The sequence below is a fragment of the Melitaea cinxia genome, chromosome 16, assembly GCF_905220565.1.
Source record: "Melitaea cinxia chromosome 16, ilMelCinx1.1, whole genome shotgun sequence".
NCBI lineage: Eukaryota > Metazoa > Arthropoda > Insecta > Lepidoptera > Nymphalidae > Melitaea > Melitaea cinxia.
Window position 1 is genome coordinate 11,274,852 of NC_059409.1, and position 60,271 is coordinate 11,335,122.

Genomic DNA, 60,271 nt, shown 5'->3' on the forward strand with positions numbered 1-60,271 from the left:
GAATGTTGAAAAAACGTTTACATTAGTTTTAGACATTCCGTTTTATAAATATGAAGCGGAGTTTATTTGTTTTCGTTTAGGGTTTATTTGATTTTAGAAAAAAAAATACATAAAAAATTAAGTTTCTGACATCGTACGCGATCGATCCAAAGAACTAGTAAATATTTTAAACACTTTTAGTGCTGCACTATTTAACGTGCCGCACCATTAAGGGGCTACACTACCTCAGCTCGAATTCAGATACTACCGTACTTAAACCACACATGAGAATTCAGAGCGCTTGGTTTTTCATCGCGCGAATTATATGTATTTTCTCCCCACAAACATTATCAATAGTTATTTTTTAAAAAACGTAACATATAAAATGTTCTTCATACTTATTTCAATTACCATGCCTAATCTCAAGTCAATAACTTCTATATTTACTGAGATATTAAGGTTTTAATACAAAAATAGAAAATTTTATGGAATCGTGTTTTCGAAACATATGAAAGATAGTTTATGTCCTGAACTTTATCATACATAAATTTCAAAGTTAAATATTCAGTAGTTTGTAAGATATGGACATCCTGCCGAGTGGAAAATAAGCAATTTGAGGTAGCATACACTCTTAACCGCTCACACATTGCACCTACGTAGGTAGTGTATTGCCTGCGTGCTAAAAATTAATTTTTGCGTTTAGTCTGCAGCGCACTATTATTATGTAGCAGTTTTGAACATGACTAGTATTCCAAGTAATATTTTTCTTAATTCGTTAATAAACACTTCCTAACATAGTAAGTATAATCATTTCACACTACAATCTTACACTAGTTTTTCCCCATCCTGTGAAAGTGGTTTTGACGCCGGCGTCAATAAATCTGAATGTCAGAGATATTAGAGAGACAGTGTTCGTCAATTCAACGTCGCAAGAAGTAACCTAAACGGCGATGTCATTTTTAAGAAGTGTTCTGTTGTAACTGGGGTGCTTGATGCCTTCAGTGAAAGAATATGTAGTTCCACCGCTGTCGTACCGGTCGCTGCCGACGCGACCTCGAAGAGAGCTGTCATAGAAAGAATAGATACTCGTATTATTATACGATACGTATATTATTTATGATAATAGAATAATAATAATAATTTAATTCAGACATATGTCCATATTTTTGTTACTTAGTTACATAGTATTTTTTTTTTTTTATTTAATAAATGGTAATTGTAAAATAATATTAAAGTCGATAGTAAATAAAAAAAGCTAAAAATCAAACTTTTAAAAGATGGTAATTTTAAAATGTGAATGATAAAAATCTCCTTACTTCCAATACAAATTTTACTTATAAAAGAAAAACAGAAGATGTTTACGAAACGAGTTAAAATAGAACAAGCGTAGCAATTCAGCCTGTAAAATCCCACTGCTGGGTATATCCCGAGTAGAAAAAAGGTCAGGCTCAACCAGATCATGTATCTGGACCGGATCAGGATAGAATAAGGTACGCCTGATCCGGCAAGCTCTATCAGGACCAGGTCCGGTCCAGACAAAGATAGCCTGATGTAAAATATAATCAAGTATGGTAAGGCATACTGGATCAGGACCAGGTCCGGTCCAGACAAGGATGGCCTGATGTAAAATACAACCAAGTATGGTAAGGCATACTTCATCAGGACCAGGTCCTGTCCAGACAAGGATGGCCTGATGTAAAATACAACCAAGTATGGTAAGGCATACTTCATCAGGACCAGGTTCGGTCCAGGCGAGGGTAGCCTGATGTAAAATATAACGAAGTGTGGTAGGCATACTGCATCAGGACCAGGTCTAGATCAAATAAGAACAGCCTAGGTAGTAAAGAATATAGCCACTCCCTCTCTTCCCGTGGGTGTCGTAAGAGGCGACTAAGGGATAACACAGTTCCACTACGACCTTGGAACTTAAGAAGCCGACCGATGGCGGGATAACCATCTAACCGCTGACTTTGAAACACCCAGGCCAAAGATGGGCAGCAGCGTCTTAGGTGCGACAAAGCCAGCCCTGCGGTCACCAACCTGCCTGCCCAGCGTGGTGACTATGGACAAAACACGCGAGTTCACACCATTTTTGGCGTGAACTTATGGAGGCCTATGTCCAGCAGTGGATCTGTGATCGGCTGAAATGATGAAGATGATTTAAGTTGTATTTGCATCAAATCAGATTAATCTGCTGTTAATTTTTTTCAACTGAACTCAGCTAGCATAAAATGTATTAGTCAACAATGTAATAAATAACAATTTAATTCAATTCAAGATATTTTTGACCAAAAATTTTAATGAATCTAATCGTTTAATATTATTAGTCTAGTAAATACCATATAGCTGAGTAAATAATAATAACTATTATATTCGTAATCTTCCACCCGCTTAAATTTAAATATTTAAGTATATCTAAATTTATTATATTTTTATATAAGTATTTATTATATTACTAGCTCGGCCCGCTCTGATATCAATCTGATAATATCTCTGCATCACGTAAAGTTAATCTCAAAACTTCAAACGCGATATCTTCGTAACCACGGGGTTTACGCGAAAAGCACACTACGGGGGGGTAAAAAACCCACCCTCCCCACCACCCTTTACCCCCTCACCCCCATTTCACCCCATAAATTTGAGGCCGTTTAAGAAAAGTATGACCTAAATATTAATTTTTACTCAAAAACTACTTTAAATGCCTATTATTAACTATATCTGTTTACTGTAGTCTATAATAATTCGAAACTGTTCACTGTTTGAAAGCGCCTAGTTTTTTAAATCATAACCTATATTCTTACATATTTATCTTACTAATCTTATATTAATCATATAAATATTACATATTTATTACATGTTAACGTTTAGTCTATTGTAATGACAAGTTCTGTGAGTTTGATGATTATAACATTTTAATGTGCCTATTATCACGAGCTTATAACACCAAACGTCATCGATGTACACTGAGTTCGAACGCCCATGCAAAAATTGGCCATGTCATATAAAAGTAGCCTAAGTTACTCCTTGTTACATCTACTATCTGCCAGTGAAAGTCCCGTCAAAATCTGTCCAGCCGTTTCAGAGATTAGATAATACCAAATTCGATTTTAAATAATAATCAGAAGAAATTTCCATCGACTTAATGAAATATTTTTAGATTAAAAATATTAATTATTTATTCGTTTATTACTTGTTGTGTTACTTTAACCAATAATTTGACTTGTTTCATTTGCATACCCAATTTCGTACCTAATTTGTTAGCTCAGAATACAGAAAAAACTGTGTGTTTGTTCTGTATTCTGAGTTTGTTAGATAAATAAGTAGGTAGGTATATGATTTTCCAAGTATTTTTGCTCCATAACTCTTGATATAAACCCTGCCTGATTAGCCTGATTTAGACCTAGCTATATATATACTAATCTGTTATTTAGACTTCATTAAATTTCACTAACGCGTGCATAATTAAATTTTAAGAAAGCCGTCAAAAAATAAATAAATCAATGAACAGAGTTATTTTTCTTTACTCTTGATTTGAAATTCAATTCCAAGATTTCGACTTAATTAGATAGTATTTTTATTTCCGTTTTTCATTAAATTTATAGAAACAATAATTACGTGACGTAAAGTTATTTTTATCATAATTATGATCGATTTATTCATTTATTGTATTACAAGCACAATTTGATAGTCTTTAGTTGTTTGTTAATTTGTTATTCATAGGTCACTTCACTTCCAGTCAATTGAGTATATTATATATAAAAAACTGCCTTTAATTTCTATTAAATAACATGAATATAATAACGAATATAACATAATATAATCTTGCATTGAATTATATACAATAAATAAAAATTAACGAAAATATTAACATAAATACAACATAATAAGGAACGAAATAATAAGCGACAACGCGTGACGTCACGAAGCAACATGTCGGATCTTGTTCACAGTGTTCTTCGTTATGACGCACATTACTCACATCAGTGTTTCAGTGTATTAATCTTTGAAGTGATAAAGAAGTTTGTGTGAAAAGCATTTTTTGAAAGTATAATTATATTTTTTATATAACTTAAAAGTTATTTGTCGATTAGCATATTAATGTAAATAATATCAAGGTTAAATAAGTTCAATACAAAAACTGAACAATATTAATATTGTGTTAAACAAAAAAAAAGTGTACTATAAACTTCTCTCTAGACGTTAATTACTCGGTGTGTATTGTGTACAAAATACGAACTTGTGGACTAATTTAGCTAGATAAAAATTTGTGTTGTGTGTAAAGCTTCGTTTTTATGTTTAATTACGTAAAACATTTAAGGTTAGTAAAAATCATTGAAAAAATACATTACAATTCTTTACTATTTGGTAATTATGTACAACCCTGGACACTAATTTATGGGGTTGGGGGGAAAGAGGGGGGTTGGGTGGGGGGGAGGAGGGTGGGTTGGGGGGGGGGGGGAGGGTGGGTTTTCACCCCTCCGGCAGACTATTTTCGTGTAAACCCCGTTGTTACAAAGACATCGTGGTTAATGTTTTAAGGTTAAATTATGGGGTTAAGGGAGAAAAGGGGGGTTGGGAGGGGTAGGAAGGGTGGGTTTCTACCCCCCCTAACCCTCCCTGGCAACTATTATCGTGTAAACCCCATAGTTACGAAAATATTGTGGTTAAAGTTTTGAGGTTACAATACCTTAGATTTGATTATTACAATACCTTAGAGCTCCGTGTCTGACTCTAGCTTAATTCCAGTGCTGCGGAAAATGCACTCATGCTCCATTCCACGACTTTCACACGTTATTTTCAAAAAAAATGTACGTAAAAACGATCTCTATTGCAAAATCAAAATACGATACGAACTGATCTTTAACGACTGACAAATAGAAACTTTTAAACAAAATAACGCGTCACTTGGCATTACTTTTAGAAAAAATTTAAACACAAAATCATTATTCTTATCTAAATAACTGTACATAAAATAAAAACAGTAACAATTATTAAAAATACGATACGAACTGACGTTTAACGACATAGACAACATAAACAGTTCTAAAACAGACTATTAAACAAAATGATTGTAGTGTATTTTATTTTAATTTCATGTCATACTTTTTACTGAAATATATTTTTATTTTTATTTTGATTTTTGTCATTGCAAAAAAAAACAACCATAACGTATCTAATTTAAAATTATCATATACATATAATTAATATTGTATATAAAATTAATTGCTATACTTTATATATTATATATAAAATTAATTAAACATTTATCGACAGTTTCGTTTAACAAAAAAAAAAAAAAAAAAACCCTAACCTATCTAACTTAAGAAGTACGTTTAACGACAGTTTCGTTTAACAAAAAAAAAAAAAAAATAACCCTAACCTATCTAACTTAAGAAGTACGTTTAACGACAGTTTCGTTTAACAAAAAAAAAAAAAAATAACCCTAACCTATCTAACTTAAGAAGTACGTTTAACGACAGTTTCGTTTAACAAAAAAAAAAAAAAAAAAATAACCCTAACCTATCTAACTTAAGAAGTACGTTTAACGACAGTTTCGTTTAACAAAAAAAAAAAAAAATAACCCTAACCTATCTAACTTAAGAAGTACGTTTAACGACAGTTTCGTTTAACAAAAAAAAAAAAAAAAAATAACCCTAACCTATCTAACTTAAGAAGTACGTTTAACGACAGTTTCGTTTAACAAAAAAAAAAAAAAAATAACCCTAACCTATCTAACTTAAGAAGTACGTTTAACGACAGTTTCGTTTAACAAAAAAAAAAAAAAATAACCCTAACCTATCTAACTTAAGAAGTACGTTTAACGACAGTTTCGTTTAACAAAAAAAAAAAAAAAAAAAAAAAAATAACCCTAACCTATTTAACTTAAGAAGTACGTTTAACGACAGTTTCGTTTAACAAAAAAAAAAAAAAAATAACCCTAACCTATCTAACTTAAGAAGTACGTTTAACGACAGTTTCGTTTAACAAAAAAAAAAAAAAAAAATAACCCTAACCTATCTAACTTAAGAAGTACGTTTAACGACAGTTTCGTTTAACAAAAAAAAAAAAAATAACCCTAACCTATCTAACTTAAGAAGTACGTTTAACGACAGTTTCGTTTAACAAAAAAAAAAAAAAAAAATAACCCTAACCTATCTAACTTAAAAAGTACGTTTAACGACAGTTTCGTTTAACAAAAAAAAAAAAAAAAAAATAACCCTAACCTATCTAACTTAAGAAGTACAACGTTTAACGACGTGGGGGGAAGGGGGGAGAGGATGGGGAACGCTACCCCTGGTACCACTGTCACACCTCAGAACCCCATAGTTATGGAGATATCCATGGTTAAAGTTTTCAGGCTAGAAGAAGAATTTCGAAAGTTAGAGGAACGCTTGGCTCCGGCGCTGCGGGAAGTGCAGCCCTTCCGCCCTTGCGTGCGAAAGCACGCTCACTCATGCTCCGTTCCGCAGCGGAGGCTGGTCGCCTGCGGCGACCAGCCTCAGCCGCTCCTCTACGCATTCGTTCGCGCGCTTTCGCACGGCGGGCGAGGGCTGCCCTCCCTCCGCGCCTCCGCGGCACAAAAAAAACACTCTAGGGGTAGGACAGACCAAGACCACGTGGACAGTGGGGTGCTCCGATTCGGTTTTGGGTATTTTTCGAATTTTTAACCTATATTCTAGCACGCAATGTTAAACTATCTCAAAGTATTTTTAATCTATTTCTATCTCTGACTTATTTATGGATACAAATTTAAAAGTACTTTAAGAAAAGAAAATTACAATTATTTGAGATATTAATAATAAATAAAAATAGCTTAGATTATTAAATCTTAAAAATGATTTTTATATAATTTATATTATGCATTTAATAATCTGTCCCAGAACTCAGTTTATGTTGTCTATGTCGTTAAACGTCAGTTCGTATCGTATTTTTAATAATTGTTATTGTGTTTTAAATTATCATTTTATTTCACCATTAGTTCGAAAAATAACGTGTGAAAGTCCCAAAACGGAGCATGAGTGGACGTCCCGCAGCACAACTACGCGTTATTTTGTTTAAAAGTGGCGTTATTTTGTTTAAAAGTGTCTATTCGTCAGTCGTTAAAGGTCAGTTCGTATCGTATTTTCATCTTACAGTAAAAATCGTTTTTACGTAAATTTCTTGGAAAATAACGCGTGATAGTCGCAGAACGGAGCATGAGTAAACTTACCGCAGCACCAGAATTAAGGTGGAGTCAAAAATAACAAAAATTTAACCTTAACCTTATCTCTGTAACAACGGGGTTTACACGAAAATAGGCTGCCGGAGGGGTGAAAACCCACCCTCCTCCCCCCCACCCAACCCCCCTCTTTCCCCCCAACCCCATAAATTAGTGTCCAGGGTTGTACATAATAGTCCCGGATGTAAATAGCCTGAATCATTGTTAAAAAGTACGGCTAAGTATTGTAAATTATTACAAACGATAGTTAAACATTGTGAAGGGTCTGCCTGACATGGCCAACGTTTTATGTTCAAATAAGTGGCACAGCAGGTAAATTATTATTTAAATTATAGATTTTTAAGAATTGCTATTTCATTGTCATAATAATAAGAAAGTAATTCATAATTACAATTAATATTATCAGAAACAATGGAAGAGGCAGAGGAAAAATTAATAAGATTAAAAAGAACCCCGATTCTTCTCTACCAATAATGAGTAATCTGCTAAAGCAAAAGTGGCTGCTGTTGAAAAAACTTTCAAATTAAAAGCTTTAGCATAGGATTGATTAAAAATAGATAATATATTTAGCCAAATAGCTTTAGAGTTAACTAACGAACCCACTGAAATTGCAGGTAATATTTATTATTTAAAATGTAAATATTGTTGATTAATTTCTAATAATTTTTTTACAAGGTATATATATTAATTGATATAAATTTATTTTTAATCATTAATTTTTGAACTGAAATTTTATTTCAAATTTTTTCATTCCACTAGAACCTAAGAAATAAAAGCCAAAAAAATGTAACCAAAAAATAGTGAAGAAACAAGCCTAAAAACATAGTCTTGAATGGTCATCTACATCAATAGCGTCTTTGATATCTTCATCACCACCGTCATCATTATGTAAACCTATAGAAATAAATAATGAAACTAAATAAAACGAATTAATGACAGTACTAACTATATTGTTGACTCAAAAAAAAAGGAAAAAATTAGTTCATAATCTACACCATACCACCTTGATCATCTTCATCATCACCATCAACTAAAAGTAGAAAAATAAGAAAAATCCACTCTAATTTGAAGGACATAAATATGCGTATGGAAATAGCACATGAAGACAGTACATTAGCAACAATTGCTGATAATCCCTTATCATCATCATAAATCTGAAACAGAAGCTGAAATGAATATATTAGCAGCTAGATCATCATCAAAAAAAAAATACTGTATCCAGTGGTAAGAAAAAAAAAATTATTTTTTTTAATTTATTAGGATATCTATACTTATTATAATTATTTAAAAAATCATAATATAGATTCCATTCTGAAATTGTGGAGTGTTGTAATCGTGATAATATTTATGTATCAATATTTATATTTACATCAGTGTCACAATTTTGAAATTTAAATCATTGTGTTAATTAAAAAAAAAAATATAATATATAATTTATTTTCAACAGGTTCTTTGCTGGAATGTATCAAACATAATTATAACAGTCTATCAAAACAATTAGCGAATTTAAAAGGCCATATCTGCTGATGTTCCCAAATCCTGTCTGAAATAAAAAAATAACAGTACTCAGCTGTTAGATTTCAGTTTATTAACAGATCCTGAAGGAAATCCAGTGGTCCAAAAATTAGAATTTAAGCTATCAACAATGGAAGATATTATTTTGATAAATTCAATGAAAAATTGAAAGGCGAAAAATATAAAAATAAAATGGTAAGTTTTTAATAAACTATATTCTTATATACAAATATATGAAAGATCTAATATAGTTGCTCTATCTGACAATATTGAAATTGTCATATTTGATACAATGCTAATCATAATAATTAATTAATCATACAAATAATTATAATAAATTTTCTTTTCCAGAATAAACGTATATACTTTTCTCTTGATGGAAAAAATACTTTTACCCGTAATATGGGAAATATTACTCGTGTTTATATATCAAGAGATGTCATATGTAGCAGTTAAAGCAACTTCAAAAAAAAGTTTTCAAAGATACGACTTTTTCACTTCTATAAAAAGTATGTTAATCATTATATAGTGCAGGATTACTATCATTGATACCTAATTAATTATTTCTTAATTATATGTTATTATTTTATACCTAATAATAATTATTTTTTACTATTATTAATTTAATTACGTACATGATTAATTTAAATTTTGATTCGAAAAGAATCAAGAAAGTATTTTTGATAATAAATTCCATCAAGCATTGTCTGCAGTATTGAATAATGCTAATATAATAATAAAGATTGGGATGGGTACAGGGTATCCAGGATCAAAAACTACCATCTAATGAAGATAAATAAAAACAACTATTTTTTTTGCTGTGTAAAATATTTTGCCAAGCAAACAAAAAGAAAAATTAATTCATAATATTTAATAACAATCATTATTATTATTAACTATAACATAAAAATAATTGATATTTAAAGTAAAAACAAAAATAAATAATACATTTGAAAAATAAATGGAAATAAATATGTTTTTTTTTTCAATCAGATAAGTTTTATTTCTGTTTAAGTGCACAATAAAGTGTATTGTTATGTTATGTTAAGTTAAATATATATAATATGTTATTTTAAATATACATAGTATGTTAAGTAACATAATATCATTTCTTGTTTTTTTTGACGTGACGTCTAATAAATCGATTAACGCCGGCTTCGTTACGCTCATATGTATGCTTGTGCCGCATCTATCTGATCGGCCTATGCATCCGAGGAGATGTTTTGTTATGACGGTTGTCACGTTTAACTATCGTCTGTAAACCAACTTTGCAGACAACCAAGTTTTTTAATAAACAATTTTGTCAAGACTGTACATTCGTGTTTTATTTAAAAGGACCGCACTTTTTTTTTTTTTTTTTGATATCGCAGGGTAACCCATTTACGGGTGATATCCAGGATGCCAGGGTAGGCATTCTTAGACCGTATGTCGGCTTAGTACTTGGGGGTGCACTACCGACCAAAACCCCTGCGGGAGCCTTCAGCCGCTTTAATTGGAGGGTCCCGGATCTGCAGGCAACAGGATCCCTCCAGCGACAGGCTGGCCTCGGCGAAAAGACCAGACTTCTCCGGCTCACCTCTGAACAATCCCGACGACGCCATGTCTAGCAGGACCGGGTTCCCATCCCGGCCCGACATGGGTACAGGGGCGTTACTGGAAACGCATTAAGTAGCGCCTCCTACGCACCCCCGTTCGTCGCCTGCGGACGGAGGCCTCGTCGGCGGCCCCCTCTCTCATCCGCTCGTCGTTCTCCTTCTGGGACATTACTGTCTCGCAGAAGGAGACCATCGCCTTCCAGGACTCGTCGTCGCCGAGCATCGCGGTAAAAGAACCGCATTGGGCATACTCGATTTGGATCAAGCAACCAAGGACCGGACCGTGCATGCCTGATCAGGACTAGATAAGGCATGTAACGCAGATGATGTATCTGGACCTGACCAGGGAAACCTGATCAGGTCCAGATCAGGTATGACCTGAGATCAGGAAAACCTGATCAGGTCCAGATCAGGTTTTCCTGATCAGGTCCAGATACATCATCTGCGTTACATGCCTTATCTAGTCCTGATCAGGCATGCACGGTCCGGTCCTGACTAGGAAGACGAAAAAATTTCTACTCGGGATGTCTCATTCTCCATGTAGGAGAAGGGTCGAAGCTTAAATTATTAGCTTCCCAGATATTTATTCAAAACGATAGCTATGACAAACGCTCATTAATGAATTTATGATAACTTATATATGAAATATTATTAGTTTATTGAAAAGTATGGTAACTAAAGCTTAACTTCAATTTCAAAGAAAGCTATGAAAGCATATTTAATCTGTCTTAAAAATATTTTTCAATAATTCTACAAAAACTGAACAGGTTTAGTTTTTTAGAGGTACGTTTATAAAAATACTAGCGACCCACCTCGGGTTCACACGGATGTAATGCTGATATTAAGTATAACATAAAATGATTATAATATATAATATATGCGCAAAAATATGTGTTTATTTACAACATCACATTAGAAACCTCTAAAACTCTTGATATTTTTTTGGGTGGATATTTTTTTTAGAAATTAAATATACATACATTCACGGGCTATAAAAACGTATTCTTTTAAATTAAAATTATATTAAATATACCTTAAATAACATCTTACATTATCTACAAAAACAAATCCTAAAAATTGTAGTGTCTGTTGTTGATACATATTAAAATAACCGCTTTTCACTAAATGCATATGGACGTATATACGGTATATATACCAAAATAATACTTTTTACAATTTTTGTCTGCCTGTCTGTCTGTCTGTCTGTTCTGGCTAATCTCTGTAACGGCTGGACCGATTTTGACGGGACTTTCACTGGCTGATAGCTCATTTAATAAGGAGTAGCTTAGGCTACTTTTATTTTCGAAATTTATTTATTTTATAATTCTGCGAACTGAACAATAACTTTTATGTTAAATTCCACGTGGACGAAGTCGCGGGCACAGCTAGTAATACTTAAAAGTTTGGTGACGACAAAGTGGCTCGTATTTTAAACGATCTTGTACTATTATTTCATTAAAAGCAATATTTTAATAAAAAATCTGATAATATACAAGGTCAAAAATTGTTTTTTTTTTATTTGTTCAAAAATCCAAAAAATACATACTTAACACTTATACATAAGCCTGCCACGAAAACTCACAAGAGCTTATCCGGACAAGCCACCGCGTCGCATACCATATTATCATATAGTATCTATACCGTACCGTACCATATTATAGCAATTAAATCTAAACTAAGGTAATTACCAAAATTTTGAGACTATTAAACGCCTAAAGATTTCATTAAATGTTCTTTTAGTGATCTTCTATATTATTTCATTTAAAGCAACCTTTCTTATCAAATTAATTATAATAAATTTCTTAAAAACGAATATTATTTTAATTTGTCAAACATAGATTCTTACGTGTTATAGAAGCACACTAGAATAAATATATATATTTTTTTTATTTTGATATTACGTGCTCCTTAAGCACTGTATAAATAAGTATATAACCATAACCCAGACCAAGAATAAATTAATATTCCGAGCGGCAATCGAAACCGCGATCCTAGATAGAATAATATGTATATCTGTAGATAGGTACTAAGCTATATAAGAACAATTGTCATTTTACTTGTACTGAGTCTGCTGTATGGTTACGGCAGTAAAGAATATAGCCACTCCCTCTCTTCCCGTGGCTGTCGTAAGAGGCGACTAAGGGATAACGCAGTACCATTCCACCTTGGAACTTAAAAAGCTGACCGATGGTGGGATAACCATCCAATTACTGGCTTTGAAATACACAGGCCGAAGACGGGCAGCAGCGTCTTCGGTGCGACAAAGCCAGCCCTGCGGTTACCAACCCGCCTGCCTAGCATTGGCGCGAACTTGTGGAGGCCTGTGTCCAGCAGTGGACTGCAATAGGCTGAAGTGAAGTGATTATACTGAGTGCCATTTAATAGTATGTATTTACTAAGAAATAAAATGTTCATGTATTTGTCCATACTCGATCGGATAGTCTTTTTCGGCTACAGCATCGATGCAGTGAGCAGCAGTTAAGACGCATCTTTTGGAGACCAGGGAGCCGCCGCAGATCAATTTTCTGAGATCAACACCGGCGGTTAGCGATACCATGTAGGGAACGTGACCAACGGGATCCCCTCCAATAATACGAGATGTTATGTCATCTTGAGCTGGGAATTTAGAAAAATTTGTGATTCTCTCAGTTACAAAAGTCAGTGATCTTTAGAGAAACTTATAAAAACTATTTAAAGCAAAATATAATTACAAAGATTAGCCTTAAAAATTTTCAGTCAGTCGGTGTTGTGGTTTGTTTCTGAAGCAAAAATAAAATAAAATATTGGCTTATTACTGACCAGTCGTTTAATTTTACAACACTCTTACACACTGCTGCGCTGGGACTGCTCCTACTTATTTATTACCTACTATTTAATTTTTCATTAGTATCACATGTCTACCCAAGTCTTTTACCCGAGTCTTATTTTTTTTTATTTTACACGCGAGGGCAGATGTCGCTGACGGTCGTATCCGAAACGCAATATTTTGAAGTAATTTTATAAAAGTTTTCTTTTCTTAATTTTATTTTTAAATTCATCTATGTTGCTTAGTTAAGTTAGGTTAGTTTTTTTTAGACTATTTGTCATTGAATTGTTAGGTTTGGAGCGGTCCCCTAACGCGATATATACATTTTTTTTAGAATTAATAATACTCGTACATACTTAGGTAATTTAAGATTGAGTTTCTTTAATTATTTTTTACTTTTTAAAGGTAACTCAGGTTATTGTGTCGGTTTTTTTTAATTTTTAATTTTTTTTATTTAAACTTTTTATAGGTACACTTATTATAATGTAGATTTGTTAAGTTCAACATTACGATACATTCACAGGCATCTGTTTTCCATCCCCACTTTTAGCCCCATTAACTTCCAACGGCTCAACCGATTTTTTTAAATATTTTTCATTTATTTTTATTATTAATTTTGTAAAGGTCATGTGATGCTATTTCATTTGGTAAATTTACCCAAATTTACTGACATTCGGATTTCCATCCTCATTTTCTCCCCACCACATATATTTGCAGATATTGGGTAATTTCCCCACTTTTACCCCTCAGAGTTTTTTCAGGGCTCAACCGATTTTCATTTTATACATTATTTTGTAATGTGCACGTGATGCGCTTTCATTTGAGACTCCACTAGATTATATTTGCAGATATTTGGTTATTATTCCCCTCTTTCACCCGCCACAACTTTTAAACGACTCAACCGATTTTCATCAAACATATCTAAAAACACTCACCCGTAACTCACCTTTCATACAAAAAAAAACTAAATTGAAATCGCTTCATCTTTCGCGAGTTACGGAGCTACAGAGAGACAGACAGACAGGCAGGCAGACAGACAGACAGAGAGACAGACAGACATGTCAAACTTATAACATCCCTAATTTTGCGTCGGGGGTTAAAAAGAGGGAAAATGAGATCCACTTTAAGTAAAATGGTTACACAGTTCATGGACATCAGCGACATCAAACAAGTTGTGGGTGTGTTGCAGACCTTTGACTCTTTCAAGACTCACGGTACACGTTCTGTACTATTAAATTGAATCGAATACAACACACGTAGTACGATAATAGCAGTAGTCAATGACCACCAAGTAGTTTTCTATGAGTAAAAATATATAAGGTTTATATTTGTACAACGAACGGGATCGACATCTTAACCTGCTCTCTTAGTCACGGTGGGTCTCCCCACGAGGAGAGTCATCCAGATCGGAAACAAAAGTTTTTACGACACTAATATCTATTCCGAGAGGGAATCGAACTGGCAACGAGGTGTTTAGGCGTCTTCACGCGCCACTGCACCAGAGTTGTTATCATCTTCATTTTGTCATCAGACTGATTAGAAAATTTAATAAATATAAAAAAAAACAAGAAAAAGCATATAAACTATTCATTTCATTTCTCCTAACGTAATACTGAACAACGGGTTTTTACTAATATGTAAAAATATATACGAGTATCTTACCGAAGTTTCCAACAATTAGTGTGCAGAACAAGAATCCAAGGAGTGACATAACTCTGCGAACCTCAAATGCAAAGCCAACGTTACTTATTTTTTAATTTATATACCTTTATATTATTAGTACAAATAGATAAGTAGGGTAATTGCTCAAGGATAAAACTAATATTACAGTTGTCACCAAAACATTCGTTTAATTAACACTGATAATTGTTTTCCTTGGGTTAAATATATCTGTCTATAAGTATAAATAAATAAAATTGGAGTGTATGTTTGTGATATTAAAATAACCGCTTTTTACTAAATGCATATGGATGTATACACAGTACATATACCAAAATGACATTTTAAATTTTTTTATCTGTCTGGCTGTTTGTTCCGGCTAATCTCTGATACGGCTGGATCGATTTTGATGGGACTGTCACTGGTAGATAGCTGATGAAGTAAGGCTACTTTTATTTTAGAAATTTATTTATTTTATAACTCTGCAAATTGAACTATATTTTTTTTGATAAATGCCACGCGGGCGTAGTCGCGGGCACAGCTAGTGTAAAATAAAACACCTGAAGATATGGTATAATAATCTCAAAGCAACTTTAACCAAAAAAAGGAAAGAAAAAATCATGTGGTGTCATGGGACACCAGGGAGGAACGAAGTTCCTTCGGATAGTATAGAAGCAACACAATTTGAAAAAAAAAATTAATTTTATATATATTTTCTAGTTCTTGATTTTTTTTAAATTTTGTCGATTGGTTTTTATTAAGTACGTAAAAGTATTTAGGATATTTAGTATTTTGGAAACTAAGAAATACCGTAAAATAAAATAAATCAAACAAAATAATAATAATAATAATAATTCAAATTATTAAGTGAAATAAAAAAACATGTGTCTTTATTTATTTTTGTCGACAGTATAAAATTACATAAATAATTAAAAAAAAGTTTACTAGTAATATTTTAGTTTTACAAACGTCATATTATACAGTTGTGTGACTGATATTACGCCACTTCCGTTATATATTTTTCTTACGGTTTTAGTCTCACATTTTTCTCAGTTCGGTCGTCCAGCCAAATTTCAAGCCTGCCGTAAGGAACTTCGTTCCAAAAAAAGGCTAGTCAATGTCTTATAAAAACAATGGAGTCCTTAAAAGAAACAGTATCTACAATGGCAGACACATTCAAAACCGAAATTACCGAGTTTCAGCAAGAATTGCAAAAGTCCTCATCGTCAGTTACCATGGTCTTACTATCAGCCGAATTCAACAGCTTCAAGGTATTTATAATGTCACCTTTGGCTTCACTGTAGCGCCAAGTAGAGTTTCTTGGTATTGAGATGGATCGACTGGAAATGAGAAAAAGGCGTAGATTAATACTGCGGCATAGAATAGAATGGAAACAAATCACAATCACCAGGGCTTACCCAAAAAAAAAAACATTTTACTTATACTTCTTACATTATATATTTAAATTATTCTTATATTGTCTCTTGTTTTTTATTCAAATCTGCACTTTGCATTGTATTCATTTATTACTTTAACGTATAAGTTATCTTTGTTTTTAGCCTTAAGTTTTTACCCTCCACCATCATTTCATCATCATGCGATGTCATCGCATAACTACATTGTTGCGGAAGACACGGCTGCCAGGGACTACGCTATCGCCTGTCCCATGTTCTCCGCTGCACTCCACCCCCATCAACATCATCATCATCAATCATCATTCATCAATCGTGTTGTTCGGCCGCGAAAGAGTGGTCAACTGTATCCAATCGCAGAAAATTCCTCTCCGCGGTCGCCTTCACTTCATCAAGTCTCCACGGCGACCATACTTCTACATTGAACCTCTTTTTTTTACAATTGTATATTAACATAAATTCTTTTTCTTTTTCTATTTATCTTGTCTCTATCACTAGCCGGAGCGTCCCCTTTACTACTCACCAACTTTTGTACACTCATTTTTTTATATTTTTCACCCCATTTGAAAATAAAAACCCACTTGTTGTACAAATATGTATATTTAAAAAAAAAAAAAAACTTCTCCAGTGCAATGTCAAATTTTCACATCGTCTTGGCAAACCCTCTAGCAATAAAAATAGGCCGATTGTAGTGAAGTTTACAGACGTAACTTTAATGTTGTCTTTTGTTTTCCTTCATTAGTTACTCATTTATTATACGTATGTATAATATATATGTATGTATGTATGTATGTTTGTTTGTAAGTATGTGTACTATATTTCAGATATTTTTTTTCTATAATTTTTTTTTCGCCTCTTCCCACACTTTCTATATCAATCATCTGCCCAAAGTTTGCTTGGAAGAAATTTCTGCATTAGCGATAAGGCCGCCTGTTTCAACTGATGCAACAGTGTTACTTACAATTGTAATTTTGTACATTTTGTTATTTATGTATTGGTGGGCAAGGGTATAAATAAATAAATAAAATAAAATTCTACAAATAAAGTTACTTTTTGGTGTAATGTTCAAGAAAAGTGGCAAAATATCTCTCAAGATAGAATTGTAAAACTGATTGATCAATGCCTCACCAAGGTGCTGCCGTGATAGTTTCAAAGGGTATGCAAAGAGTGTATAAGAGTGTGAGGCATGGTTATCGATATGAGAAATATTTTACATTTGTACAGTTTTTTTTTTTTTTTTTTTTTGTATAAGCGGTGCATTGCGACACGATCACCTTATAATGAAGCGAATTTATTTATTTTGTTATAAGTAATTATGAATAATTGTAAAAAGTTTTTCTCTCTTTTCTGCAGAATCTACATTCCGAATCGGTGATAGCTTCTCTTTAACTATTGATAATATATTATTTGTTTTATTAATTAATATATAATTTTAATCAATCAAATGGCTATTAAATGTGCTTTTGAATCATACTTAAAAAAAGTAATTTTTGATTTTGATATAGTTTATAGCTTTCCTCGGTAAATGGAGTATCCAGCACAGAAATATTTTTTTAATTCGAACGAGTAGTTCTATAGATAAAAGCATTCTAATAAACAAACAGCTGCCATTGCTCTACAAAGTAAATAACTATTTATTTTTGTTTGTATAAGGTTAAACTAAAATGATTAAAAAACAAAAAAAAACGTTTATGTATATTTGAATGTTTTTAATAAAAAGCCTTCAAAGCTAGCACGACAAAAGCAAATTAAAACCAAACAAAGAAAAAGTGATATAAAACAACAAATAAACCGTCAAAGATTTAGAAATGGGACTTAAGTAAGAGTTAGTAGCTCGTATTAGTAGATTGACTCCGGTGTGTGGCTTTGAACCGTGTTTTCAATCCAATCGCGGTAGCTGCTGATTCGTACGAACATGTCGGGAACGTTATGCGCACATTCTATACCCCAGGACATAACACCGATTTGCTCGTGGGTGTCTCTCAGCACCAGCGGACTGCCGGGATCTCCCTGTAAATATATATATAATGATTAGTTTTTCTTTCTAGAAAATAAAGAAATCAAAATAAGTATATATCAATAAATTGGAAATAATAAGCATTACTACAAATTGATTTTTTTTTTGTAAATTCAAACTACAGCTATTATTAAATCCAATTCTAATCGATTCAAGTTTTCTTCAAAATAGAGAATATCGTCAATCCCGTCTAAATTTGATTACTGACCTCCAATGCTGCATTAAAGACACAATTAAATTTGTAATTAGAATTGAACACATGAACATTGTTTTTAAGAAGCAGAAGCAAGGAGAATCTTTTGAAATTTCTTCTCAGGGCGTAAGCAACTATTATTAAACTGCAAAGGTTTGTCCGTTATCCAAAGTGCAAGGAATCGCCGATTGGAGTATATAGGAAAAACATTCTTATTGACAATTTAATTTTAGAAAAGGCTACAATTTTGTTTTTACACGCCTCTGCCTGTGCTTTACTGTGTGAACCCAGAGGTAGTTTATATTTAGTAGACGTTCCTTATGAACGGATTAAGGTGGTTTTAGTCCTCACGTAAGTTTGTATCAAAGAACTTCGTTTTTTGTGCTACTGTCTTGAAATTTAGCGGAGAAATAAGTAATAGTTAGTAGACGTTCCCTAAGACGCGACAGTTATTAATAATAATAATAATAAGATTCATTTATTTTCTCACCACAATAATTTAAGTAGTCAAATCAAGGCGCTGGACAATTTATATAATATACTATAGTTTTTGTGCTGCAAGATTGAAACATGGCGATCAGATTGTTATTAGTCAGTAAAAGTCCAATGAGTACGAATTTGGTGACGAATCCTTATTAAGAGCTCTAAAGGTTTTATAAATGTCCTTAATTTTTTAAGCTACAAACTAAAATTTGACTCAGATGTAGTTTATAGTTAGTAAAGTTCCGCTAAGAACGGTTTTTTTTATAGGGCCGGATTAAGGTTTTCTAAGGGCGAGAGCCCTCGTGAGAATAAGTTTCTATGAAAGTCCGTTGTTAAACGATATTTAAGAACAAATTTTGTAACAGGACTTGTTAAACGTGGTCTAGGGTCTCGAACAAGTTTGTATGTTTTTTGTGCTACAAATACTACAAATTATTTAGAGTACCTACATACTGTAATAGACGCTTAATAAAAACAGATTTTGAAAATCGATACCTCGAAGGGGTCAAATTGTAGTTGAGAGTGTGTGTATATACGTCTGTCAATCGTTTAATGATAAGAAGCATAGCATAATTTTTTTTCTTCGTTTTTAATCAATAATTACAAACGAATAAATTATGAATTTGAGCATTAGGGGAAATTAAAGGGATGATTACATTAAAAAAATCGTCATTTTTGAACCTGTTAGCATCAAATTTTAGTTCTGGACTACTAATTAAAAATAAGGGAACACGTGTGTTCAGGTTTTGTAAAAGTTCTAACCCAATAATGGGTGAAATAGGGGATGAAATTTCTATGAAAATCCGTTATTTCTGGAGTTAGAAGCTTTAAGCTTTTTTCCACAGACGTTTGATAAGCATTTTTAAAATTCAGGGAAAATGACTGACGTTTCGTACAAAAGAGCATATTAAGTTTTGCACATATATTATTTTAAGTACCCTTTATTTTCGCAGTGACGATTCGCAGCGTAAATAATTTTTACACATTAGTACATCTAAACCTTTTTAAAATTTTAGAAGCATGAAATTTTATCTTTATTTGTTTTAATATTTAATTTTATTATTAGTTTTTCGATTGCATATATAACATAAATCACCGACCCACCTGCCCAGCGTGGTGGCTATGAGCAAAACAAATGTGTTTACTCCATTTTTGGTGCAAACTTGTTGAGGCTTATGTCCTGCAGCGGACTGTATTAGGCTGAACTGATGGAACTGATATATAACATAAATAAATAACCCAGCGTTAACGGACATTCTGTATGGTAAAGTAGGAGATTAGTTCGTATTACTGAAACTATTTAAAGTGACTTGAGAAACCTAAGGGAAGAATGTTTTTCGCACGATTGTTCCATGAAGCGTGACTTGTAAAACATTGCAGGTAATGTGGTAGTTCTAACATACCGAAAGTTGAACCGTCAATGTGCTAGAAGGAAGTCATGAATTGTTGTAATATATTATATACACTACTTTGACCCCTCTAATATTATCAATTTCTACGGGAGCGAAATCACGGGCAAGTGCTAGTTAATTATAAATAACCAACCTTTCTACTAGGATGCATAAACGCTAAGACGATATAAAAATTGATTTGTGTAATATTTGGCCACATTATAAGAATATATTGATACTATGTATCCCCTTTCCCATTGCAGTCATTTTTAAATAAACATAAAAAGTTGTGGAATTACTCACAATACAATTTCCAGCTCTTTCGTCCTCGTACGAATATGTACAGATTTCTATTCTAGGATCAACGTATGAAATGTAAATCGACAATTCCTTGGATCGCTCGGCGACTTGAGTCACACATTCATTTCCTTCCATGACAACGGTGTCCAGTTTCTGGAGGATTTCGGCCTGAGAATCATCCTGAAACTGAATTACATAATTTCAATACCATGAAAGTCAAAAAACAAAAAAAAAAAAACATATAGCCTGTTTAAGTGTAATAACAATAAAATGAAAGTTAAAAACCTTAAAAAACTTTTATTTGTTATTGCTAAAAATAATAAAATAAACCTTTCCTTTACGTTTTTTAGCTACTATCAACATAAAACGTCTTCATGTGATTTATATTCTACATAATATAAAATTTTGTCGTGAAATTTTACAAACTAGTATTTACTTAGTTTGAAAAAAAAAAAAAAAAAATTAAAATCAACCAATTCAACTCATTTAATTTCCTTGTTTATTTTCACAGGTATATTGCAATGTATGTATTTGTATAAGTATAGTAATAGTTATAATAGATAGGTTTTTTCAGTTCGGTATTTTCAGAACGTGCATTAATTTGATACCCATATTGTGGAAAAACGTGAAAAACATAGTCCGCCATCTTCAAAAGTCCGCCATATGGATTTAAAGTGACGTCACTTTATTCCTATTTTATTCAAGCCAAGCGCTTTCATATTATATCCATACTTTTGGGCTGCATTTAAGTAAGTAGTCCGTCATCTTGTGTGTTCCGCCATGTTGAATTTAGAATGACGTCACACAGCTAACTATGCATCAGCTCAGCCTATGGCAGTCCACTGCTGGACATAGGCCTCCCCAAGTTCGCGCCAGACATCCCGGTTTTCCGCAATCCTCATCCAGCCTACACCAGCAATCTTTGGTAGATCGTCGGTCCAACGGGCCGGAGGACGTCCCACACTGCGTTTGCTAAGACGCGGTCTCCACTCCAGGACCCGTCTGCTCCAACGGCCATCGGTCCTGCGACACAGATGACCAGACCACTGCCACTTCAACTTGCTAATTCTGTGGGTTATGTCGGTTACCTTCGTTCTCTCGCGGATAGTCTCATTTATGGAACGGGCTATGCTTGGGGTTTCTCTCAAAGATAGGATTAACATGCATTGCATACAAGATAAACCTGTATATGAAATTTGAGCTAGATCGATGAAATACATAGATATGTTTCAAAATTTAGTTGCAAGATTCTACCCTAACATAAACTAAAATATTGCATGTCAAATAAAATAAAAGCTTTTAATAATTAATAATAAAAAAGTAAGCAACTACTCAAAAAAGTTAAATTATAAAAATCGAAGGTTAAATTTAAAAACCCGCTTATTAAAAATTTTTACACTTTTTAACCGACTTCAAAAAAGGAGGAGGTAACTCAATTCGACCGATGTATATTCGGCGATAACTTCGTCGTTTATAAACCGATTTTGATAATTCTTTTTTTGTTGTAAAGGAGATATCCCAAGTGTAGTACTATAATAAGGAAACCAGTATCTGATGATGAAATCCCAGAGAAATCGAAAGAAACCCTCGAAAATCGTAGTGACAACTAGTGCGTTTGTTAATTGTTTTCGTCTACTTACGTTGTATTACTTGTTCATGTAATTGAAGTCGGTTTTTTTTCGTTTGCGAGCAAACACAATTATAATATAAAGTTAAATTGAAGAAAAAGGTATTCGCTATAAGCAGTTAATAATACTTTTTAGCGTCAATATTGAAAAAAGTTTACATTAATTTTTTATATTCCGCTTCGAGTATCAAGCGGAGTTAATTGTAACGGTTTATTTTATTTAAACAAAAAGTTACATTAAAAAACAATACTCTTTTCATCATGCTGCACGATTTAACGCGCTTGCTGACCACTAACATGCTTTCATATACTTGTACATAGCGTGTGAGTGGTGTGGTACAATATAGCGTAGTTGCCAGCGTGTTTTAAATTAATAGCGTTTAGTCTGCAGCTCGCTATTAATATGCAACAGATTTGATCATTACTAGTATTCACGCGATTATATATCTAAGTAGTCTATTCATTAATGAACACTTCCTAAAATAGTAAGTATAATCATTTCATACTACAAATCTTACACTAGTTTGACCCCATCCTGTGAAAGTGGTTTTGACGCCAGCGTCAATAAATCTGAATGTCATAGATATTAGAGAGACAGTGTTCGTCAATTCAACGTCGCAAGAAGTAACTAAGACGGCGATGTCATTTTTAAAAGTTGTTCTGTTGTAACTGGGGTGCTTGATGCCTTCAGTGAAAGAATATGTAGTTCCACCGCTGTCATACCGGTCGCTGCTGACGCGACCGCGAAGAGAGCTGTCGTAGAAAGAATATTATGTAACGTGTTGTTTTAAATTTTACAAAAGTTTCACACGCGTCATCTAAAGGAAGGAAATGGCCTATAGCCTTCCTCAATAAATGAGCTATCCAACACAAAATTAATGTTTTAATTCGAAGCAGTACTTCCCGAGATAAGTGTGCTTAAACTAACAATCAAACTTTTCAGCTGTATTAACCGACATTCAAAAAAGATTCAATATTTTAGATAGAAATCTGATGTCTGTCATATGGTTACATTTAAATTTAATTGAGATCTGGAATGACTACTTTTTGAGTAATCTTTGATAACGCGTATTTACTTGCCTATTTTTTTGTCTACTTATACGTTCGTTACTTGTCGATGTAAATGAAATCGGTTTTATTTTTCGTTTGTGGAAAAACACGATTATAATATTAGTATAGATTATATCAAAGTGACAATAAATTTATTATAAAAAGCTAGAAATCAAACTTTTAAAAGCTGGTCATTCTAAAATGTGATAGAGGATTTCATTACTATTACCTAAAAAATTTAATGAATACAAATTTTACTTAAACCCCAAAAAAAGGTAGAAGATGTGCAACGCATTCCGTACACAACCGCTACGTTTTTCTTGTGGTTTACCGTACCGTATGGAGAAAACACACTTATAGTAGGGGAGAGCGATGAGAGTTAAAACGGAGGTAAGTTGAAACAGCGCACATTTCTCGGAATCTAAATCGTTAAACACGCTCACGCGATTATGGCTAGTTTGCTACTTTTGTCACTTGCTAGTCCTCTCAGTAGTCGTTTAGTTGCCAAATTTGACATTTTCATCCTTATTTCGAAAAATGTGCTGTATACAGCTGTGTTATGTTACGAAATTATGTCACTTTAAACGTAATGGCAACAGATTTTATATGCTAGAAAAATTGAAACAGCCTGTTTCAACTCACTTCGTTTTAAGTTTTATCTATAATATTATTTTTTGTTTTAGATATAATTTTTTGTTTATTACCGTACGCTTGGGGTTTAGGCTATGTTTATACATGATATTACGAGAATTATCAAGAGTTCCTTTCGAATTAAAAGGTAAAGATGCGACTGCACGCGTCCGCCCAGTACTCACAGCAATATTTTTGATAGTAATCGTCTTAACCTGATGATATAAGATTGCCGTACTATTTGAACTATTTATATTATATATATTAAATGTTAATTAGTATCTAATTCGAGATTTTCTAGAAGTTTTACTACACTGCTTACAGTGTATATTTTGTACTTGAATAATAACTATGGTTCAAACTAATAATGCCATGGGCAGTCGGCACATGAAAAGAGGCGGAAAAATCAAAACAATTTTTTTCAATTGAGAAAAAACCAAGTAAACCAAATCGCATCCGCAATGTAGCATAAAAAATATTAAAAATGAGAACCTCCTCCTTAATTGAAGTCGGTTAAAGAACATAATTAAAATTGTACGTGCAATGAGCGTGTTAAATTAATTTGGTGATGATTGAATATGTACTTCTGTAGATTGATACAAAGTTACATAACAACAATTGTCATTTTACGTGTACTGAGTGCCATTTAATAGTAGGTATTTACTAAGCACTAAAATTTATATGTGTTTATCCATACTCGATTGGAATTTCTTTCTCGGCTATAGCAACGATGCAGTGAGCAGCAGTTAAGACGCATCTTTTGGAGACCAGGGAGCCGCCGCAGATTAACTGTCTGACATTAACACCGGCGCTTAGCGATACCATGTAGGGAACGTGACTAGTGGGCTCGCCTCCAATAATACGAGATGTCATAGTTATGTCATCTTGAGCTGGGAATTTAGAAAAAATATACATATGATTATTCACATCACTAAAGTCAGTGATCTTTAGAAAAAGATTCACTGTATAATTAATAACAAAAATATTATAATAATCAAAATCAAAAATAGTTTTATTCAAATAGGCTCCAAGAGCACTTTCGAATCGTCATTTTACAAATAAAAACTTTAAAAATAAATTATTAATTTTATAAAAGTGAAGCTACTACCGATTCGGAATGTAGATTCTGCAGAGAACAGAGAGAAGACGCTGCTGCCCATCTTCGGTCTGTGTATTTCAAAGCCAGCAGTTGGATGGTTATCCCGCCACCTCTCGGTTTTTTAAGTTCCAAGATGGTAGCGGAACTGTGTTATCCCTTAGTCGCCTTTTACGACACCCACGGGAAGAGAGGGGGTTCTTTAGTACCGTAGCCACACAGTTTAATAAAATAGATACTATATATACCATCCAACTGCTGGCTTTCAAATACAAAGGCCGAAGACGGGCTTCGGTGCGACAAAGCCAGCCCTGCGGTCGCCAACCCGCCTGCCCAGCGTGGTGACTATGGGCAAAACACATGAGTTCACGCCATTTTTGGCTCGAGCTTGTGGAGGCCTATGTCCAGTAGTGGACTGCGATAGGCTGATGTGATGATGATGATGATGATTATATTACCCGAATAAATGCTTATAGTTATTAATGAACGAGACTGATAGCCCAATATCCTATCTGAAGCACAGTTTGAGATCCATGAGGAGTCATACAGATCGGTAACAAATATTTGTACAAATTGACTTACCGAAGTTTCCAACAGTTAGTGTGAAGAACAAGAATCCAAGAAGAGACATAACTGCAAACCTCAAATGAAAAGCCAACGTTACTTATTTTTTAATTTATATGCCTTTATATTATTATTTCAAACTAGCTGTGCCCACGACTTCGTCCGCGTTTAATTTAATAAAAGTATTGTTCAGTTTACAGACATTAAATAAATAAATTTCTAAAATAAAAGTAGACTAAGTCACTCCTTACTACATCAGCTATCTGCCCGTGAAAGTCCCTTCAAAATCTGTCCAGCCGTTTCGGATATTAATCGGAAAAAACAGACAGACAGAGAGACAGACAAAAATTGTAAAAAATGTCATTTTGGTATATGTACCTTGTATACATATACCAAAATGACATTTTGTGGTCATCCATATGCATTTAGTCATAATTGTGTTAGCAGGCAACGCATTATCAAAGATTGCTCCAAAAGTTGTAATCAGATCTCGATGAAATTTAAATTTGACCACATGATAAGCATCGGCTTTCGATTAAATTAAAAATCATTAAAATCGGTACACCCAGTAAAAAGTTATGCAGATTTTCGAGAGTTTCCCTCAATTTCTCTGGGATCCCTTCATCAGATCCTGATTTCCTTATCATAGTACCACAGCGGGGATATCTTCTTTCCAACAAAAAAATATTTATCAAAATCGATTCATAAACGACGAAGTTATCCCCGAACATACATTAATATATATATATATATACGGTCGAACTGAGTAACCTCCTCCTTTTTTAAGTCGGTTAAAAATTGGTTATTTTAATATTACAAACAGACACTCAAACTTTATTTATTTGTATAGATAAGTATGGTAATTGTTGAAGCATAAAATTAGTATTTCTTTTATTGCCTATAAATTCGTATAATTCGGGTTAAACAAATGTAAACAAAACATTAAGTGTTTTTACATGTAATAAATTGATCCTAAATCAACTTTAACTGACAAAATAGAGAGAATAGAATAAAAAATAAAAATAAAAAAACAATATTAAAGAAACAAAAAATAACAAAACAATTAGCAACGTAAATCAAAGATACTTGATCCCAAAATAATGCTCAGTCGGCTTGTTCTGGACGTAAGTAGCGCTGATTTTTCATGAAGCCTTCTATTATTAATAGCTTTTTAACTTGCAATGTATGTATCTAAGTAAAAGTATTGTTACGTGTTAGGGTTCGAATGATTTGGAGAGAAAGACCTGCTGACTCTTTTCAAGACTTTATTCACAAGCACTAGGTCCAACACAAAGCACTAGGTTCAAACACTAAGCACTAACAATGTCCTATATCGTAGCCAATGTCGTAGGTTTCGCTGGTACCACTCTTGATAACTAGTTTTCACTTTGAAGTCGCCTCGAAGATCGCTCAAACTGAACTATACTCGCTCGCCTCGCTGCGGCTATTTATATCGGCCGAGACGAGGCCCAGACCATTCTGGAAAGTTCGCGCATGTACCCGGTTTTCGAGACTATACTTCTATATAGTTCCACAGTTGTTCCTCTAACGCCATCTAGTATTGAGTAGAGAGTTTCATGCTGTTTCTGTCTTTGCGTGGTTGCAATGGTTGCCGCTAGATGGCGCTAGTTTCTTTGTGTGTCCTTAACACTACTCCCCTCTTAGAGATGCTCGTCCCGAGCATCATTGTTACTGCCATGGTAACGCGCCAGACGGTCTATGTGTACCACTTTGAATGTCCCTCTTGGTTGCTTTTGAATTCTGTAAGTCACATCATTCAGTCGGGTAACAACTTTGTATGGACCGTCCCACTTGGTCTGCAACTTTGGCGATTTCCCTTTCCGGCGGGTTGGGTTATGCAGCCACACCAGTGACCCTTCCTTGAAGCCGCTCGTGTTCGATTTCCGGTCATATCTGGTTTTCATGTTCTCGCTTGAATGTAACCCATTTTCCCTAACCAAGGCGTGTATATAGCGCATTTTTTCCCTTAAATCGCTGACATAGTCTTGTACGGCATTTGGTCCCTCCGGTGCCCCTCCAGTCAATAGGTCTACTGGTATTCGTAATTCTCTACCGTAATTGACATACGCCGGGGTAGCTTTTATGCTCTCATGCTCGGCGGTTCGGTACGACAGAAGGAAGAGTGGTATATACTTGTCCCAATCTTTTTGTTTGTCGTCTACCAATTTCGCCAAATGCCTCTCAAAGGTCTGGTTAAATCTCTCAACCATTCCATCAGACTGTGGATGGTACGCGGTGGTCCTCGTCTTATGCATGCCCAAAATTCTGCACACTTCCTGGAATACTTGCGATTCGAAGTTCCTGCCCTGATCGGAATGGATTTCTAGAGGCACGCCAAAGCGACATATCACTTCTTCGACTAACTTAGAAGCGACTGTTGTAGCTTCTTGGTTTGGTATGGCGAACACTTCGGGCCATTTGGTGAAGTAGTCCATGACGACCATAAAATACTTGTTTCCCGATTCCGTTACAGGAAATGGCCCCGCTACGTCAACTGCAATTCGTTCCCACGGTGCACCGACGTTATACAACCGCAGATTCTCACGGCTCCTGGTCTGTGGTCCTTTTACAGCAGCGCAAGTAGTACATTTGCGGCACCAATCCTGTACATCATCTCGATAATGCAACCAGTAGAATCGTTCTCGCACTTTTGTTAACGTCCTCTTGACACCTAGATGACCTCCTGATACGCCATCATGTATTTCACGGAGAACATCTGGTACTCTCGTTCTTGGGACAATTATCTGAAGGTGGAACTCTCTGCCGTTAGTCTTCTCCCATTTCCGGTAGAGTATTCCGTTTTGAAGTATCAGACTGTCCCATTGAGCCCAGTACGCCTTAGTGACAGCGCCAGTGGGTGCAACCTCACTCCAGATTGGTTTTACGTCACCCCGTTTCTTCCATGTGATGATGTGCCGAAGGTCGTCATTTCTTTCTTGAGCTTCCCTCATAGCATCACTCTCCCAGATACCCAAAGGACTTGTTCTTGTTAGCTTTAATGTTACTTCATTAGATTCTTGCTTAACACAATGTTTGCAGACTTCCGAACACTGCCTTCGTGAGAGTGCGTCGGCATTCCCATGCATCTTTTCGCTGCGGTGTTTCGTCTTGAAGTCATACTCCTGATCCCAGGCAGGGGGCGAAGCCCCTTGCTTCTTCAGCTCCTCTATTTGTTCCTCGATCCTTTTCATCCTTGCTATCTGGGTCTTCTTCTGCGGACAGTTGAGCTGAAGATGGCCGCTCTCGCCGCACTTGTAGCACATGACTCCATAGCTTTTCTTTGTAGGAGCCTTGACCTCCTTGACTTCCTCAGAGACCTCGCGGATCTTATAGGTCTGCCGTATGTCATGGCGAACAGCCTCGACCTCCAAAGCATGCGCCAATGCTTCCTTTAACGATGTATGGTGACGAAGCCTCACTGCAGCTCTGACCTCCTGGTCTTTGATTCCGTCGACAAATGCTTGAACAATATTCGTGTTTACCATTTTGGTGTCGGCTCCTGGGTATGACTTCCTGACGAGTTTTTCGATTTCCAACGCCCATTGTTGTAGTCCTTCTCTTGGGCGTTGAACTCTGTCACGCAGTTGGGCACGGAACACGTGCTCCAGATGTCGATCCCCGTATCGGGATTCAAGTGCCTCCATCAAGTCTTGGAACCCGTTTCCTGTATGTGACAGTGCTTCCAGAACCGACAAAGCTTGCCCTCTGTGCGCAACAATGAGAGCGGTCAGATGAAGCTGATATTTTGTATACACGTTTAATTTGGATGTCAATGCAAGGTTACCTTTATGAAGTTATGATAAATCCAAGATAGCAAAAAAAAAACGAAGATGGCGGGCTAGTATTAAGAACTTGTATGTAACTTTTATGTACTTTTTATACACATACAATAAAACACTTGGATAAGTCGTTAGTTTTTATAATTAAAAAAATTCACATCTATCAATATAGAAAATGTAGATAATAACACGAAAACTACATGTAATGTTGTAAATACATATCTGATACAAAACAGTATAATAATATTATTAATAGCTAGCAATATACTAACCATTTAACACTCTTAACATTAAACATTTGTAGCATTAACTGCAATATTGGTCGATTTTTGGTCTTTTTGGAAAGTTTGAAAGAAGTAATTGATATTCTAGTATAAACAGAATGCTGGACAGGAAAACTCAAAGAACCATGTGAAATAATAAACTATAAATTGTTTTACATAAAACGAAAATTAAATAAGAATGAAGGGGTCCTATCAAGATCCTAAAAGAATACCCACTCAGCTTGTTCTGAATCTGTTAGGACGTAACGCTGTTTTTTCATGAAGCCTTCTAATATTGAAAATTTTTATGGAACTTGCAATGTATGTATATAAGTAAAAATATGTATGTTCGTTAGAATGGAATCTTTAAATTTAAAGCACATTTCTTGAACCGACTTAGCTGAAATTTTTGTATACACTTTTAGTTTGATGACTAGCTGATGTGGTTAGTTGTGTGACGTCATCATACATCTAACATGGCGAAATATTGGAGATGGTGGACGAGTTTTTTTTTCATGTATTTCTACAATATGGACATCAGATGAAAGGATTTGCATTTATTTTTTACTAAATAGTACCTTAGACAGTAGTTTAGACACAAGATAAAAAAATAAAAAATAACCCTTTCAATTTGCTTTCAAACTTTATTCGTAACTTATTTGCAGGATAAACCTCCACAACCGGTGAAACCAACCCCAATTTCGTAGAACAACTTTTCTGACATTCACTACTCGGTCAACGTGGGGTAACGGCATTTCAATATCTATATATTTTAAAGTCTATAGTCACCATTTTATTGCGCATGTGTAATCGGAGGTGCATACTCTGAATTGGATACCCTTGAATTGGATACCTTCACTCAAGCTATAGATTTATTTCTATTAAGCTCTATATTCATTTCACATAAATTAGTGAAACGTCCTTAGTCCTTATGAGTAGTAATAAAACAAATTCTATATTATTTTAAAAATTTAATAATGTACATAATTGTTTGCTTGCAGATGAAAACAAACCGACATCAATTACACGGTGTTTGACATGGTAATTTACAAGTAATACAACGTAGGTAGACGAAAAAATAGTCAAGTAAATGCGTATTATTAGATATAAATAAAGTAGGTATTGAAATCGGTCCATCCAGCAAAAAGTTCTTAGGTAACATACATAAAAAAACAATACACTAGAATGGAGAACCTCCTCCTTTTTTGAAGTCGGTAAAAATATAAATAATAAATATAATAAATAAATAAAAATACCAAAATTCTTATTAATAGTAATTATTATTATTTACATTTTTAATACAACATTTTCCACTATTATAATTATGTACATGTACATACCTAAAATCCAATAACACAATTTTGTATTTCATCGTCTTTTATATTAATACTAGCTGTGCCCGCGGCTTCGCCCGCGTAGAAATCAGTGCGTCACAAAGTTTTCCCGGCAAACTTCCAGTGAAACTATTATCGAAATCGGCTTAGCCGTTCCGTAAACCTTTCTCTCCAAGTCCTCTCTCCATTGGTGAAATCGCATGAAAATTCGTTCAGTAGATTTTGAAGGAATCCATCACATATACTTTTGGGGACTTTGTTTTATAATACACTAACTGTCGCCTGCGACTACGTCCGCGTGGTTATGAAGATATGCATTACTATTAAGATGTTTAACGCAAATTTTTTTTTTATTTCAGTCACTTGTAATGCTTATCAAACTGAGTAACTTTTTAAAAGGCACAATTTAGTATAATTTAATAGTTATTTTTATAAAACCTCTCTATAGAGAAAAAAAAATAAAAATGTGGTGTATACACCACATTTTTAGTTTTATTTTCAGGCTGTATATGTTTCATACAAACTATCAACCCTAATTAAACCCTCTTAGCGGTGGAATATCGCAAAATCCGTTCTTAGCGGACGTCAACTAACTATAATCTACCTCCCTGCCTCATCTATGTCCATCCTGGATGGATGGACCATCCAGCGGTTATTAAGTTCTCGTGATGAGTGAGTCAGTGACCTTTCTCTTTTATATATATAGATTACGGTGCATTATTTGGACACCTTCTCGCTATCTATAGAGCATACATTTTAAATTTCAAGTCTTTTACTTCTAAAACATTGGACTTTCATACAAACTTCCAACCCCCCGTTTTACCCCCTTAGGGGTCGAGTTTCGCAAAATCCATTCTTAGCGGATCTCTACGCCCTATAAGGAACCTTCCTGCCAAATTTCAAGTTTGTAGGTGTTATGGTTTCGGAGATTTCGTGATCAGTGAGTCAACCTACCTACCCCCGTTTTAACCCCAAAAAGGGGTTGATTTCTATAGATAAATTATTTGGACGCCTTTTCATCATCTATAGAGCATGCATTTTAAATTTCAGGTCTCTTACTTCTAAAACATAGGACTTTCATACAAACTTCCAACCCCCGTTTTACACCCTTAGGGGTCGAGTTTCGTAAAATCCGTTCTTAGCGGATGTTCACGTCTTATAAGGAGCTTTCCTGCCAAATTTCAAGTTTGTAGGTGTTATAGTTTCGGAGGTTTCGTGATCAGTGAGTCAACCTACCATCCCCCGTTTTAACCCCAAAAAGGGGTTGATTTCTAAAGATACATTATTTGGACGCCTTCTCATCATCTATAGAGCATATATTTTAAATTTCAAGTCTTTTACTTCTAAAACATAGGACTTTCATACAAACTTCCAACCCCCCGTTTTACCCCCTTAGGGGTCGAGTTTCGCAAAATCCGTTCTTAGCGAATCTCTACGCCTTATAAGGAGCCTTCCGGCCAAATTTCAAGTTTGTAGGTGTTATAGTTTCGGAGATTTCGTGATCAGTGAGTCAACCTACCTACCCCCGTTTTAACCCCAAAAAGGGGTTGATTTCTAAAGATACATTATTTGGACGCCTTTTCATCATTTATAGAGCATACATTTTAAATTTCAGGTCTCTTACTTCAAAAACATAGGACTTTCATACAAACTTCCAACCCCCGTTTTACCCCCTTAGGGGTCGAGTTTCATAAAATCCGTTCTTAGCGGATGTCTACGCTCTATAAGGAGCCTACCTGCCAAATTTCAAGTTTGTAGGTGTTATAGTTTCGGAGATTTCGTGATGAGTGAGTGACCTTTCGCTTTTATACAGGGTGGGGATGACAATACGACAATAACTTTGACATCGTATATGTAATGATATTCCAAGCCCACATACAAAAAATCAATAAAATACATCCAGTAGTTTAGTCAAAAAATATGATTTTTCATTTTTTTAAATTACTACGTGTTGTATAACATTAATAAACGGTCACCCGCAGGTTAACGACCCTTTGAGCGCGATCAGTACAAACATAATATTACGCGTACGCGTAATTTAAAAACGTGCAAAATTGTTATCTATTTTGGTAGGTCAGTGTTGTGTTAAGACATATTAAAACATTTGTTAAATAGTTTTAATATTCGGTATGATTCTAATATTTTTTTTTATAATTGTTTGTTTTTTAAAAAATTATTGTTTCTTTTAATGCTTAAATTTTAAATTCTGAAAATCTAAATTCTGAATCTAACATAGTTTTTGCAAGTAGGTAATATCACGGGGAGCACACATGGCATATCAACAATATTTAATAAATTTAAGTATTTCATTGACTATATTTATTTCAAGATCAAAATATTCGCGAAACTTTTGCTCGAGCAGTTCAACAAATGCGATGAAGACAACAAATAACAATAACAACAATTATTAATAATAAAATACCACGTTATTACATTAAAATATTAAATCTTACAACAGCTGAAAAAAACAATCAACGTGGCACGTGTGTTGCAATGACCCTGAGAACGTCTAACGGTGTAAAGGACTGCTGTGCCAGGGCTGCTAGAAAAATTTGTCACACTCATACAAAATTTTCTGTGGTCATATTTTTTAACAAAAGAATTTGTTGGCTTAAAATTCGTATCATATTCGTTTCTTCTTATTAATTGCTAGGCTAATAATGTGCCCTTAAGGGTATCATTGGATAAACTGTTTCTAAGTTTTGTTCTGATTAAATTAACTTCGCTGAATTCTCGTTCACATTACAGATTGCACTGTAATGGGGAAAACATAACAAATTTAAAGCAAATTGAGCCAGTGTTTTATAATTTTCAAATTGTTTTTTATTTCAAAATGTATTTTTTTTTTTCAAGTCGCAATTATTACCACAAGATAAATTATAAGTTTCATTAGAAAGCAAACAAATACAGCCTTTATATGATTTTTCAAAGAGTCCTCATTCATATAAAAGTGGTAGGTTCATTCAAGTAAGGGAAATTAACGAAATTCAAGCTTGCCGGTGAATGATGTTTCTTTAATTATGAAATGCTTCCAGGTAATAGGAATATAAAAATCGTACATTTTGCGTATGATTTTAGTCTAGCGATCGTACATGAGTAAAAATTAAAAAAAAAATCGTATCGATTAAAATCGTACATCTGTCAGCCCTGGTGCGTAGGCTAGCGTAAACAAAACATGTTATAACCTGTTTTTGGTTTTTCCCTGAGTTGCCGCGTACGCGACAAGCGGCCAGTGGTCTCTGTGCCGTTTATTTAGGTACTCATGTTTCTTGATGTCATACGCGTTATTTGTCAATTTTCTACATATGCGCACGAGTTTTGTTCGTTTTAATGAATTATTGGATTATCTCGAAAGACTTGGAGTGATTGTGCGATATTTTAACGCTTTATTTTTATAGTGACAAGAATATTAACGTAGAATAAATGCCTAGTTTAATAGTTATTAGGTGAATTGTGCGAAATTAGGCGCTAGTGTTAATAGTAAGAATATTTTTTATTTTATTTACAATGCCACGTTATAATTACACAGCTTCGGAGTACATGATTTTTGCTTACGGAGAATGCCACGGCAAGGCTAATTTAGCAATACAGAAGTACCGGGAGAGATATGGGAACACCCGTATTTGTCCAACCGATGGCCGCACTATTTCAAATGCTTTTCAGAGGATACGGGAAGATCAATGCTTAATCCCGCATTTTCTGTGAAGTTTTGTAACAAACGACTTGTACTCAACAGACGTAAATACAGTTGATGAGTTAAAAAATAGAATTATTAGACCTTTTAATAAATTAAAAAATATGGCCACTAATGGCGACATCATGTCAAAATTAATGAATTAAATTATAAGAAGATAATTATTTTAGATAGAATTTAAAAATTTAGTAACCTACAATGACCGACCAAACAAACCAACGTACGTAGTTCGTAGTAGTTCGTTGTGTCACCGCGCGTTATAACAGGTCAGTGAACCTATAGTCACACATGTTGTAGTATAATTTTATTATATTTTTCTTATTTAGTTTGTTTGAAAAAATCATTTTTTTGATTTTGACGTTAGAACTTTTTTGATGGTTTTGAAATACTCCTATAAACTAGTATTACCTGTGTTATTAATTTTTGTCGTATTGTCATCCCCACTCTGTATATATTATATTATAGATATAATTAGTAAACGGTGTCATGTATTTTTATTCTGAATACATTATTCGTTTGTCGGAGTAATATCTTGGCGCCCTATTTAAAATAAATTTTAGATATTTATTCCGCCCCAGGGTTAACAAGATCTCACGTCCCTGTTATACTAAATTTTAAATTAAAGAACCAAATAACATACTTTAAAGAACAAATTTTATAGCACTTAAATAAATAATATGTTGCTCCTACGCCATCTATCAAAAATCGAAAAAACGTCGTCGTTAGACTAAAATAAGACTAAATTAATAACGTCGAAAGACTTATAAATTACTAGCTGACCTGGCAAACTTCGTATCGCCTTATTTTTTTTCTTAAATATAATAATTACATATATCAAAACAAAATATACCCTATCTTTCAAGTTGGATCAAACTGCACACGGTGTGCAAATTTGATTAAAATCGGTTAAGTAGTTTAAGAGTTCATAGCGGACAAACTTTGTGACACGAGATTTATATATATTAAGATTTTCTCATAGTGATAGATGGCGCTAGTTTCTTTACCATTTTGATATAATATTTTAATCTTTTTCTTATTTACTGAATTTTTTGTTTAATTGCAATAAAATATAGCCTATGTCACTCCTGAATAGTGTAGCTTTCTGTTAGTGAAAGAATTTTCATGATCGGATCAGTATTTGCAAAGATTACCCCCTATATATAAAAAAGTTATAAACTTTACCTTTTTATAATATTAGAATAGATATAATATACATATTAAGTCTAAGGGCTGTCGAAAAAATTTATAAAACTTCCTAATTTTTTATACTACCATTTACGAAAATTCTGTGTGGTTTAAAATGAGATTAGTTCGTATTACCGAAATTATTTAGGTGTTTAATGGCTTGAGAAACCTAAGAGAAAAATGTTATTTGCAAGACTGTTCCATGAAGCGTGATTGATAAAGAACTTTGCGAGCAGTGTGATAGTTCTAACGCACCAAAAGTTGTGTACCGTTAATGTGTTACAAAGCAGTCATGAAATCTTAAAATATGATGATTATACACTACTTTGAACTCTCTCTGTTAATATTAACAATTTCTACGCGAGCAAAGCCGCGGGCTAGTGAGAGTTAATCATAAAATAATACTAAATACAATAGTCCTACTAGAAGGATGGCAACGTTGTATTGAAGCGTTTTTCCAGCAGAGTAAGGACCGATTTTTGCCGCGTAAGACATTACATGGAACGCGTAATGCTGTTCGTGGATATTATGAAACAAGTGAGCGTATGGACCTGAAAAATAATAAATACATACTTTATATTTATATAGCGATTAATGAGATTGGATTATTTTGGCGGGGGTTGCCAAATAATAAGTAAAAAGAATGGTAGCGTATGTTTTCTTGACAAAAAATTATGTTCGACATATAATTTATATTTTCCTTTACTCAAACGGTATACGATATCAAAACGATATCAAAATGTTAAAACTTTGTTTGTATTACACAACAAAAAATATGTGCTGTTCCAACGAATACTAACTACTGCTTCACTGCCACCAAAATAAGACTTGTATATTTATACATATATGCAACACGCACGTAGTGCCATGTCTAAAGACGTTGAACTATATATATATATATATATATATATAGACAGTTATATATATGTATATACATATATATATATATATATATATATATATATATATATATATATATATATATATATATATATATATACATACATATATATAAATGTCGTGATAGAACAATTTTTTATCCTTGTAATTCTTATATCCTCACCTTGCGCATAAACGATGACGTCACCACCACCATGGTAGTTCTCTTCCAACGGAACAGCTGCGATTTGTTCATACGTGAACGAATCCGTATCAACGGAGGATGGGTTTTGTCTCACAATACGCGTTCCGTTCTCATTACTCTCTACTGAATACTGAACGGAACCAGGTCCCCCAGTGCCATACGCTATCGTCGTATAGTTCAGACCATCGGCTCTTGATGGTCCAACAACTCCAAAGATATTGGAGCCCCTGTCAGGATATCCGTTTATGGTCATGGTGTGTGTGTGGTCGCTAGTCACAACTAGTAACGTGTTACGTTTGTCAGTCAGTTCGAGAGCGACTTGCACCGCCTGTTCCATAGTCGCTGCTTCGTTAATCGCAAGCTTGGCTCTACCGCGGTGGTGGGCCATGTCTATGTTGCCACCTTCAACCTATAAAACGGTTTAGATTTAAATTTTAAATACGTATACGATAAATATAATAATCTTTTTTATATAACTCTGTGTTGAAAATACGTAAGAAAAACTATATGTTTGGAAAGACATTCTATGATTAAGTCAAGAACGATTTTATTCAGCAATGGAACGTTAACTTGCAGTTATATTACAGAACAATAATATCTGTAGTAAACCGAGTGTTTTAGCTTATTCGCTGTACGGTTTAATTGGATACTAATAATAGCTTAGCGAACTCTATACTGACCATAAGAAAGTAGCCTTTGGAGTTTTTCTTTAAGACCTTAATGGCAACTTCCACCATTTCTGGAAGGGATGGCATTCCTTCTGGACCTTTATTTCGCTCATGCTCATATTGTAAATGTGAATTCGCAAAGATTCCTGTAAAGTGAACCATTGAATCAAGCGTATCTGTTTACAGTATTAGATAATATAATAACACTACTCAATGTAATGCCTGGGGAGGGCAGGGGTTGGAGCAAAGCACTTACGATGCTTCTAGTGTTGCAGGCGTCCATAGGCTATGATAATCGCTTACCATCATATCGTCATCATCATGTCAGGCCGTACGCTTGTCTGCCATCCTAGTCGTAGTAGATTATTATTTATTTCAATAATCAGAAGACTTCGCTTATCTATTAACATTTATGATGAGACTTCTTACTTCTACTTTATAGAGAACATCTATAGTCTCTATTCAAGCTACCAAGGTTACCCAAAATAAAATTATATTACTCATTAAATCTTACCCAAAAGGTAGTCGGTTTCATTGACATTTAAATTCTGAAGTTCTTTATTAGTTGAGACCACGCCGTACTTAAGACCTCGGTTTTGTTTATCATTTCTGTAATGTTGTATGAGATCTCTTCCATCAGCTCGGGAGCATGCCCATGCGCTTGTTGGGTCATCAGGGGTAGCCGTCACATTTGAAACCAAACTTTGTCTACCACCTCCCATTATTACCTTTACACAAGACAATGGTTTTAGTAGACAGTTGCATAACTTTAAATGAATTGTGAGAAAAAATTCTCATTACAATTAAATATTTTAGCTGTGAAAATTTAATTCCGAATTCATCATACGTATAGACATTAAAAATAATTATATCTCATCAGAGACGGCTCGTCCTAAAGAGCGCTGGTGCAGTGCTCTTCCACGAAAATGACATAGATAATCTTAAATCTAGACTTCTTTATATTAAATACTATCCTTATATTACATTATGCCTATTTTACTATGCCTATTTTATTTTACTATACTCGTATAATAGATATCTCGTATAATAGTCTGTTATATTACGTACATTTGGCATTAAGTTGCGATCCTATGAAACGAGGTAGGGCACAGCAGGAATTTCCTGCTCAAAATATGAAGCAGCCCGACGGGGGTAGTACCTCGACCTTACAGAAGATCACAGCAAAATAATACTGTTTTCAAGCAGTATTGTGTTCCTGTTGGTGAGTAAGGTGACCAGAGCTCCTGGGGGGATTGGGGATTGGGTCGGCAACGCGCTTGCGATGCTTCTGGTGTTGCAGGTGTCTATAAGCTACGGTAATCGCTTACCATCAGGTGAGCCGTACGCTTGTTTGCCGACCTAGTGTAATAAAAAAAAAATACGAAGTTTAGTACGATTCCTAGAGATGTACTCAATGGGTGCGAAAGAGATAGGCCAAAACGTGAAATAATAGATTTCATATGAGAAATTAATCTAATCTGGAGCACCGTTCATGCGTGGCGTTGCTGTACCGCAGGTTCGACCGTGCAGCGTGAAGCGTGGGGGCGAGCCCCTTATATATAACTTGCCTATGTACTATTGCCGTTCTTATGTATACAGACAGACGTGTCGGTTTAGACATTTATTTTGCAGTTTATCTTTTAAAGAAGTATTTAAAAATAGTTCGAATGCGACATTTTGTTTTAAAAATGGGACAATACCGTGTATCTTTTAACACAGCGTGAAAAGACTCTCGAAATGCGGCTCGAACTGAAATTGTACTTACTACTTACACAAAATTGTAGTACGAAAACTAAGTCTTTTACGCGTATTTTTAATTCTGAACAAAATTTCAAAACTTCTTGGTTGTGTGGAAGTGAAGAAAGCAATAAATGATTTTGTTTTTCGTGTTTGGTGTTTGGAGCTGGCGCTTGCACTGCAATGCTAAGCTCTAGTTTTTCGTTTATTTATTTTTTTGTGAACCACGATAAAAAAACGGTATGACTGTGTATCTTATTATCTATCGAACGAAATAAAGGACTGGCAAAGTCTATAAATTAAAATAACAGAACCTTGTGATAAACGGCTAATAAATTAATTAGCTTTATTTAAATTTAACTATTTAATCTGTAAATCGCTGTCCGCGTTATCATGGCACGGTTCACTGGCTTATTAGAGAAACAGCGCACAAGATTTTTAAAAAAGACAATGCAATTAATTTTATAAATACTTCAAAAACATTTTGTAGTTGTTCGAAGTGGCTTTGAAGGATATAGATATAAAAAATATATATTTGACATATGAAATAGTGGACTGCCTGAAAATAAAAAATAAAAATCATTACCGACTGCAAGCAACAACGTACCTACCTATCTTCTATTCAAACGTACTCCAACTTGGATCTTTGCTTTCCATAAAATAATAAAATTAGATAAAACAATTAACAAGCGTAAGTCTATAGTGCATACAAATTAAAATAAAATAAAAATATAAAATTATTACATGAAGGTCTCTGCCGGGGAAGTCCTCGAACAGTTGTCTACCAATGTCTTTACAGTCTGAACCAGCTGGCATGCTAGCATCGCACTCCCACTGCCGAGCTGCACTGTGAGCGTATATTGGACCTGGTGTAGCGTGTGTCACTCGCATCGTTGTCACAAACCCTAAACATATGTGAATTTACATTATACTAGCGACCCGCCCCAGCTTTGCACGGGTGCAATGCTGATACTAAATATAAATATAAAATAAATACTTGCAATATAAGTGCAAAAAAATGTGTTTACTTACGACATCACATTAGAAACCTCTAAAACTATCAGCGTTCCTCTACTATATTATGCAAGTATTATACATATAAACCTTCCTCTAAAATCACTCTCTTTACTGAATCAAACCGCATCAAAATCCGTTGCGTAGTTTTAAAGACTATGCTTTGGTATACAGACAGCGGGAAGCGACTTTGTTTTATACAAAGTAATGACTTATAAATCCAAGTTTTTTTATATATAATTATGTTTGCTGGCAAACGAAGAAAAACCGACTTCAATTATATCGACAAGTAATACAACGTAGGTAGACGAAAAATATAGTCAAGTAAATACGCATTATCAAAGATTACTCCAAAAGCTCTAATCAGATTTCAATAAAATTTAAATGTGACCACATGATAAACATCGGCTTTCGATTAAATTAAAAATCATCAAAATCGATACACCCAGTAAAAAGTTATGCGGATTTTCGAGAGTTTCCCTCGATTTCTCTGGGATCCCAACATCAGATCCTGGTTTCCTTATCATGGTCCCAAACTAGGGATATCACCTTTCCAACAAAAAAAGAATTATCAAAATCGTTTCATAGACGACGGAGTTATCCGCGAACATACATAAAAATATACATATACATATATATATATATATATATATATATATATATATATATTTCCTTTTTTTGCATATTCGATATGTTTTCCTATTATGTATCGCTCCTAATCCTAAATTTACAGTATTTAAACATTTTTGAATATCATATCAAAAATTGACCGCTCCAGCGGGATTCGAACCCGCGTCTCCGACTGACCGTGTCGGCGCTCTAGCCAATTAAGCTATGGAACGATGTACCCGCTCGAGCGAAACTTTTGATATGATGATTTTCTATTTTCGGTTTAAGCGAACCGTGGCGCCGTCTATAGTGAGTTCTTTACAGAGACCCGTAACTATTCAAAGTTTCATATTACAATGAAAATCTTTGACAAGAGACGACACCATGCTATTTTTAATATGTACGATTTTTATTTTTGTGTTACCCACACATTAGGAATTCTAAACATCTTTGAATATCATATAAAATTGACCGCTCCAGCGGGATTCGAACCCGCGTCTCCGACTGACCGTGTCGGCGCTCTAGCCAATTAAGCTATGATATATATGAACGATGTACCCGCTCGAGCGAAACTTGATATGATGATTTTTATTTTCGGTTTAAGCGAACCGTGGCGCCGTCTATAGTTTACAGTATTTTATACAGATAAAATACACTGTTATATAGTTTGTATGAAACAGAAATACGATTTTTTTACTCACCAGCACTTTTCCCAGCTTTCAAAGCCAATGCAGCTAAGGACTCCAAATTAGCGCCGGGTTTCCTTGAAGCAGCACAATCGCTATATTCCACGAATGTATTAACTCCTACGGTGTTCTGATTAGATTTGACTCCACAAAGCAATGCTGTTGCAGTAGAAGCTGAGTCTGGCACCATTTTGTTCGCAGAATAAGTCTGAAATTGATTGATTATTATAAGACTAGCAGTGGTAAAGGACATTGCCTACATTCGGAAATGTTTTTTAGATTCATCAAGATACCAACATAGAAATCGTAAGTAATACTTTTTTTGGAGATGATGATCATAGTTCAGGTGATCACGAATTATATTATTTAAACTCCTATAATCAAACTAAGACAGTCGTTTCAGTGTAATGGTGCAAAAGTTATATTCAAAAGCACGTTCACATATCGATTTCCACTCAGAGCTAATATCAGTAGTACCTAATAGTAGTATAAACAGTATTTCTAGTCGTTAGTCATTGTTCATCCTTGTTGGGCTCTCTTCTATTTCTTAGAGGGCACGTAAATCGGTTAGTCACGGTAGGTATCGTAAATATCTGTCACACTTGGTAGAGAAAGTATCAAACGACATATTACCTTTTTATTATTATGAATGTACAACCTTTATCTATGATTTCTGAGTCTTATCAGGCGATGTGGTGCTTATCGATATAACACGTATTGTAATTTTATGGTAAAAGGATTACTTGATAAAAATTGACTACACATAATGATTTATTTTTGTCCTAGGCCAAATAATTTCTACATTTTTTATGAATCTGACTGAATCTAGAATATTCATCAAAAGTATCGTACAGAGTGCCTTTGTTATATGGAGTTGGAGTCACTTGCTAATACTGGTCACCGCACTGATGTCTCTATCTTTTTGTTTAATCCAGCTTTCGACTTCACCGCACGACAACAATCCACTTTTATTTTTTAGGGTTAAAATGCCATATTTAATATTTACCGCGTTCATGAAATACTTGCCAAATTTTAATAATTTTTGCCAAAAAAGCCAGTTATCTATAAGGTAAAGAAAAAAAATTTACTGTTAAAAGAATTGTTATTCAACGATAAGCTGGCTGGTCTGGAAAGTACTTTTTTTTCATGTTATCAGTTGCTTACCCAACTGGTACAGCTACAGATTTTTTTTTTTAGGAAATTAGTCAGTTGCCAACTGTAAAATTAAAGGATTTGACTTTTTTAGAACTTATTGTAATTTACATCAAATATACGAGTAATGTTTTTTCTATCGTCTACATTTAGACAAAATGAATTAAAGCAAGTTTTCCGAGATACACTTGATCGCATTAGTAATGGTGAAGATAAACTTGGAGATTATAAAAAACTAAAGACGTGAAAAAAAAAGAAAGTGGAGTATTAACGTATTGTCTAAATTAACGAATTTTTTAACGACTCCCATGTTCGTAACTTGTTACTTGTTCTCCACTTTCTTACTTCCATGACATCGACAAGTAATACAACGAAAATGTATACGAAAGAATAACCAATTCATACGCATTATTAGATATAACTCGAAAAGCATTTGTCAGGTCTCGGTTAAATTTACACTGGACCAACTGCGATGCACCCTTTTGATTAAAAAAAAACATCGAAACCGGTCCACCCAATCAAAAGTTGTGAGGCAACATACATAAAAAAAAATACAATCGAATAGAAAGCCTTCTCCTTTTTTGGACGTCAGCTAAAAATACTTTTGGTTTTTATATCTCTAGTTGCAGCCCAAGTGATGGGAGAAGTTATTCTTAACAATAATAATAATAAAACTTTACCTTCAATAATCCGACGTGCGGGAACATCTCATACGACAACCGATGACTTTCCCCGCCCTTGTATATCCTGGTAGCTGTGATCGTGTTCGGTCCCATTCCGTCACCGATGAACAAAATTATATTCTTGGCTGTGCCCTCGTTCCATTTTACGTTTAATGCCTCTTCTAACTCTTTTGAAGCGAGCTCCGTCCAATATTCTGAGTCTGAAATGTTCTTAAGCAGTAGAATATAGCCAAAATGAATAACCTAATATCCGCTCGCGTTATTGGCTCTAGTTCCTTCTTCTGAGACGTAACTCTTAGTTCCTAAATTTTGACAGTCATTAACAGCATTTCTAAAATAAAAAGACAGATTCAGAGAGATTCTCCGTTCATTTGACGAAGTGTTGGCGCAACGGTCACAGTACTTGCTATTGAGGTGGCGGTCGCGGGTTCAATCCCCGCTCATGACAGACGTTTGTATTGGTCATTTAGATGTTTGTCGTGGTCTGGGCGTTTGTGCCTGTGTATTGTGTATGTTTCTAGATCCACAACACAGGAGAAAATGGGGCCGTTAAGTGTGAAATGTTTATTTATTTATATTAGGCTATATATTTCAAACGCCTATTTTTTGAGAAAGGTTCTTGCTATAGTTCTAGGTTTTCATAAACCGTGCTCTACACTTGTATTGTATAGTCTAATGTCAGATATCGTCAAGTTAGCTTAAACTTTTTAACATAAATATCGAGAATAGCGATGCGAAGGCTTCTCTTTCCCGGATAATGATACTATAGTGACAAATCACACCAGCAACTGACTAACCAACGAACCAAGGCTCGTGGGGGTTACAAAAACTGAGTTCTCTCGTCGCTGGCAGTATTTTTTTTTTTTGTAAGTTACTCAATGGAGTTATTTACTATGCTCCCAGTTTCCTTCAAAGAAAAATCGGTTGACAATTTTCTAAACTTAATATTAATAATATTGTCGTAAATGGATCTGGAAAGTCTATTTTTAATATTTGTATGAAAACTCTGCGATATATAGCCTATTTATTTAAATGAAGGAAAATTTAAGGCCATTTTGTGAAATTAGGTTTGTTTAAAAGGAATTATATTGGTTCTGATCTTGAATTGCATTTGAAAAAAGAATATTGTTTAAAAAACTTAATTTGGAAATGACGACTTTTGAAAATTGTAATTTAAAATAATAACAATCGAAAAAGCTATTGTAATCATAATTTGAGATGAGTTTTGAGTTGTTACTATTTGGTATATGCCACATGTAAAAGAAAAAATTAAACTAATTATATTTTTTTAATATACAGAGTGCTCCACATCTAACTGCGTTCCTTCAAATGGGAGTTCTGTTGTAGGAGTAATAGACCACGTGATGGGTGAAAAAAATGGCTTTTAGTTATACTTATCTATTTGACAAAAACCATTTAACCAGTATCACGGATGGAAAAGATACAGTGGAGATTAACTGTATTGTAAAAGCATTCGCAATCCTTATATGCCATCACCAATAAGATCTAAATTGTTATGTTCCTGGCAATTACGATATATGAACGTCTCTGTTGACAGATAAATACGCACTCATTGTTGGAAGTCTTAACCATTGATTAATATGACCGCGAAACATTTGTTAATCTATGATTGACGAAGAAAAAGATTTTATTATAAAAAAAAAAAAAAAAATTAAAATAAAGAAATAATCAATTTATATTTTACAGGCACAGTGTTATAATAAAGACTTGTTTGTTAGTTTATTTACACAATATTTTTCAGCCCAATTTTCGAAATTAATTTTGGTATAACAATTCAACATCAACATCAAGCAATCTGACGATTGTAATAAATTTGAATAATAAGCAATTGACTTTTGACTCGGTTGGCTCAGTGATTATATAGTAACTGCCTTTTGTAGTACCTTTTGTGGATTCGATCTTTGCTTGTGAAAAGTATTTGCATAGACAGTACAAATGTTAGTCGTGGTTTTGGCGTATACTTATGTGCACTGGCACAACACAAGCGTGCATTTCCGGACTACAAGATTTCGTCTTAATGTATTTTCAACCTAGTGTCGAGGATTTTAAAATTGGAATGCCTTAGTAAATGATTTACTCAACATTAAAATATTTTTTCAATTCGAACCAGCAGTTACTCAGATTAGCGCGTTCAACCAAACAACTCTTTGGCTTTATAATATTTGTATAGATTCGTTTACTGTATAGACCTCCATGATGTCCCTAAAATATATATATTTAATACTATAACAATCAGCTTCTTTTCGTTCGTATATACTATAGTACTTAAAATTATTTAGCGCGTTTAAACTCTTTAGAATCAGATTGTATATATATTTCGTTCATCTTGGTGTGTAATTATCGTGTCATACCCGACTAGAAGTTTGAATGTGCGATTAATAGGGTTCTCCTTACGCTGCCATGCCACCCGCCTGCTCAGCATGGTGACTATGGGCAACACACATATTGTGGAGACCTATGTCCAGCAGTGGACTGCAATAGGCTGAAATTATGATGATGATGACGATTCGTTGCCATGTTGAGCTCGCTATAGGAATGTAACGCAAAGGTTTATCTGGCTCTGGTTGGGAAATTTAGTGTCAGACCAATTGGGTTCCCTTTGGACTGTGAGTTACATTTAATTAATAGGAGGTTGTCTATTAATCACGTGAGGGGGAGAGGGGTTCAGAAAAACTTCACGAAATATCTCAATCATTGAGATATCACTTGATTATACCTACCTGTACTTAAAGATATATATATTATTCTGAAATTTTCAATTTACTTTGCATAAAAAATTGAGGTACGAGGTTAAAAAGTTGCTGAAACTCATCACGTAATTGATAGACAACAGCTAATTAATATGGAGTTCCCACATCGGGCCCACCCAGCATGAATGGACTCTCCATAATATTAGTTCGTTTGTATTGAATCATGGTTTGCATAAAGTACTACTGTAAATAGAAATCATTAAGACTTCAATGACTTTAGCTAAAGATTTTTTTTCCTTCAGGCTATAAGTACTGCGAATCAGGAAAAAACTTTCGTTTTTTCCTGACTACCGGTAAATACCGGTTATTATTTTGTTGGGATTCCTCACAGCTGTTCCACTCAGTGCTCAGTGGTCTGGGTTCTGAGTGGGCCTCCGACGTTCCGTGATTTTCTACTGATAAAAGCCTTCTTAATGAAACTACTGATTACATAACTTAAAAGCATAATTTTAAATATATAAAAATAAACAAATAATGTAATTAATGACGACAAAAATATTTTAATTAACATTTTATTACAACCGTGAATTAATAAAATTGTTTAAATACTAATTACTCTTTCATCTGCCTCGCGCTTTGATTTACCTCATTTTATTTTCCCATTCATACTTCTTCATAAACTTCTTTATAAACGAATAAACTTATCATTAATCGATAACAAGTAGTAAAAAACTAACCTTTTCGTAAATCACATCGTATTGTAATAAAATTGAAGACAAATAACACACCCAAGCAACTCTTGCGCATTTTGACAACTGATGATTTGACAATTGACATTGACCGTTTGACTTCACTGAATGGCACAGATAAGTTATCTTTGCCGAACTGACACTTACGTCAGAATATTAACGATAACATGTCAACGTCATTACGTTTTAAACAAAATGTCATTATCATTATTTCCTACGTCGCATGGGTTATAGTCATATGTTAGAAATCATTAAACTAAATTGATTATTATTAAATTATTATTTTCGTATTCGTGCTTGCTATATTGACACAATTGAAAGCCGTTAATTCAAATGAATGTATGAATAAATGAGCTATTATCGCAAGCGTAAAACATTCATAATGTTTATTGTTTATGAGCGTAAATTCTTAAACTCTTCACGATTTCGTGTACGCGAGTATTGATAGTAACATAAACTCAGTACAGTAAATAAAAATAAAACTTGACATTTCGTTGCAGAAACTTTGTACAATTTCAATGTAGCTCTTGTTCGTTGTTCTTGCTGATCCTTTACTGCTTGAGAATTATGAATGAATCGAAATAATATACAGGGTGCCCGGTAATTAATGGATGATGCAGGTGTTTGTGGGGGGGGGCAAGGGGTAAACTAAGAAAAAAAAATCTATCTGCAACGGTCTAAGATTTTTTTGATTTTTTTATTTAAGTACAAAATTTGATACTTTTGTTCAAACTTTTGGACACTATGGCTGCAAATCCAATATAACGGATTGATTTTCTGTGGAAATAATCTAGGATAATCAGCCTTGGTATCGCAAATTGTAAAATATATCTAGCCACAACTGTTTCTTTTTTTTTTAAATACTTAAAAATAAAATATAGTGTATTCGATTTTTTTTTGTGATAAAGTTTAAGCACCTGTGGTATAGAAAAAAACGTAGGGAGACCTAGGTTACCAATAGCTTAAAAAACATGCCTACTTCATTAAGTTTCTTAAATGGTAATACACTCAATTTTTTTATTTTTTTTCCTGAGTTGGCCCACGGACACCTGTATATGTTATAACTTTGTAGGCAATATTAAAAAGTATTTGTATTCAATGAAATTTGAAGTTTAAAGTGAAAACAATAGTGTGTGCTTAAGACCGAAGTAAAAACTTCATTGGAAATCACAATCAATTTATATGTATAGTAAATTTTAAATAATCAATTTATATGTATAGTAAATTATGGATCGTATTTGGAGAATAAATGAGAACAAGTTACTATTTATTTAATTCTATATAAATCAAATTATTTATTCACAGTATAAAAATCACGCAATAGAAATAACTAAGCCGATAAACATAATTAAATGAATATAAGTAGACAAGATAATTTTAAAGCAGCGCCATCCATGAGATTTTTCTGTAGATATGAAATGTAAAGAAGAAACGGGTAAATGAATGTTATTTTAAAAGGTATAATCGTAGATATTTTTGGTGCTGTATAGCGTTCACGCAGACGACGTCGCGGGCAGCAGCTAGTCTAATATATAAAATTCTCGTGTCGCGGTATTTGTAGTTAAACTCTTCTGAAACGGCTTGACCGATTCTCATGAAATTTTGTGCATATTGGGTAAGTCTGAGAATCGAACAACATCTATTTTTTATACTCCGAAGTTATAGGGGGGGGGGGGGATTAAGGGAGTTAATAACATATATGGCAAAACAACGTTTGCGGGGTCAGCTAGTAGTATAAAAATTTTTAAATTTTAAATAGTATAATAAAATAATTGTGTTTGCTCGCAAACGAAAAAAAAAACCGACTTCAATTACATCGACGAGTAATACAACGTAGATCGACGAAAAAATAGTCAAGTAACTACGCGTTATCAAAGATTACTCAAAAAGTAGTTATCAGATCTCAAATTTATATGTGACCACATGACAAACATCAGTTTTCGATTAAATTAAAAATTATTAAAATCGGTACGCCCAGTAAAAAGTTATTGCGGATTTTCAAGAGTTTCCCTCGATTTCTCTGGGATTTCATCATCAGATCCTGGTTTCCTCATCATGGTACTAAACTAGGGATATCTCCTTTCCAACAAAAAAAAAGAATTATCAAAATCGGTACATCCAGTAGAAAGTTATGCGGTATAATACAACGTAGGTCGACGAAAAAAGCGTCAAGTAAAAACGTATTATTAGATATAACTCGAAAAGTAGTAGTTAGATCTCAAATAAATTTAAATGGGACTAATTGACACACACCACCTTTCGATTAAAAAAAAAACTTGGTGAAATCGGTCCACACGGTCAAAAGTTCTGATGTAACATACATAAAAAAAAAAAATAAAAAAAAAAACATACAGTCGAATTGAGAACCTCCTCCTTTTTTGGAAGTCGGTTAAAAAGTTTGATTTAATTTAGAATTGATTATTACGGTTTTTACTTTATTTAAAAGATTTATTGCAAAACTGTACTAAGGAATACATGAATAGTTAAACTTTTACAAATAGATAGTTTTATTTTTTTGTACCAGCCAAACTTCGGATATGCAAAAAGAAAAATGTATCAGATAGATGAAGATGAAAAAAGAGAATATTTAAGTCAAAAATAACCCCTATAAAAACTATATTCATATGTACGTACATATTTTTTAACTTGTTTGTGTGGTTCTAAGTAGTTATTTCAATAGAGTTGTAGAAGATAAGAATAAAATGTGACATGGAAGTACATATGTATATATCGGTTGGGGATCGATCGACGCGAAGCTCTGCGCAGGACTCCTTTAAGGGTAAGCCACTTTATAATAACAATGTAAATGTTTGGATTTTACCTCCCTTGGGATCAGGTTGTGTTTGTTTTAGGGTTCAAGCCAACTGGGATACGAATTTAGTACTTAACGACAGCATTACATGTTAGTAACATATATATGCTAATAATGTACCCATTTACTACGAGTTTATCATTATTTTAATAATTTCGATTAGTATCCAGATACGATACTATCAACATCCGCTGGTGATTATTTTACCTACAAGTAGGTCAGCAAACGAGCGTTCGGATCACCATCATCGTACTAAGCGATTGTCGTAGCCTATAGACGCTTGCAACACCAGAAGCATCGCAAGAGACGGTCGAACTGCTTTAGGTTTTAGCAGTATATTTTCTGCTCAGTAAATCGGCTGATGTAAGAATGGAGGCCAGGTTGAATGATTCGCGTTGATAATATGATTGCGATTCAACAAAGAAATGCTGCCACCAGCCTTGGTACCATTCCACGTGAGTTTCATTTATAACACAACTATGTCTTTTGGATAAACAACACTTTTGCGTATGTTGTTTGTCGCCGCGTTGGCGCAACGGTCACAGCCATGGATTGTACCTGTTGCGCTGGTGGTTGCGGGTTCAATCCCGGCACATGACAAACATTTGTATTGGCCATACAGGTGTTTGCCGTGGTCTGGGTGTTTGTGCAGTCCTTGTGGGTCTCCCCACTGAAAGTCATTAAGCCGTCGGTACCGGTTGTTATCATGTACACCTGATAGCGATCGTTACACATAGTAGGGAATATATCCACCAACCCGCATTGGAGCTGCGTGGTGGATTAAGCTCTGACCAATCTCCTACATAGAGAAAGAGGCCTATGCCCAGTAATGGGATATTACAGGCTAAAGCTAGCGAGGAATTACCAATCTTATATTTTTTTGTATGAGTCTTTTATTTTGAACAGTTTTTTTATTGACCTCTTATTAATGAAACTTATCATTCATTGTTTGCTTATTACACATGTTTTTTTCTCTATCAAGCTAATTATCGCGCTATTGAACTGATCATTATGAAAATTTAATATACGCTAGCTATATAGCTATAGATCTATAATAACATGAAATAACTATTAAATTTATTCTTTTCCAGTCTTATCATGAGAACTACTTACGGAATCGTTGGCAAAACCGCAAGGCACAGCTTGTATCAAATATCAGGAACGTATTTCGTTTTAAAAGATAACTAACTACATTTAATATATTTGTATTTTTAAAATATTTAAATACACTTTTATGGTTTCTCACTTTAACAATCTTTTACATTTTAGTAAAGTCAAGAGCGTCCACTTAACTCTCCTAGCTTCAATCAAACTCATCTTTGCGTTTACTTTAGTCGTTTTTCAACAATGATCACTGCGTGTTATATTAATATGTTTTATATATAGACTATCAAGTTTAGTGTCAAAGTTTGAGGGTAGAACGCAAAGATTTGAAGGGTAAACAATTATCACAAAAAATGGTAAGTTTGTGTGTGCATTTGTGTACCGATCATTTTTTCGTGTCTTCTCTTTACTATGTGACATTGGTAAATGCAACTGTGTTCCTCTGATTTAATTAAAAACCATTAACAAAAATTAATTTTGTATTTGTGTATTATTTTAAATAGACGTAGCTTATCGTGATTGGTCAAACGTGGTGGTGGGATTTTAAAGGTGAAAATCATACTTCGTATATATGCTTTTGAAATAATATTTCAAGTACGTAAACACATATTATTTTTTAATATTATATATATATATATATATATATATATATATATATATATATATATATATATATATATATATATATATTATTTATTAATTTATAATACCTATAACGTGCTGTGATTAATTTGTGAAATGAATTCTAAGTAAACATAAGTAAGTAGGTATTTATACCTTACATTGATTTGTAGTTATAATTATTGTTTTTAAACGACAAAATTTTTTTTTATTAAAATATACTTATGATTAAGTATTAGGATTACCCCATGGTTATTTTTTCGTTATTTTCTACTGGAAATACACATTTAGAGGTCGTTTGGACAAAGCAATTTATGAGTATCCCCTAAATGTATGTGAAAGGGAACGTTTTATCTAAACTGTTAGTCGTATCATTTTAATGAGAAAAGAAAAATAAAGTGTTACGCGAGCTATTACTCTTGACCTCATTTGCTATTTTTTAATGTTTCTGATAACATTCATAAATAAAGTACTTAGTTAGTCGTACAAGAAGGTATTTTTTTTTAATAAAATATAATTTACCAAATTGTTTTACAATTTAAGTGCCGGGTAATATTTTAATTGCATGTCAAAAATTATTTTTTTTTAATTTAATTAACATGTACACAATTAAAATCTTGTATATTAGTGTTAAGGATAAAATACCTATATGCAAACCTGAGCTGAACTCAACTAAAATAGTCTGTAAATGTGACACTGCGGGGCGGTTGCCTTCTTCTTATTATAGGAGAGGAGAAAAGCCTTAATTCGGTACACCGCTCAATTATATAACTATCGCTATATTTTACTTATTAAAGAATGACATGAACAAAAACCCAGATCAGAAATACGTATTTATATAAACTCCTAAACTTTCCAAACAACTGCAACAAAAACTAAAAGCGCAAAATAAATAGTTATATATAATTTTAATATTCTTCATGTAACTAATCTGACGTCTTTCAAATACTTGTAATAATTCCAATACATTTGCTTACTACTTCCAAGCTTACTACTAGGATGATTTACTGATGCCCATATTCATAAGTAGGTACGCGTAGCGTACGCGTAGCGTCAATACACAATTGATACTAACTTAATATCCTCCACAACAGGATTGCTTAAAAGAAATCGCTATTTAGCGATAATTTTGGCAATTACGAATAATTTTGACTTGACTGTATTAAATGTATTGTATTCATAATAATAATTCAATAAATTTTGCTTTATCTTAGCTAATAAAAAAAATATAGTTCTAACAAACCCACAATGTCATGCGATTATACATCTTTAACTTGATAAGTACCTATGGATAAAAATACCTTTAAATATTTCAGGCCAGGATGGAGCTCCCTGTGCTGGACAAGTTCTGCTTTATATTCAACTTGAAGACGGGATGCATCATCATGGGAACTGTTAATTCGGTTAGTACTGAATTTCCATGTTTAGTGCTAAATCTCAGACTAAAGACAATGTGACCATATTATTATCTTATATTTTGAATAGACACAGTTTTGACATAAGGCACAGAAGGAAATTTCCTGCTAGAAATTTGGAGTAAGTTTGAGTGAGGAGTCGAAAACATGTCGTGATAATCCTATGTTGCAGGCATCTTTAGACTACAGTAACCGCTTACTCCACCAATCCGCACTTTTAACCGACTTCAAAAAAGGAGGAGGTTACTCAGTTCGACCGTATATATATATTTATATTTTTTTTAATGTATGTTCGGGAATAACCCCGTCGTTTATGAACCGATTTTGATAATTCTTTTTTTGTGTCACATGTGGTCACATTTGAATTTCAAGGAGATCTGATTGAGTAATCTTTGATAACGCGAATTCACTTGACTATTTTTTCGTCTACCTACGTTGTATTACTTTTTAACCGACTTCCAAAAAAGGAGGAGGTTCTCAATTCGACTGTATTTTTTTTTTTTTTTTTTTTTTTTTTTTTATGTATGTTACATCAGAACTTTTGCCAGGTAGACCGATTTCGACAAATTTTGTTTTAATCGAAAGGTGGTGTGTGCCGATTGGTCCCATTTAAATTTATTTGAGATCTAACAACTACTTTTCGAATTATATCTAATAATGCGTTTTTACTTGACGCTTTTTTCGTCGACCTACGTTGTATTATACCACATAACTTTCTACTGGGTGTACCGATTTTGATAATTCTTTTTTTGTTGGAAAGGGGATATCCCTAGTTTGGTACCATGATAAGGAAACCAGGATCTGATGATGGGATCCCAGAGAAATCGAGGGAAACTCTTGAAAATCCGCAATAACTTTTTACTGGGTGTATCGATTTTGATAATTTTTACTTTAATCGAAAGCTGATGTTTATCATGTGGTCACATATAAATTTTATCGAGATCTGATAACTACTTTTTGAGTAATCTTTGATAACGCGTATTTACTTGACATTATTTTCGTCACCTTACGTTGTATTATACCTCATAACTTTTTACTGGGTGCACCGATTTTGACGTTTCTTATATAAATTAAAAGCTACTATTCGTCACGTGGTCCCATTCAAATTTAATTGAGATTTGATTAGTAATTTGTGAGTTATATCTAATATTGCGTATTTACTTGACGGTTTTTTCGTCACCCTACATTGTATTATACGTTATATCTTTTTACTGGGTGCACTGATTTTGATCTTTTTTGTATAAATCAAAAGCTAATACTTGTCATGTCGTCCGTTTTAAATATGATTGAGATATAATGAGCAATTTTTGAGTAATCTTTGATGACACGTATTTACATGACGATGTTAAGACGACTGTGGTCATGTTCAATACTTTGCCACAACGCCATCTATCAAAATTTAATGAAATTACTTCGTTGACTATCGATCAAATTACAATATTCCACTAGAGTAGAGAGTAGCAGTTTATTCACGTTATAAATATATTTGTGCTTTTAATTTTTGAGTTATCGCTAATACTGGGTATTTACTTGGCTATTTTACGTGCCGGCCCCGGAATGAAAAAATTGAACAGTAAAATCTACTGAACGAATGACCTTGTTAGAGATGGCGTTCAGACGTTTTCTAATAACGCAATTAGGTTCCGATAGATGGCGTTATTAGATTAATTTATTTACAATTTGATATAGTAATAATATATTTCTCAGACTAGTAAGCCTTTTTGTGCCTATTTAGACAGTTGATCTGAAGGGGTAAACTCCAGTCGTGCATCGGAGCTGTGTGAAAACATGAACAGTACATATTTTTAATAAAAAAGACATAAACCGTAATTCAATATAAATCCGCTTCAACTAAAAAACCCGCCGTAATAAGCGATGTCAGCGCTTCGCGCGAATCGACGACGGGCCTTTTATGAAATTTCTGCCTACAATCGTTAACAAAATGTTAGAAATAACAGTAGAACATTACATAATTCTACAATTTTATAATGTGGCGTTATATGGAATACGAACAAAGTATTACTATTTTTTCATCGATCTACGTTGTATTACTACTCTTCGATGTAATTGAAGTCGGTTTTTTTTTCGTTTGCGAGCAAACACAATTATAGAAGTAATAGTATTTTATTCAAAACAAAATTCTATGATATTGAGGTATTATCTTAGGCGTTTGTCGTAGATACCTAAATGAAAACTAATCGACATAATGAAACTCTATCACTACATTTATACTGTATAAAACATTATTATGTAGATTGATATACAATTTTTTTCTTATATATTTCCACAGATCCTTACATTTTTGATGGCAGTTATCTTGATAGCGTTCGCGGTGGATATTAAGCAAATGTCTGATTCCAAGAAAGACGACATTGATGGAATGTCGACTGTGGTCTACACCATCGTTGTGCTCATCGTAATTCTGCTGCTTATCAAGTTCCTATCCCACTCGGTCTTCGTGTGGGCCGTGTACAAGGTATAATAGATTAACTTACAAAAATGTCATTGTTACAAAATCCTTTGGCCATGTCATAACTCGAGAGCGACTTTATCGATTTCATTCATTCTTTTAGGTCTTCTAATACTTTGTAGAAGATTTTGACTAGATAAGAAATTGTGCATAAAAGTGGAAAAAATTAAGCCGAAACGACTATAATCTACGAATATAATAATTTCAGTTCTCGTGTCTCGCCTTTGACAGGGCAAAGTCTGTCAGGACAGCAAGTAAAAAATAAATATGCTTCTCACTCACTCAATGATCGCCAATAGTGTGAAATCTAACTGATGATACTTTAAAATACGTACTTACGAGTATATATTAAACACACACTTACACTACATTACAGGAGAGAGCTGGTGTTATAAAGAAGTACTGCATCTTCTGGATCGTGTTCCTCGTGCTCTTCATCATTGGTTTTTTGAAGACGATGGTCCACATGAGCGCTGGGCACGTTATCGCTCAAATATTATTCCTAGGTATGTATTAGCAAATATTCCTTGATCGCCTAAAAAATTATATCATGTCGGAATGCCTGTTTCAGTGTGGGTGTTGTAGTGACGTTTAGAGGACTTTTTATGTGTTATTTGTTAAATGTCTACATATGGGTGCAGTCAAGAGCAACGCATTTCATTGTATGCGTACAGTACAGTGATTTCTCTCTATTTAGAATCCTGTATTCAATATACAATTTTTGCTTTTCTTTTATTTTGAGATTAATAAATAAGCAGAGATTAAATAAAAAAAAATTAAATTGTGCTAGAAAAAATAATTGCCTTTATAACGTTGGTGTTTGTTTCATTTAACGTTGGATTTTTATTTCTATATGCAAAAAAAAAACTTTTTTTGAATCCTTAATCAATTTACGTATTCAGCCTATTAAAGAAAATAAGTCAGATATTAAAATATTTAAATAGGCTTCAAATACACTAAGGACCTTTTATCGTCAATATAGGTTAATATTTATTTATATTAAAATTACAGCGGAGAACTTCTACTACATAATCGTCATTCGAAGCTACTTGATGTCGATCAATGAAGATGGTGTATTGTAAAGTAACGATTTTCAGTTTGATACCCACCGATAAATGTATGTAATTTTTATATAATTTTATATTTAAACTATATTTACAAAATTTTTGATTAATTTTATACATTAACAATAATCTGTCCAAAATAAAAGCAACTCTATAAATCATAATTTTATTTTTTAATCTATTAAAAAGACGTCATATCAAATATCCTTATTGTTAAAACAAAATAATTTGATTTATTAACGTTTTAAATTAAATATTATTTTTGAGATTAGTTACTAATATTAGATTATTACTGTATACAGGTTGTGATGTTGTGTTGTATTTAATGTTATCCCAAAGAATGATCATATCATATTTTATAACAATACTTGTGTTTTTCATTTAGAAAAGAGGTTTATAATAGTATTGTATTATATGCATATGTAAATACTAAATTATATTTCACAATTGAAACAATGTAACGGCAAGTTGTAGATACATCATTTTAATAAAAAGATATTTTCTAATAACTTTTGTACGTAAGCTCTTTGCTTCCTGCCGAAAACATTTTCATAAAAATTATTTGTTTGGCCAGTTGTCGTTAAAACTATCTAATGTATGATGGTATCTGACAGATACAAGTTTGACATATTATTGTTTTTTACCATCAAATTCCACTGGGTATGGGATATTTTTATTCGCTACTTTGAAATCTAAAATGACAACCGGTGGAACAGGCCTACAGTTTTTAGTTTAATTTTTATTAAATTAAAACAAATCATATCTTCCGAGCTATAATGATGTATTTTGGATGTGTTTGGTCTGAAAACAGAGACTTTTGAGTACTTTTATTTATATTTAGACATCGATGTACCTTTTGATCTTATATATAAGAGTTTATATATATTACTAATTTCATATTTTAAATGTATTTCGAAATTATACTATAATCAAACCTATTTAATAATTCATCAATGAAAATATTGTAATATTTATAGTACCTACATAATTTTCAGAAATGCCTATATACAACAATAATTTTATGAAATTTTAATAAATATCTACACTCTTCATATATAACTTAACAATATGCAAATAAACTACATATCTTTTTAGTTTTAAAATATTGTTGTATAATTATTGTTTTAGAAATGTTTTTATATTTTAAAGTCTTAAAAAGCGTTGTTATAATAATAATGATTTTATTTTTATTATAATGGGCCCGATGTTTTAATATATATAGTTACTAAAATTACGTAATATTTTTAACGGGCCCAAAATTATACTAGTCAGATGTAGAGTAATGTTTGTCATAAATATATAATACATATTATATATTAGATTGTTCAGTATAACTGTGTAGGCACCAATTATACAAATAATGACAATAAGACATCTTTCGCTTTAATTAGTTCATAGTCTGTGTCTAGAATAAGAGAAGTGAGTGGAATGTTAGTCTATATTTTAATTTGTAATGGCCATACAGATATGCGATGACATGGGCGTTTGTTTTCTCGAACTGATACAGGAACCTTGTCATTGTGAGGGTCATGAAATATCGCTTACATATTTTTTAACAGTTATTCCTAATTCTTTTAACATTACAATATGTAAAATAGAAAACCTAAATGCGTGACTGTAAGGTAAATTAATGTACATTTGGTCTCATAAATTGTTACAAATATCTGTTAAAAATGTTCTATGACGATCCTGTTACTTATGTTTGCCATTATACACTGATTTGAAACCGATTAAAGCAAAATGAGCGTGAACTGACCCGATAATAATGTAAGCAGATTTTATTTATCAAGTGTGATCTTCATATTAAATCACCGTCTTTAAATCGGAATTTTTTAAGTAAAAATAGCTTTATCGGAATTTTTTAAGCAAAACGTTGCTTACTAGTGATACTGGTTTTGACATTAAAAGAAATGTAAAAAATCTGTCGCTGGTGTGGAAACTCGCATAAACATGAATCGGAATGTCTTTTGTTTGGTTGCAAATGCGATTATAGACAAGCCTATTTTATGAGTTCGGAGACGGTACAATATTACAGATTGACATTCGAATGCCAAAACGTCAAAAACAAATACTTACGTTGACACTAAAAATTTAAAAATATGATTATAAAAAACGAATAATTTAAATGATATAAGTGTTCTGAATTTAATTTAAGGTCTAAATGGTCTAAATTTCATTCACTTCTCTAAATATACCTAAATCTGTAACATTGGTGTAACTAGGTTATAGTTCCAAGAATAATAACATCAATATCACAAATAAGAGTGTCTCAAAATTAACGCAAAATTATATTTAAAAAAAAGTTTATTTAAGTTTTTTCCACGGGGAAAATGAACTCTACCGCTTTAATGGCACAAGTGCACTAGCTATATATGGTTAAATGTCATTGATACAGTATTTGAACTTCTACAAATCTAATAATTTATTTTTAAAGTTTTAATTTGTAAAATGACGATTCGAAAGTGCTCTTGGAGCCTATTTGAATAAAGCTATTTTTGATTTTGATTTTGAAGTTCTTCTTTAAAGCACGTTTGCTGACTTGTTGACGTTGGCTTCCTTTTCCTTTAAGTAGCCCCATAGAACAAAATCCTAAAGATTTAAAATCAGAAGATTTATTGGGACCATTCTAACCACAAAAAGCCAAGTAGAAGTTGAAATATGTCTCATACAATTTGTTAGTTTCACGGCATATTATTATTGTCTTTCACAGTCTATATAATGGCATTTGTCACCATGTTGAAAAATACGTATTTTACACGTATATATAAATTAAATTATGCAGAAATAATTGTTATACTGTGTAGTTATAACGAACACAAATAACATTTATTCCTTGACTAAAATCACATCACATTGGTTGTGGTGGGTTTTCAGTTACCAATCGTGGGTTCTCTGTTCACCAAATGTGGCAATTTTAACGATAACCAACGTCACCATAGTGAAATGCGCTTTATAGCTAATAATATTTTTTGTCCAAAAAATCTGCACACTATTCTCAGTCCATTCAACAAACTTTCTTTACTATATATGTCCTTAAGCGTCAGTTATTTTGGCAATTGAACTTTGTAAATATGGTGATTTGCATCTTTCGTAAACTGATGTAAGTTGATGTCCCTGGATTTTCATTAACATTCTCACGCAATTACTCTTTGCAGTTGATAAAGTTAATTCTGAAATATGATAACATTTGTAAAAAATTATCAATTTGTTTACAACGTTGCTCTGAAAGGAATATATTTTGTGATGTCGCGTTTCTTTTTTAAATATATTATATATATATATATATATATATATATATATATATATATATATATATATATATTATTACCGTAGTTTGTAGACCTATAACACCAGAAGCATCGCTAGCGCGTTACCGACCCTATCCCCTATTCCCACCAGGAGCTCTGGTCACCTTACTCACCAACAGAAACACAATACTACTCGAAAACAGTATTATTTAGTTGTGATCTTCTTTAAGATCGAGGTAGTACCCCAGTCAGGCTGCTCCATATTTTGTTTTGAGCAGGAAATTTGCTGTGCCCTAATCTCAGTTAAGAGTCTCGTGTATTGCCCCATTTTTAAAAATTATTGACTGTTAGCTGTTAAAAATTGTTATAAATTAAGCGACTGTCAATATTTTGCTACGATAAAGATGATAAACTAACAATCTTGCCATAGTTTTGAGACATCCTGACCAATAGTCAAGTAAAATACTTATTTATAAACGAGATATCTGGTTACATTAATGCTGAAAGGTCCAAATACTTAACGTCAATCGAAATTCAAACGTCGAAAATAATTAATCCTTAAGTTGCCAACTCTCACTGCAAGCCAAGTCAAAGTCAAGGTCAATAATGTGCATAGTAAAAGATGTGAATAC

At 33.4% G+C, this 60,271-nt stretch overlaps 2 protein-coding genes and 2 long non-coding RNA genes across 4 annotated transcripts; 3 read left to right on the forward strand and 1 right to left on the reverse strand.

Annotated features, from left to right (window-relative positions):
* Positions 1-7,382: 7,382 nt before the first annotated feature.
* Positions 7,383-8,258, forward strand: LOC123661027. The gene is made up of 3 exons (XR_006744273.1): positions 7,383-7,510; positions 7,605-7,812; positions 7,958-8,258. It is a non-coding gene; the product is annotated as an uncharacterized LOC123661027 (long non-coding RNA).
* Positions 8,259-8,398: 140 nt separating this feature from the next.
* On the forward strand, positions 8,399-9,328 carry LOC123661028. The gene is made up of 3 exons (XR_006744274.1): positions 8,399-8,419; positions 8,646-8,908; positions 9,065-9,328. It is a non-coding gene; the product is annotated as an uncharacterized LOC123661028 (long non-coding RNA).
* An 8,551-nt stretch (positions 9,329-17,879) lies between these two features.
* LOC123660931 (alkaline phosphatase-like) lies at positions 17,880-51,034 on the reverse strand. Its single transcript, XM_045595951.1, has 11 exons — positions 50,964-51,034; positions 43,704-43,776; positions 43,443-43,655; positions 41,626-41,818; positions 40,046-40,206; positions 38,079-38,292; positions 37,577-37,710; positions 36,876-37,305; positions 36,236-36,363; positions 20,573-20,755; positions 17,880-18,195 (listed from the first exon to the last, which is right to left on the reverse strand). Exons 1-11 carry the CDS (start codon positions 51,032-51,034, stop codon positions 18,025-18,027), a joined length of 1,971 nt encoding a protein of 656 aa, XP_045451907.1. The 3' UTR covers positions 17,880-18,024.
* Positions 51,035-52,041: 1,007 nt separating this feature from the next.
* Positions 52,042-56,409, forward strand: LOC123660932. The gene is made up of 5 exons (XM_045595952.1): positions 52,042-52,122; positions 52,759-52,845; positions 55,148-55,333; positions 55,704-55,833; positions 56,339-56,409. Exons 1-5 carry the CDS (start codon positions 52,042-52,044, stop codon positions 56,407-56,409), a joined length of 555 nt encoding a protein of 184 aa, XP_045451908.1.
* The last annotated feature ends 3,862 nt before the right edge of the window (positions 56,410-60,271 follow it).

Coding starts and splice junctions, on each gene's coding strand:
- LOC123660931 (XM_045595951.1), bottom strand. CDS start 51,034: ATGAGTTTGATTGAAGCTAGGAGAGTTAAGTGGACGCTCTTGACTTTA. Junction 40,207..41,625: donor GAAAGCTGGGAAAAGTGCTG/GTGAGTAAAAAA, acceptor ACATATGTTTAG/GGTTTGTGACAACGATGCGA. Junction 18,196..20,572: donor AAAGAGCTGGAAATTGTATT/GTGAGTAATTCC, acceptor ATATATTTACAG/GGAGATCCCGGCAGTCCGCT.
- LOC123660932 (XM_045595952.1), top strand. CDS start 52,042: ATGTACACAATTAAAATCTTGTATATTAGTGTTAAGGATAAAATACCT. Junction 52,123..52,758: donor AGCTGAACTCAACTAAAATA/GTCTGTAAATGT, acceptor TAAATATTTCAG/GCCAGGATGGAGCTCCCTGT. Junction 55,834..56,338: donor CGCTCAAATATTATTCCTAG/GTATGTATTAGC, acceptor TTAAAATTACAG/CGGAGAACTTCTACTACATA.